This window comes from Terrapene carolina, unplaced genomic scaffold (assembly GCF_002925995.2).
Source record: "Terrapene carolina triunguis isolate 2854851 unplaced genomic scaffold, T_m_triunguis-2.0 Scaffold25, whole genome shotgun sequence".
Taxonomy (NCBI): Eukaryota; Metazoa; Chordata; order Testudines; family Emydidae; genus Terrapene; species Terrapene triunguis.
This window is the reverse complement of record NW_020664376.1, coordinates 5,887,012-5,959,100: the sequence shown is the minus strand read 5'-3', so window position 1 is coordinate 5,959,100 and position 72,089 is coordinate 5,887,012. Positions and strand designations below refer to the sequence as shown.

Below are 72,089 nucleotides of genomic sequence, written 5' to 3'. Positions count from 1 at the left end.
CAATGCCTAGCTGAAATCAGCACATGAGTGAGAAAAAGCTGGCCGAAGTTAAATCCTAACAAGTTGGGAAGCAGAAGAAAACACTTAGAAGAATTTACCACTACAGTGCTCATAAGTCATCAAAACTGGCAGCTGCTTAGGTGTTCTTCTGTACTCTTGGCTGCTGCTGCTGGGTTCTCACACACCATATTACCATAGCTGGGTGGCTATGAGACTGCTGCTGCTGACCTAGCTATGATAATCCTTTGTCACCTGCTATACGGATTATGGCCACTGGACTTTTGCTGGGTTAAAAAACATCAGCCCTTAGAAAATTGTAGCTGATGCAAAGTGCAATGACATGCCTCCTCAGCAAAATGACTGCAATTAAGCACATCAGACCTGTCCTCCACTTGCTATACTGGTTTCCTATAGCTCTTCTCCATAAGGCTAGATCTACACTGCAGATGGTTTGATAGTAGAGCTAAATGGTATAGCTATATAGTTTTGTCAATATACCTATCTACATGAGGGCTTTTGCTGATACAGAAATGTCACAAAAATCACGCCCCTGCCCAACACTGCTATACAAGGAAAAGTTTCTAGTGTAGGCGTGGCCTGGGTTTAAGGTCACAATCCTTATTTTTAAGGTGCTGAATGGTCTAGGCTCAGAATATATAAAAGATTGCCACAGGTTCCTTGACCTCAATCGATCTCAACCGCTCCACTTCTCAGGAAGAATATGAGTGTCTGTTGCAAGAGTGAAGCTCATATGACAGAGTTTTCTTGAGGGCTGGTCTAAGACTCTAGAACTAATTCCTGCAGGAACTGAGAAGAAGGGATCCTAGAAAAATACAAAATTTGCATTTTTACAGAGAATCTTTAGTTTTAACATTTTGTGAAAATATAAAAACATATACAGTAGAAACTCGTTTATCCAAGCCTCCATTATCTGGCTTGCCGTATCAAATGAATTGGGGTTTTCAGCTTGACTCATGGGCAGTGGGACTCGGACTGTCAGCCATGGGAGATAGGCCTCTGGTTGTCAGCCTGAGCCCTACCGCCTGGGCTGACGCTTTCCAGATTATCCAAAGAGCCCTGGTCCCAAATAGATCAGATAAACAGGGTTCCACTGTATAGCAATAAAACTTGGTTTTCAATTGACCCCTATCAGTTGAACACCATGTTTTATCGCTATACATTATATACATATATATATATATACATATCTATTGTGGCTAGGGAAACTAAGTTCAGCGCTTCATTTTAATCATGTAAAATTGTGGGTTTTTATGTTTTTTTTATCAGAGAATTTTGTTTTTATTTTATCATGGAAAACTAGGATCCATGCTGAGAAGTACTTCAAACCTGAATGCTTTCCAATCCAAATGCGAAGTGTATTTCTTTGATTGGGCCTTCCCTAATGACTACACCGGACCCTCGCTAGAACGCACGTCTATATAGTGCGAATTCGCATATAATGCAGTTGCGGCCATTGATCCCAAATTTAATTACTTTAATTGCAATTCATTTTAACGTGGTCCCTGCATTAACGTGGTACCGCACATGGATCCCAAATCCCGCGTTCTAGCGAGGGTCCAGTGTACTTCCTAACACATTAGCTTACTCATACAAGAGAGACAAACACCCTCAAGTGCAGTTTTTGTCACTATAGAAAGACACAGCCCTGGTCTACACTATGAGTTTAGGTCAAATTTAGCAGCATTAGATCAATTCAACCCTGCACCCGTCCACACGACGAAGTCATTTTTATTGACTTACAGGGCTCTTAAAATCGATTTCTGTACTCCTCCCCGACGAGGGGATTAGCGCTGAAATCGACATTGCCGGGTTGAATTTGGGGTAGTGTGGATGCAATTCGACAGTATTGGCCTCCGGGAGCTATCCCAGAGTGCTCCATTGTGACCACTCTGGACAGCACTTTCAACTCAGATGCACTCGCAGGTACACAGCAAAACCTCCGGGAACTTTTTAATTTCATTTCCTGTTTGGTCAGCGTGGCGAGCTCATCAGCACAGGTGACCATGCAGTCCCAGAATTGCAAAAGAGCTCCAGCATGGACCAAACGGGAAGTACTGGATCTGATCACTGTTTGGGGAGACGAATCTGTGCTATCAGAACTCCGTTCCAAAAGACGAAATGCCAAAATATTTGAAAAAAATCTCCAAGAGCATGAAGGACACAGAGGCTACAACAGGGACCCGCAGCAGTGCCGCATGAAAATTAAGGAACTCAGGCAAGCCTACTAAAAAACCAAAGAGGCAAACGGCCGCTCTGGGTCAGAGCCCCAGACATGCCACTTCTATGATGATCTGCATGCAATTCTGGGGGGCGGGGGGCTACCACTACCCCACCCCTGTCCATGGATACCTGCAAGGGAGGAGTCTAATGAAACAGGGATGAGGATTTTGGAGATGAGGAAGATGAGGAGGTGGAGGAGGAGGAGGATAGCGCACAGCACACAAGCAGAGAAACCATTCTCCCTGACAGGCAGGAACTGTTTATTACCCTGGAGCCAATACCCTCCCAACCCTCCCAAGGTGGGCTCACAGACCATGAAGCTGGAGAAGGCACCTCTGGTGAGTGTACCTTTGTAAATATAATGCATGGTTTAAAAGCAAGTGTGTTTAATGATTAATTTGCCCTGAAGACTTGGGATGCATTTTCAGCCAGTACAGCCCCTCCTTTTAAATGGCCAACCCAACGGGTGCTTGGTATGGGAAAGAAGGGCGCTGCTGTTTGAAACCATTCCTACATGTTCTGAAGGTTGAAGAAGCCAAAAGACTGTGGCTTACCATGGCTGCCTGCAAGCCGAATTCTGTTGCCCGGCCCTGCATGTGTGATCTCTCATGCCAAACCGGCAGGCCCTCAATATAAGAGGCAAAATGCGACCTTGTACTGAAAGCACATGTGCTATGTAATGTTAACAGCTTGGTTCACCGTGAAAGAGTCTACCCATTGTTCTCTAAAATGTGTCTTTTTAAATACTACTCTCCCTTTCTTTCCTCCCGCAGCTGCAAATGTTTCAACGCTCCCCCTATCATCTCTGTCCCAGAGGGCAGAGCAGATAAGAAGGCGAAAAAAACACACTCGCGATGAAATGTTCTCTGAGCTCATGCAGTTCTCCTGCACTGAAAGAGCTCAGCAGAATGCGTGGAGGCAAACAACACGAGGACAGGAGGGACGAACGAGATGAGAGGTGGCGGGAACAAGATGAGAGGTGGCAGCAGCGTGATGAGAGGTGGCGGCAGCGTGATGAGAGGAGGCAGGATGCAATGCTGAGACTACTGGGGGATCAAACTGATATGCTCCAGCGTCTGATGGAGCTGCAGGAAAGGCAGCAGGAGCACAGACCGCCGCTGCTGCCCCTGTGTAACCACCCACCCTCCTCCCCAAGTTCCATAGCCTCCTCACCCAGACGCCCAAGAACGCGGAGGGGGGGGGAGGCAGGAGAGGGCTCCGGGCACCCAACCTCTCCACCTCAGAAGACTGTCCAAGCAACAGAAGGCTGGCATTCAATAAGTTTTGAAATGCAGTGTGGCCTTGTCCTTCCCTCCTCCACCACCCCACTCGGTGCTTCCATCCTCCCCCACCCCTCCTGGGCTACCTTGGCAGTTATCCCCCTATTTGTGTGATGAATTAATAAAGAATGCATGATTTTGAAACAATAATGACTTTATTGCCTCTGAAAGCGGTGATCGAAGCGGGGAGGGCGGTTGGCTTATAGGGAAGTAGAGTAAACCAAGGGGGCGGGTTTTCGTCAAGGAGAAACAAACACAACTGTCACACTGTAGCCTGGCCAGTCATGAAACTGGTTTTCAAAGCTTCTCTGATGCGCAGCGTGCCCTGCTGTGCTCTTCTAATCGCCCTAGTGTCTGGCTGCACGTAATCAGCGGCCAGGGGATTTGCCTCAACCTCCCACCCTGCCATAAACGTCTCCCCCTTACTCTCACAGATATTGTGGAGCACACAGCAAGTGGCAATAACAATTGGAATATTGGTTTCGCTGAGGTCTAACCGAGTCAGTAAACTGCGCCAGCGCGCTTTTAAATGTCCAAATGTACATTCTACCACTATTCTGCCCTTGCTCAGCCTATAGTTGAACTGCTTCTTACTACTGTCCAGGGTGCCTGTGTATGGCTTCATGAGCCATGGCATTAAGGGGTAGGCTGGGTCCCCAAGGATAACTATAGGCATTTCAACATCCCCAACAGTTATTTTCTGGTCTGGGAAGTAAGTCCCTTCCTGCAACTGTTCAAACAGACCAGAGTTCCTGAAGATGCGAGCATCATGTACCTTTCCCGGCCATCCCACGTTGATGTCAGTGAAACGTCCCTTGTGATCCACCAGTGCTTGCAGCACCATTGAAAAGTACCCCTTGCAGTTTATGTACTGGCTGCCAAGGTGGTCCGGTCCCAAGATAGGGATACGTGTTCCGTCGATCACCCCAACACAGTTAGGGAATCCCATTGCAGCAAAGCCATCCACTATGACCTGCACATTTTACAAAGTCACTACCCTTGATAGCAGCAGCTCAGTGATTGAATTGGCTACTTGGATCACAGCAGCCCCCACAGTAGATTTGCCCACTCCGAATTGATTCCCGATGGACCGGTAGCTGTCTGGCGTTGCAAGCTTCCATAGGGCTATAGCCACTCACTTCTCAACTGTGAGGGCTGCTCTCATCTTGGTATTCTTACGCTTCAGGGCAGGGGAAAGCAAGTCACAAAGTTCCATGAAAGTGCCCTTACGCATGCGAAAGTTTTGCAGCCACTGGGAATCATGCCAGACCTGCAACACTATGCAGTCCCACCGGTCTGTGCTTGTTTCCTGGGCCCAGAATCGGCGTTCCATGACAGGAACCTGCCCCATTACCACCATGATGTCCAAATTGCCAGGGCCCGTGCTTTGAGAGAAGTCTGTGTCCAGGTCCTCATCGCTATTGTCATTGCACTGTCGTCGCCTCCTCGCCTGCTTTTGCAGGTTCTGGTTCTGCACATACTGCAGGATAATGTGCGAGGTGTTTACAATGCTCACAACAGCAGCGATGAGCTGAGCGGGCTCCATTCTTGCCGTGGTATGGTGTCTGCAGAAGAGCAGAGTTGCAGCGGAAGCGGTGGATGACGACGGATGCCACGAGAATAGATATTTATACCGAACGACAAGAGGAATTGCGAAGTGGATTCATGGCACCAGGAGAGCAGAGTTGCAGTGGAAGTGGTGGTTGGATGATGACATTTAGCAGTCCTACTGCACTGTCTGCTGAAAGCAGTATGGCGTCTGCATGGAAAAAAGGCGCGAAACGATTGTCTGCCATTGCTTTCACGGAGGGAGGGGCGACTGACGACATGTACTCAAAAACACCCACGACAATGTTTTTACCCCATCAGGCATTGGGAGCTCAACCGAGAATTTCAATGGGCAGCGGCGTTTGCGGGAAATGTGGGATAGCTACCCACAGTGCAATGCTCCGAAAGTTGACGCTAGCCACGGTACTGTGGATGCACTCCGCCGACATAATGCGCTTAGTGGGGACACACACAATCGACTGTATAAAATTGCTTCCTAAAAATCGACTTCTATAAATTCGACTTAATTTCGTAGTGTAGACATACCCACAGAGAGTAAGCCACTCTTGAGAGAGCATGGTCTTCTTGGGTTTTATTTATTTATTATAATTTTGAAAGATGCTCAGATACCATGATGAGGAGTGCAGCATAAGAACCTGACTAGAACAGAGAGAAGAACTGGATCTCTTGTGGCCTTTGGTGGGTGTGGACAAGAGAGTTAATACCAGCACTTTTATTTGTCCCGTTTGAGCCCTGTGCAAATACCCCCAGTACTGTAAGGAATGCAGCTCTCTGCCATGTCTTTAATGTTGGCATTACCTCTTGCCAGAGAGACATGAGCCAGAACTCAGGTACTGACAGGTAAAATACCTTTCAGATTACTTTTAAAATGCATAACTGGCTCTTATAAGGATTTATATAGGACTGTCTGCTGTTTGGGAGACAGTAGCTCCTTCCTGCTGTGTCTCACAGCTATGAAAGTAGAACAATGTCACTAACGGTCATTGTCCCGGGCAAGAATCTAACCTGCAGTGGTTCCCTGTTCTGCCAAAAATCTTGCCCCTTCAAATGATATTCGGTAAGGAGGAGCAGGCCTTCATAACCAACAGCTTGTATTAGAAGTCACTTTATAAACAGGTTCTACTTTCCCTTTGTAATTTACTTTCTCACCAGAGAGCCATAACAAATGGAGGCAAGGTGGCAGCCTCATTTTGCAACCAATACTTGCCAGGCCCCGTCTTGACAAGTGATGAAATGTACTAATAATGCCAGAAAACCTCCAATGAGCTTAAAAGGCAGAAGAAAATATTCCACCCCATAGTTTGGAATCGGGAGCCATGGATGGGCTGTATTATAACCCTGTAGTTTGGTCACATGTTTAGGAGGGGATTGTGTTACTCCTAAAATCTCTGTTTAGTTCTTTAAAGAAAACATGTTTACTTGGTCTTTATGCAGGGAAGGTTGGATTTCACCCTCAGAGCAAAGCAGATCTGGAGTAGCTATACTCCTATTTACTCAGAGAGGAGTAAAGCAATGGCTTAGATGTTTTAGGGCTTTGGGGTTAAACACTAAAGCTGTCAATCCACATCACAGCTTCTTCTCCACCAAATTTCCCTTTGTCAGATGACGACATTGTTAAGTTTTACATGCTAAAACCAGCAATAAAACACTTTGGGTACATGTATAACTTACAAGAGCAAAAATTATTTTCAGTGAAAATTCTAATGAAATAATAAGAAATGTTACTAGACTGTGACCTGATATGCCAAGTTATATACTGGAGCCAATTTTAAATTCTGAACCCTGAAATAGGGGTTTATAGTGGAAACAATTACAGATGCAGAGCGAAATCCCTGCGTCTGGATTCAATGGGAGAACCACCAGGACTTGTATGTTATACACATATGTCTGTACATAAAACATGTTGAAAACCTGAACAGTACATAGATACATTATGTAAAAGGAAAATCTATTGCATTCTATTTTTTTGGGGGGGGGGGTGTTCTTTTAAGGGGTGGGGTGGTTAGCTGGTAGGAAAAAACAGTTCTCCCAGAACTGTAAATATAATGAACATATTTTATTAAAATCAAAACACACTGTATGTTCAAGATATGTGATGGGTGTGTGCTATACGTATGTATTCTCTTTAAACAGAATAAGAGTTTTGATTTCTAATATGCTGGCACACTGCGCTTTTCATTGTTATCTGTGTTTTAGAGTTTTGTATAAAATTGCTTTATCTCAATTATCTCAAATTTAACAAGATGCAACAGGACATAATCTAAAGTAACCTATCCGCCCCAACATGTTGAAAATATGGAAAATATCCACCCTTCTTTTTGTCCAATTTCTGCTTGTGTTTTGTATCGCAAACATACAAAATAATTGCAGGTGTTCTTCCTAAAAAAAATACACATAAGAATCTAATAAAAAGTTGTTTAACAGTACTGTAACCTCTGAAAATAAAAATAGTTTTTGTTTTCTACTCCTTCCTCAAGTATTAAGAGGTCAAGTGCCGACAGGAATCTCTGTACAGGCAGCACAATGTATTTCAGACCCATCAAGGAGCAGCTAATCATTGGGCTTGTTTTCACTACAGAGTTGCTGTGACGGGTTGGATCACAGAAACCCCCTTGGTAGCTGCCACCCGATGTGCAAAGACTACCCCTGCTTCTGTTTTCCCTGCCAGCTCAGGACTCCAGCACCCTGTCTTGCTGAGCCAGACACTCCCGTCTGGCTCCAGACACAGACCCAGGGTCTGAATCACTTGTCCCAAGGCTGCAAGTTTACCCGAAAACAGCTCACAGTAGTGTGCTTGTCTTTAGCACTCAGATGCCCAACTCCCAAATGGGGTCTAAACCCAAATAAATCCGTTTTACCCTGCATAAAGCTTATGCAGGGCAAACTCATAAATTGTTTGCCCTCTATAACACTGATAGAGAGATATGCACAGTTGTTTGCTCCCCCAGGTATTAATACATACTCTGAGTAAATTACTAAATAAAAAGTGATTTTATTAAATACAGACAGTAGGATTTAAGTGGTTCCAAGTAGTAACAGACAGAACAAAGTAAGTCACCAAGCAAAATAAAATAAAATGCGCAAATCTATGCTTAATCAAACTGAATACAGATAATCTCACCCTCAGAGATGCTTCAGTAAGTTTTTTCTCAGACTAGACACCATCCAGGCCTGGGCACAATTCTTTCCCCTGGTACAGCTCTTGTTCCAGATCAGGTGATAGCTAGGGGATTCTTCATGATGGCTCCTCCCTCTCTGTTCTCTTCCACCCCTTTATATATCTTTTGCATAAGGCAGGAACCCTTTGTCCCTCTGGGTTTCTACCCCCCCTCCCCCACTGGAAAAGCACCAGGTTAAAGATGGATTCCAGTTCAGGTGACATGATCACATGTCACTGCAAGACTTCATTGCCCACTTGCCAGCACATACATATACAGGAAGACTAACAGGTAAACACAGTCATCTGCAGACAATGGTCCTGGTTAATGGGAGTCATCAAGATTCCAAACCATCATTAATGGCCCACACTTTACGTAATTACAATAGGCCCTCAGAGTTACATTTTATATTTCTAGTTTTAGATACAAGAGTGGTACATTTATACAAATCAGATGATCATACTCAGTAGATTATAAGCTTTGTAATGATACCTTACAAGAGACCTTTTGCATGAAGCATATCCCAGTTACGTTATATTCACTTATTACCATATTTTCTCTAAAACTATCCCAGTTACATTATATTGACTTATTATCAAGTTTTTATAAAACCATATAGACTGCACAACGTCACAGTTGCATTAATTGTTTTGCACTAGATTTCAAACACACAATTCAGTGTCCCCCACATGCCATGCCATTGGGTGTTTAGTGCACCGTCAGTTTTGCCTCACTTCCACGCTGGAACTGCACTCAGTTGATTCAGCGGGAATGTCTTTTGAGTATCAATTTCAGAGTTCTCAGCATTGCTCCAAACAGCAGTGAATTCCAGATAGAGCTAAGTGGATTTTGAGGTTTTGAAAAATGTTAGCATCCCAAAGCAGGATGAAAGGTAAAAATCTCAGAAAATTTTGCAAACTAACAAACGGAAAAGAAATTCAGTTGAAGTCAATTGAAACATTTAGTTTTGATCATTTCAATCATAGATCCTCCAGTCTGGCATCCAACACCACCCAGCATCCACACACTAAGCCCAACAACCAAAATTAGACCAAAGTATTACAGCCCACATGAGACTAAACTATTATGCGCCACAGGGAGAGAATAGGAGGGACCAAGGTGCACCAGTGCCCGAGGCCCCTACAATGACAGGGAAATGATTAAGTGAGATATAACCAGCTAATACTGGCAAGTGACCCACACCCACATGCTGCCAAGGAAGGTGAAAATCCCCCAAGGTCACTGCCACTCTAACGTGGGGAAAGACTCCTTCCTGACCCCACATATTATGATCAGTTAAACTGTGAGTAAGAACCAGCCAGCCAAGCACCTGAGAGAGAGAGAGAGAGAGACAGAATGCTCAGTGCCACCTTGGAGTACTGGCCCACTCCATCCAATGTCCAGTCTTCATCAATGGCCATCCTTGATGCTTCAGAGGAAAGAGACATAACAAATAAGGAGGGGGAATATCCTTTCCTGACCCCTGCAGGTGGTTGGCTGAAACCCTGAAGCATGAACTTTTAGGAACTGTAACCAGGTGTGCTGAGTCAGGAGCTAACTCAGCACTCTGTTACTCAAATCCCCTTCAGTTTATATTAACTGCACTCTGATTGAAAGACTGGAAGTTGCAGAGGATGCCAATTAACTGAGTGGAGATAGAACTGAGGACTAATTGGTGGAAGTATCTCCAGCAGCTAGAAATATATAAGCAGACAGAAAGGAAGTGCTGGAGGAGAGTAGGGAGCCTGAAGGAAGGCAGAAGTAGGCAGGACTGGCTGCTGCTACTACTGCACCCTTCCCCAGGAGCAATTGGGGAAGCAGGCTACTGACCGTAAATATAATAAAGCATGCTAGTTAAGAAGACCTGGAGTGGTTGTGGAAAGTTACTGAGGTTGGAAAGGACTCTCAAGGGGCCACTCCAAGAATGGAACATAAAATATAAATGGGAGGTGAGTCCCAAAATGCTGCTGAGCCCTACCATCACAAGCAGCCCCATCATACAAAACACTCAAAACTTTGGCCAGCTTTCTCAAAATTAAATTGTTTGCCCCCCACCACCACTCCCACTGGGAGGCTGTTCCACAACCTCACTTCTCTGATGGTTAGAAACATTCTGATTTCCAGCCTGAATTTGGTCATGGACAGTTTATGCCCATTTGTTCTCATGCCAACCTTGACCTTTACCTTAAATAGCTCCCCTGTTGCTTACCCCCAATGTATTTATAGAGAGCAATCATATCCTCTCTCAGCCTTCTTTTTTGCTAGACTAAACAAGCCAAGCTCTTCAATCTCCTCTCATAACATAGTCCCTCCATTACCTTGATCACCCTAGCAGCTCTTCTCTGCACCTGTTGCAGTTTGAATTAATCTTTCTTCAAGATGGGTGACCAGAATAGCACACATTATTCCAAATGAGGTCTTACCGGTGCCTTGTCCAATGGCATTAATATTTCTCTGTCTCTACTGGAAATGCCTCAACTGATACATCTGAGGATTGCATTTGCTTTTTTTGCAACTGCATCACATTGGTGGGTCTTAGTCAGCCTGTGATCAACCAACACATCCATGTCTCTCTCCTCCTCTTTAGCTTTCAACTAATGAGACCTCAACTTGCAGAAGAAATTCTTATTATTAGACCCTAAGGGCATGATCTTGCCCTTGGTACTATTCAAGTTCATCCCATTTATATCACTGCAGTCCTCCAGGTCATTCAGATTTTCCTGTGTAATATTCCAATCCTCCTCCATATTGATGATGCCTGCCAATTTGTATAATCAGCAAATGATCATCATTAGCATTCTCCCACTTTTTTGTGCCAAGGTCTTTAATAAAAGTATTGAATAATATTTGTCCCAAGACTGATCCTGGAAGAACTCCACTATTAACCTCCTTCCAGTCTGATAACTCACCTTTCAACACAACCCATTCTCTTCTCCCTTTTAGCCAGTTCCTTGTCCCTCTTACAGGTCTTGTACTGATCCCCATCTTCTCTAATTTAAATAATAATTTCCCATGTGGTACCATGTCAAATGATTTATTGAAGTCCAAATATATTAGATCTACTGCACTTCCCTTATCTAAAAATATCAGTTATTTTCTCAAAGAAGAAAATCAGGTTAGTCTGATTGGCATGATCTACTTTTAGTAAACCAATTCCTTTACATCCCCTTTATCATTTACCTCCATGAATTTAATTATTCTTTCCTTTACAATTTGTTCTAAAGGCTAGCATACTACTGAAGTCAGACTAACAGGTTGATCACTTTTTTCGTTTCCTAAATATGGGTACGACATTAGCTATTCACCAGCTATTTGGTATTATCCCCAAATAGATAGATATATTATAAATCCTTGCTACTGGACTAGCAATCTCATAAAACAGTTGTTTCAATATTCTGGGATGGAAATTATCCAGTCCCCCAATTTGAACGCATTAAGATCTTTAAAGATTTTATTGCATCTCAGATGTGGTAATTTCCATTTCTATACCCTCATTTTCATCAGCCATCCTGCTTTCATGCCCATGTTTTATACTATCATCCTTACTGAAAACTGAGGCAAAATAGCCACTTAGTTTTTGGGCCATACATAGATTATTTTTAACCTCCTTCCAATCTGCACTGCATAGCAGCCCAACCCCATCCTTCCTTAAACTCTTTATATTCATATAACTAAAAAAACTCATTATTATTTATTTTAATTTCCTTTGCAAGAGCTAATTTGTCTTTGCTTTTTGAGCAATTTTCACTTTATTCCTATATTTTCTAGCCTCCGAGATGTAGCTTTCTTTGCTGATCAGTCCTTTTTTCCATTCCCTATAAACTCTCTGATTATGCCTAACATCTTTTTGAGATGGTTATTCAACAAGCTGGGTCTTTCCCTGCAAGTTTTATCCCCTTGTTCGGGATGCAAATTTCAGATAGTTTTTATACAATTGATTTAAAGAAATTCCAAGCCTCCTCCACATTTAAGTCCTTGAGCTCTTCCGCCCAATTGACTTTTTAAAACTAAATTCTCTTAATTTCCCAGTGTCTGCCCTTTTGAAATTAAAAATATATATATCTGATAGATTTTAACCTGTTGTTGTTGTTGTTGTTAATATAAATTGAACTAAATTTCTAAACAAAAGTGTTTCACACCAAAAAAAATGAATCTTTGTTTTGAAGAGGTCAATCTGGGATGTTTCAACAATTTCAAAACTTGTTTTTACAATTTTATTTCAAGTTGGCAAATTTGTTATAATGAATCCTTTGCTGAAAAGTTTTGGTTTCAACAAATTTGCACTTTTCCATGACAAAAAAACATTTTGTGGACAAATTCCCAACTAGCTCTAATTCTAGGTGATTTTGATCAGCTCTTGTAAAATCCATTTATTCTTAGGTTATCCCATTACTTTCTTTCCCAGCATAATACAGTCCATAGAAAAAAGTCACCTCATGATTCTGGAGGTCAGCTTCCTGGTGGGGAAGAAATCACTAACACTGCGGGAAGCGGCAGCCAGCACATCCCTCGGCCCGCGCTGCTTCCCGCAGCCCCCATTGGCCTGAAACGGCGAACAGCGGCCAGTGGGAGCTGCGATCGGCTGAACCTGCAGACACTGCAGGTAAACAAACCATCCTGGCCCGCCAGAGGATTTCCCTGACGGGCCGCGTGCCAAAGGTTGCCTATCCCTGTGCTAGCCTGTCATTTCCCTGTTACTGTCACAGGAGAACTAATGAATTATTCCCAGTGAACTGATAGACTGAGGGAGTCAGTGTTCATTTATTCAGGAGTAGTCAATTATTTTTTGTCAAGGTCCAAATTTCTTGATCAAGGTATAGTTAAGGTCCAGAATCCAGAGAAAATTATATCTATATAATGCACAATGCACATGCTCAAATGAACAAACATAAGATATAGATATCTATATATAGAGATATATAAAAGGTAAATAAAAAGATTTCAGGCTCAATTTAAAAGTGTCTGGTGGTCCGGATTTGGCTTGCGGTCCGCCTATTGACTACCCCTCATCTAGATGCACAATATCTCACTGGGAAAAGAAACAGTGTGAAAGGAGGGAGATGAGGATGTGTGTATGAAAACTGAGGGACTATGATCTTTTGCTTTCTCAACCAGACTTTCAATCAGACCTACCATTCCCCACTGATTCACTTCACACTATGGTAGATCCCTCACTCAGTCATTGTCCTCACAGAAAATCCCTTAGATTTGCTCATTCACTCACTCATTCACATCCTCATCTTTCACATCATTTACTGACCTTTACTCAGTCTCTAACTTTCTTCCTTTCACTGTCCACATTTTTCACATCCCCCTCAGTGAGCCCCAGTCTATCATTGTTTTCCTTACTACATCCTTTGCCTTCATTTTGCATTGCTCCCTATCAATGTATCACTTGCTTGCAATTTGCCTGGTTAGGAACTACAATGCAAACATGTGTAAAGTCAAAAGGAAATAAAGGAAACACTGCCAATGGCACCAGAGTCAGCACAACACCAATACACTGAGATGGAGGAGAATGAAGAACAGGTATGTGGGCATTATTTCAAGAGTGTAACCTGTTTTTCTGCTGCATATAGTCCAGCATTATCTGTCGCATTTTCTAAACTCCCCCATTCTTCTACTGGAAGCTAAGCTAGATTTGATTCACAAGCAGAAATTCACTTCTTAGATTCCACCAACCGGTCAAAGCAGGTGTTGGATCTCTTACCAACTCCAGGAGAATACATTTTGGAACCAGGGTCTGCTAAACAGCAGTTGTGGGGTATCAGTGTTGTTCTATCACTGCTTCATGCATACATCACTCACTGGATTTCAATCTATTGCTAATGATCCAAATTCAGCAATTTGTTTCTAGTTTTAACCTTAGGTATAATTTCTAGCAGCCTGGGGGGGGGGACATTTTCCACTAACCTTCAGGCAGGGCAACAACAATAACTTTCCTCTGAACTTTGAGCCTGTAGCAGAAAGGAAGGAAGAGGAGGCCAGTTCTGGCTTCATAAGCTCTGACATTTGCAGTGGGGCAGGGTCAACTGTCTCCCATCTGCAGGGCTGCTTAAAAACTGAGGAGAGCCTTGCATAGCACCTGAAAAGCAGAGAGAAACCAGACTCAATCAGCATGGGGAGCCAGAGAGAAAAGCCCAGTTTCTATGCTGCTGTCTGCACCTGCACTCTCCACAAGGTGAAGGGAGAAGAAGAAGGGAATCTTTCTCCCTACAGGCCTGGAACAGGTGGGAGGAGACAGAGCAGTGCTTAATTTGTGCCAGGGCTTGCCAGGGCTGTGCCCCAGCACCTCTAAGCTTGGCAGTTCATAGCCCCAGCACCTCTGGGCTCGCCACATCAGTTATGAAAGTAAAAAAAAATGGCTTGAGCCCCAGCACCTCTTTCATTACAAAGTAAGCACTGAGGCAGAGGATACCCACTAGCCACCCTTTGCATGGGCTGGAGGAAGGAACTGCTAGAACAAGGACATACAAACCCAGCTGGGGAAGACTGTGCCCAAGTGGACAGGAGAGATTATCTAGGGAGGGATTATAGAAGAACAGAGTGTGCTGACTGTGGGAGGCATACTAGTGCTGGGACATCTCTCCTGAGAGGGGGCAGATCCCTGTTTAAATTCCTTATCAGGTAGAGGGGGGACTTGACCCAGGGATCTTCCACAGCCTGGATGCATACCCTAACCACAAGGTTATCAGTGAACTGCCGCAGTTGCTTAGGTAGGGGGCATCTGAGCACACCTACCAGAGCAGGCCCCACATGACTTACACAGTCAAATATCTGTGTTCATGGATTGCTCTGGGACTTAGGTGGGAGAGAGGCACCTGGGTGACTAGAGTGAGGCCACAATGCACATGCTCAAATGAACAAACATAAGCATGTAGGGAACTTTTACTGTAAAAACTTAGGCACCAAATGAGGTTAGGCAACAGCAGTACAGGAGTGTTGTAGATCACAGTGGTGCCTAATAATGGGACTTGGGCATCTTTGTGGGTCCCATCCTCAGAAAAATCAAGATCCTGATCCAGTGGCATAAGACTGCTGCCAAAACCCTATACAGCACCTAGCTTTTGCTCTATTTTGCCAATTTTTTCTCTGAACTCTATGATCATGCTGTCTAAATAGCTATTAAGTATAGATGTAGAAAAGTCTGGACCTAATTTTTTGTGTTTCCATAAATCCAGTTATGGTATCATGATCTATCTGGATTCAACCAAATCTTGCAAATTTGCAGTAAGTGAAGTGGGTGAAGTATAGTTGGAAGGGCTGTTCATTGTCAAATTGGATGTGATTTAGCTCATGAATTGTTAATATATTTAATATGGATGTGCATGTTACTGGTGGTGAAAATTATTTTACTGAAATGTTGTTTATGACATATAAGATAGTAATAGTTGCTTCAGTAGCTTAAATACTGTGGATCTAAACTGTTGTTTTCATTAATTGTATCCCCTTCTGCTTCCTGACAATATAGTCCAATGACTTGTGCCAGGACTACAGCATATCTTTGAAAGAAATCTAATCCCAGGTTAGAAACCCCAAGTGATGGAGGATTTGCCACATCCCTTAGTAATCTGTTCCAATGGCTAATTAACTTCTCTGTTGAAATTCTGCATCTTATTTCCAGTTTGAATTTTGCTGATATCAACTTCCAGCCACTGTATCTTGTTATGGAATGTATTTTGTATTTAATGGTTTCCAAAGTAAATGTGACATTCTGCTTGCTTTAAGTGGGTATAAAAGGTGAAGTTAAACTTAACTTTTCTGCCTATCATTGGGATTTTTAGACAGCTTCTTTCATTTGTAGGACAACTGTTGTGACTTGATGGCAAGTATCTTAAAACATCTGAGATATGGACAGGAGATGCTAATAGTGCAAATAGTGATTTTGTACTTGCACTAGTGCCATCAAAAGCAGTGGAAAGTGTTAGAGGATTGTGGCATCTTATAGACTAACAGAAGTATTGGAGCATAAGCTTTCGTGAGTGAATACCCACTTCGTCAGACGCATGTATTCACCCACAAAAGCTTATGCTCCAATACTTCTGTTAGTCTAGAAAGTGCCACAGGACTCTTTGTCGCTTTTTACAGATCCAGACTAACACGGCTACCCCTCTGATGTTAGAGGACTGTTATTTGGGTACCACCAACAGGAACTAAGATTTTAGATACCATTTAATTTTAAATGGATTCCTCTGATGAATAATAATACCATTCTCAGTGTTAGTTTAAGGATCAGTAGCATAACCACTTGTAGGATGGTGCAAGTAAATGTAAAATTAAATGGCTACGCAATGTCACCTTTGAATGGACCAACATGTAACTTTCATTTTCAAAAGCATTCAGGTTCCCCAAACCCTCAACAAATGATTACGTTTCTGGGGAGGGGCATGTGACCCTTCTTGCCCCTCCCAGGCGTTGCCTTTTGCTGCTTATTGACCATTTTAAAATGGGAGATGACAGGATCCATATGCCCTGAGATGGGTTTTTGGGTGCTGTTCCAGCTGTAAGTCAGAGTCTGGATTTTTCTGGTGAAATAGCAGTGACTCCATTTTTCTATTACTGTAGTAGAATTTAGAGATACAAGGCCAAACACTGGCTCTACCATAGATGGAGCCAAGTGCCAGATCAGATTTTTTTTCTGAGCTCTTGCCCCAAAGTTTCCAGAGTTTTCTAGCTATGCTTGTGTATTTCTGTGGTTCTCGCACTAGTAGAATTCAAGGGTTCAGATCCCTAGACTGGTAGACAGGTTCCTGAGGCAATCTCATGTCAGGTACTGAGCTGGGGTCTTTTGGGTTGTTTTTTTCCTGGTGTTGTGACAGGAGATCCACTTGTCTATATGGCAGAATTCAGGCCAAATATTGACTAGATCCATTAGGATCTACGTTTCAATGTACACCTTTGGCAATTTGCTTGTTTTAGGATGAATTAGACACAGGATTTTAGTTTATATTTTAATGTGTGTGTCTACGTGTGTGTAATGGCAGCAGCTACATTGTTTGTCTATTTTGAGGGTATGATTTGGAGTCTCCAAAAATTGGCTGGACCAAGCAATCCCCAAGTGCTAGATATAGAGTTTTGCATTATTATTGCACAGCAGTAAATTAGATTTTTTGGTGTAATGGCCCAGTCTACCCTAGTTGAGTCTAGACAGTATAATTCAAGTATTCAGAGGAAAAACCTGTCTGAAACCCACAGGGCCGTCTCTGGCTTTTTTGCCGCCCCAGGCAAAAAAGCCTCCCGCCGCCCCCCCACCCCCACGGCAGGGAGCGCGGCAGGGGAGGGCGCCGAGCCCGGCCGCAGCCCCGCTCTCCCTGGCCGGCCGGAGCGCCAGGAGGAGGGCGGCGAGCCCGGCCGCAGGCCCGCTCTCCCCGGCGGCCGGAGCGCCGGGGGGAGGGCGGAGAGCCCGGCCAGAGCGCCGGGGGGAGGGCGGAGAGCCCGGCCGCGGCCCCATTGTCCCCGGCCGGCCGGAGCGCCGCGGGGAGGGCGGCAAGCCCAGTCGCAGCCCCGATCTCCGGCTGGAGCGCCGCCGGGTGCCCCAACAGCCCCAGTATGTTTAAAAAAAAACCAAAAAAAACCCAACCCTGAGCGCCGCCCCCCTCCAGGTGCTGCCCCAAGCACATGCTTGGTAGGCTGGTGCCTGGAGCCGGCCTTGGAAACCCAGGTGCCAGATACGGTTTTTTGTTGCTTTATTTTTCACAATGCTCTTTCCCTCCTCCACCGTGAGCTGTGGTCCTGGTTTTTCTGTTGGATTGCCAGTGGCTACCCAGCAAGAGCCAGCTTTCAATTTGCGTAAATTATACCTCAGTTAAGCTCTGCTGTCTCCAGCACCTTCGCTTAGCTCCCTCCCCATCAGCTCCCCTCTAAAGAGCCGCCCACCGAGAAAGAGGAGCTGAGCAGTTACTCCGTCCTCGCTCCAGACACACCGCCCGAGAAGTGTGTGCCGTGCCCCGAGCGCTGTGCGCGCTTCCTTTCCTGCCTGTCCCGGGGCTGGATTTGAGCCTAAGGCTGCGGCACTGGGGGCTGAGCCATCTGCTGCAGGAAACAAAAGCTGGTGAATTGCTTTGCACTCTCCCCCAAGTGCCTGGGAGGAAAGAGCGGTGGTGCTGGGAAATGCTACAAGCTGCCTGCATGGTCTGCTTGCTTCGAAACAAGTGATCTCGGGATTTGTTGTCTTGAATTAAAAAAATAACAAAAGGTGGATGGATTTCGAGGGCTAATTCTTTTTTTTTTTTTTTTTGAGCCATGACTCCCCAACCTGGCTGGCGGGCAATGGGAAGGCGTAAGGAATGATAGCCCGGGGCTGAGCCAGGTTTGTTTGGGCTGGGATGAACTTTTGGAGCCCGGGGTGGCACCCAATGACAAACACGCAGCCGGAGCACGCAGGATCTGAAACAACCACGTTCCTGGGCATACCTTAGACGAGCTTCTAGCCCCTGGCAGCGACGGAGGAGGATGGGCGCTGCCGCCGCCGGAGTTTTGTGATACCGAACTGCAGGTAATGGCTGTTGCACCCAATGCCTTTTCGCTGTCTGTCCCTCCCCGCATGGGGTCGCGTTGCTGCGTGCTGTTCATTGCATTTGAACTGGCAATGTGAGCCCTTGCAGAGGAGCCCCCCGGGGGGGGGGGCGGGGGGGAGAAGAGATGGAAAAGTGCCTGATTAACCCAAACAAACGCACGCTGGTGCAGCAGCCACTTTGGATGTGGTTCGTTAGGTTCCCTGGGCTGCTTGGAAGCCTCAGGCTGTAGAGGTGAAATGCTGCCCGAATGTAGCTCTGGGGGGAGGGGATGGTTGGGGGCGGGGGTTCACCTCCATGCAATCGGGGCTTGTTTTATTTCCCTCTGTTTGTTCGGTACCCACTGTCCGGCTGTGCAGGGAATGAACTCCCTTCAAGTCGACCTCGGTGAATTAGGGGAATTCTTCCCTAATGGGAAGCATCTGCCCTGAAAAAAGCTAAGAAGGGAAGCCTCCCCCCCCCCCCCGGCTTTCTGAGATTCCTCGTGCAGCAGCTCCAGCAAACCGTGCTGCTGAAATAATCAGCGTCTTCCCCCCTCCCCGTCACTGCCCCTCAGTGACGGAAACCTGAGGCCACATACTGGCTTTGGGCTTGCAGTCCTTCCTCAGGCAGAGCCCCCCGTGACGTCGCAGCGGTATCCGTGGAGAGCCACGCAAGGAGCTTTCAGCTCACTTTGTAAGAGTGAGTGTCCCCACTCCCCCCGCACCAGTGGTGGTCTCAGAGCTGCGCCCTCCCCTAGTCAGCCACTCAGCTCCCCAGTGATGCTGTCACTAATGCCTGGGCATTGTCAGTATCTCCTCCCTCCCCCCCCCGCCGCCAGGTGCAGTTTCGGGATGGGGGGCACCTCGTGCCACTGTTCAGGAGACTGAGGCCAGTTGGTTCTCACTCAGCTAGTAACAGTTGAAAACAGCCCATCACAAACATTCCTCTGGTTTGTGCCAATCAGAGGAATGATGGACCTGCTACCTCAGACCTGAGCCAAACTACTAATGCACGGGGCCAAGCTTGTGGGAAGTAGAGCCAGCCCTGGCAGGAGGTGGGGCCTTAAACTCTACTAGTATAGGTCATTCTGGAAAGAATTCAAAGTAGAGCTGGCCAGGGGCTTTCCACATCTCTCCCCCGGCATCCCAAATTGCACCCTTTGCTCTCCAAGCTGCTTTTACCTTGCTCTGCTTATTGTGTGTGCGCTGGGGGGCGGGGGGGGGAGGGTAAATGCTTTGTACCGTGGGCCCCTTCCCCTCCAGCGTGCCACTCATGATCGTGCAATGTTCCTGTGGCAACTGCATATTTAATTGTATTGACTGTGACAAATGTCTTGTCCTCTTTTTGGGGGTGTGGAGTGGGAATCACACTTTTTTTTTTGTTCATTTCCACTCCCCTCTCATGTGTTCTGTCTCTCTCTCCTCTGGCATATGCTTCTCTATTGGTGTTTGATTTTTCTCTCTGCATGTGCTTTCTCAACTCTTCTTCCAACTGCAACACTCCCATGCAGCCCCCTCCTGTGAATATGTGTGTTGCCCCCTGGTTCTCTTCTCCCCTGCACATGCTGTCCAGTTCCCTTCTGTCCTGCATACACTGTTCAGCTGCCTGGTTCCCAGCTCCCCTAAATATACTGCCCAGTAGCCTGTTCCCCTGCACACAATTCCTAGCTATTTGGTTGCCTCCTTCCCTACACATAATGGCAACGTGCCTGGTTCCTTGATCCACTTGACATGCTGGCAGACCTACCTGGTTCTATTCTCTCTGCTCCCATTCTCACTTTCCCATTGATGACTCCTAGTGGTGGCTGGCAACACTACACTCACTTGTGTTTCCAGTCCTTCTGTTTTCTCTCATGGTATGTGGCAGCAGCTCCTGGTGGAGAGAACAAAGGTAATTGCTCCTTGTTTGCACCTGCCTCTACAGGGGTTTGGACTCTTCCACAGTCTGAGAAACACTGGTCTAGTGATTACGGCTGGGGACTAGAAGTCAGAACTCGGGGGTTCCATTATTTACTGTCCCACCGACTTATTCTGTGATGTTGGAGAAGTCACCTAATCATCTGCAAAATGAGAAGAATGTTTGTCTGAATAACAAGAGTGCTTTAAGACTCAATGAATGTTTGGGGAATAACTGAAAAGTTAAATATCATTATTAGTTGCAGACATTGTTGTTAATGATGAAAACATCAGAAATGAGTCATGAAATGGAGGTTTTAGTAAATGTAATTCCTCTTAAAGAAATGAATCCTAAATCAGTTTAAACTTCTTGCTTTTAGTAACTTAAAATTATTTAGACTCTTAATGGGAGTTAGGTGCCTAAATACCTCCTGGAGATCTGGGCCTTAGGTTCTCCTTTTTGTTGGTGGTGGTGGTTGTTTTGTCCTTTCTGTCCCAAATCTGCATCTTGACATATCAGGGCCTCCAAAGAGATCTTGCCAAAAGAGCAGTGCCTCTTGTAGGACATTTCCTTGAGTTCCCTAGACTTAACAAAATCATCCCTTTCTATTAATAAAATATATTATGAAGATTCTGAAGATGTATCATTTATCTCTTCCAAATGTTTCTGCATTATTGAACTAAATAATGTTTAGAATGCTTACAAGGAGAGGGATTTTGTATTGCACTGAAAGGGGAATACATTTTATTGCAAGTTGGTATGTATTAGGTGGATATTTTTTCAAAATGTAACAATTTCAATGTTATGAGTATTTTGCATTATTGTTATTCATTTTATTTTCTTAAATGGAGAAAAAAATATGAAATCTATAATTTCCCACTTAGAAGTTTAATTCTTGATCTTGCTTAGCAAGTCCTCATGTTGTTGTAACTTCTTCTTGACTCCTGCAAGAATTATAAAAGAAAATGGAGGTTTAGTACTCTTCAAAAGAAAATGAAATGTGTAAGGTATTTTAACATGACAACTTTCACTAAAGAGAACACCTGAATAAGTGCATAGTTCTTACACACTTTATGAAGTGTTTTTGTTGAGAATAGTAGCTGTCTTATTAACTTGACCACAGACATTTGAGAAACTTCTTCAGATTTATGAGTCTCTTTTTCAATTATAATGGTTTGCATATGATGTTGGTAGAAAAATGACAGTCATATTGTTTGAAGATTTAAGAAATTTGACTTTTATACTAAGGGTAATATCTTGATGTAGGCAATACTGGATGAGGTTTTAATATGGCTGAAATCCACAAGCCACCATAGACTTGGATGAGTGTCCTTCATTGTTAGACTAGGCTATACAACAATAACAACAAAATTAATAATAAGTTGCCTTTATGTGGCACCTTTCATCTGAAGCACTCAAAGCTCTTCATAAAGGTCTAACAATTAGAACTAAAATGTTCAACTTGTTTGCCTGAAGCTAGTCTCTTCAAGCCACAATTAGGCACCCAAGTAAATTGTCTGATTTTCTAAAGTGCTAAGTCCTCAAAGTCAATGACAGCTGCAGGTTCTGAGCAGCTTTGTAAAATGTGGATTGTTGCTGTGGTGCCTTAATATGAATTTAACATCTTAACTTCTGGAACCCAAGTTTTAAAATGTTGGCTTAAGTTTTATAGATGTTAAGGCCAAACTTTTCACACTTAGGAGCTTAAGCTTCCTCCTACATCCATGTTTAGGCTTCTAAATAAGTGGCTTGGTTTTAGAAGTCCTGATTATCCATAGCTCCCATTGAACGTTTTGGCTTAAATGACATTGCATACCAACATCAGACAACAAATGAGAGGTAAAGTATGACAGTCCCAGATATAATGACACCTAGTTCTCTGCCCTAGGCTACTAGAGAATGCCTTCTCCCATAAAAGTTATATGTGTAAACCAAAAGTATACAATATTTTACCACAGAGAAACAGAAAATTAGTATAATTATGGTGAAATAGAAACGAGGGGAAAAGTTAACTTTGAAATAGCAAATAGCTTGAAAGAAAAGCTCTTTTCAAACCATATTTCATAGACTTTTGCCTAAATTGCCTATCAGATTGCATAGAAATAGATTTGTACAAAGTTTTCTTTATTTACATTTTCTCTATTCTATAGCTCAGTCAGGAAGCCTTAGGAAAAGTAGCTCCTACAGAAGCCATCATTTAAGTGATCATGCTCTACAAGTGTGTTTATGAAGATAAAAACATTTTCTTTTACAAATAAAACAGGTACAGCGAAATGAAGACAACTGACAAGATGCAAAAGAGGGCAAATTTGGGGGCACTATCCGTGGTGCTGATTGTGTCTCTGGGGCTTCCACAAATCGCTTTTGCATGTCCACGCCCATGTGCCTGTTACGTTCCCACTGAAGTTCACTGCACATTTCGATCCTTGGCAGCAGTGCCAGCAAGAATCTCTGAACATGTGGAAAGAATCAATTTGGGGTTTGTATTGCAATTTTACTGAAGAGTTTTACATTTTCTGTGTATAATCCTATATAGCTCAGCACACATGCTGCAAGGTGAAAGCATTATGTATCCTTGCTGAGCAGAATTGCAATTGTGGATGATTATCGATAACTGCTTGAGTTCAAAATGACATCAGAGTCACTGGTAACAAGGATGTTTTGGTCAAGCCTAATTTTCCAAGATTGGTTCCCATTTTTTTCAAACAAAAATTATTGTGATGGGAATTACTATTAAATGCTATACATACATTTGAATAGCATTTTATGAATATTGGTAAGACAAATTCAATGTTTTAAAGTCTATACAAATGAATATTTTACCTGAGATTATATTTTATTAGGAATATCTGGAATAAAACGTATCTTAGAGAAATATTGCACCCAATAGGAAATTGATAACTGCACTGGTAGTAAACTGTTTTGCAAAATAACTTTAGAACAATACTAGAAACCAGAAAAAGTCTATAATTTATGAGTGATAGTCTGGATCTTGATATAATTGCTCTACTGAAGTTGAAAGAAAGGATCTCTTCCCATCTTAGACTAATTCTGTACATCAAATAATATTCATTTTAGAAGAGGACCTATTTTTATACTACATCCCATTATAGTTTCCTAGCTCTTTTAGTCTTTCCACTGCCCATTCTGAAATCAATGGGACTGCTCACAGAATAATGTATAACTCCCACAATACAGAGGGGATGCCTAGTTAGGACAGCTTTATTACTCCTTTTCATTGCTCCAGTGGTGCAAAAGGCTATAGTGTTGGCCCAGATCTGTTCTGTGATTATGTCAGACCATCTGCTATTACTATAATTTTTAATGGGCCCCATTTAGAAAATAAATTGTGTGCACAAATAAATGGGAAATAAATCTTAATTACATTAAACAGATATGGTACCCCAGGGAGTCATTTGAATTGTTGTCTCAAAGCTGTAGCCAAACAAGCTGAAATGAAGAGAGGTCGAATTCTATCCTGCCATGTGTGCACTGCTCCAGTTGGCCCTAAAACCGTTGGTGAATCTTTGGTTGGAAAATGCAAAAATTATTGAACGTTCACAGGAGTCATTATTAAATAAAATTATATCCAAAAATCTATGCTAAAAGAATAATAAGGTTGCAAAGTCAAGCACTCAAAATTTAGGAAGTGCCAGAGTTAAGGTTGCCTGTGAAAAGTTAATTTTCCACCTTGTGCATATGCATTATGATACAATCTTTAATTACATGATTGCATTGACATTTTTTCCACTGAAAATTTACAAAATAATTTAGTCTGAGGCAAACACCTGACATGGAAAATTTGAGCCCAAACAATTAAAATCTGGCAAAATTATAAGCATGTGAACAGCATTTTAGATAGAAATTTTTAAGCAACCTTACTACAGACATCTCTACCAGTTCTACCTATAACAACTATGTGGAGATCTTGCCCTAAAGATCTGCTCATGGAGGGCACCATCAATATTTGGGGTTCTCTTCTTGATATGGAAAAGGAATAGAGGATTGGACATCTCCATGGCCGCAGTCCCAGCTTTCTTTTCCTAGATAAACGGCCCATTCTGCACTAAGTGGGGGAAAATCTTACCTCCCAGTCAGAATGGTTTGGTAGGAGTTCAGGTTTAGGCCCCTCTTGCCGGTTTTACCACAGGGAGGAGAGAGATTCTCTATTATTTGGTTGGTTTACCCTTTTTGTGAATGAACTTAGTTCTCATGAGCCAGACATAGTAAAGACAAGCATTACTCAAGCTTTTATATGCAGTTCTGTCTTAGTCCTTCTTTACAGTAATCTTCTTCTACTAATCTTTGGACTGTCTTAGTCATATATTTGAAATCATGATGCTGAGTGTATTGCTGCTGTTTTTAGAATTAGGTGAATGTTTTGGCGAAAACATTTTCAGTGAAAAATGCAGATTCAGCTACACCAATTCGTTTTGTGAATTTCTGTCAATGTTGCCAATTTATTTCGGTCAGAAAAAAATGTGAAACCATCAAAACATTTAGTTTTGATATTTCAGAACAAAATGTTTCAATTTTTCAGTTTGAAATGACTTTTCATTGAAAAGGTCCTTTAAGTTTATTTTAAACACATCCAATAAAAACATTTTAAAATGGTCAAAATTAAAATGACATGTTTTGATTTTGTTGAAACAAAACATTTAATTAAACTTGAAACTATTTTTTTTTCAATTTTAAGAATTGCCAGTGAACTGCAAAATCTGTTATTTGGACAGCTCTAGTTATTAATTATGATTATTGGGTCAGATCCTCAGTTGACCTTCAGAAATTAACATAGCTGTGCTGAATTAGACCAGATGATTATCTGGACTACTGTTTTTCAGTGACAATGGTGTTCAGGATTTTTGTTGTGCCTAGATGGGAACTAGGATGAAAACACTAATGTTGTGTCTACAGTGTCTGAAGCTTTTTGATGTGGGTCAGGTAACTCACAGTACACAAGTCTCATCAATAGCAGGCACACACAATGCCTGCTCCATTTTCATTTCACATCAGATGGACACACTGCAGTTCGCTGCCAACTGAGGCTGTAGCATTCTCCAAAGATATCTCATGGTCCTTCGCTTTGCTGCTGAGCAGCATGCATTCTGGGATTATATTTGCTGTGAATTATAAGATGTCAGATAGGTTCAGTTTTGTTTTGTTTTTCAAATCACATTTCCACTTGCTCAACCCCATGTTTCCTTTCTGGGCTGGTCTGCACCATTTTCAAATTCCCATTGGCCATACGGCCCCAACAATGCTCTGTGCTGCTATGGTGACGTGTGAATATGCGCAGGCTGCTTGGGCTGTATTAAAGCTCTCAGAGCTGGAGAAATTCGGCATTCAACTTTGCCTGTTGCACCAATGAGCTGCGGGACCAGGACAATATTCGATAGCAGTAGCAGCAGTTTCTCTGCCATCAGGAGGGAGGAGGAAGAACAGGAAGATGCCAAGCTGTTGGAACAGGAGGCCTGGTCCTGGATGACCTACACATCATTCAATGCTGTCTCTGGGGTCAGGAAACCAGCGTGGATTGGTGGGAGAGGATCATTCTACAGAGCCAGGATGATCAGCAATGGGCAGAGAACTTCAAGATGGGGAGAGCTACCTTTTTTGAGATTTGTGGAGAACTGACTCCAGATATTCAGCAACAGCATATCAACATGTGAAGCCTCATACCTGTGGACAAATGGGTCACTATTGCCATCTGGAAGCTGACTATCCCAGAACGTTCTTGGTCTGTAGCCATCCAATTGGGCATAGGAAGATCAGCTGTTGGGGCCATTCTCCTAAAGGTCTCGTATGGCTTTGATAAAGTGCTGTCTAATTAGGTCATGAAACTGGGTAACGCTCAGGAAATTATTGATGGCTTTGCATGCATGGGGTTCCCAAAGTGTATCGGGGCAATTGATGGAACCCATATGCCTATCATTCCCCATGCCCCAGAGCACAGAATGTATAAACAGAAAGGGGTATTTCTTCATAGTGCTCCAAGGACTGGTGGACCACTGTGGCAGGTTTATAGACAAAATTGCAGAGTGGTCTGGGAGGGTCCATGATGCTAAGGTCTTTCAGAACTCAGTACTATTTAAACTATGGAGAAAGGACTGTTTGTCCCAGGAGCACGGTGGCCATTAATGGTGTGGAGGTTTGTCGGGTTATTCTGGGCTTATTCGCTGGTGCCCTGGCTACTTATGCAATTCACAGGTCACTTGGACAGAAGGAAGGAATATTTTTAACTATCGCCTGAGTAGCTGCAGAATGGTAGTTGAGTGTGCATCTGGCCGTTTGAAAGACAGATGGGACTGTTTATGGAATAGGTTGGAAACAGCAGGAAAAAAATGCTCCAATCATTCTAACAGCATGTTGTTTTTTGCACAATATTCATGAGAGCAAGAGAGGAAGCTTTACTGAAGGATGGGAGGCTGAGGTGTGGAAACTTGCTTGGAGGTTTGAGCAGACCTCAAGGAGTTCCACAGAATTCCACAAAAATGCTGGGGGCACGCTGCTAGGGTTGCCTATTGTTCATTTATTGAGCCTCCTGCCTGAACACCTTAGCCCATGGAGGGTGTGGGGATACTGATTGTGGGGGATTGTGTGTGGGTGGTTGAAGTTCCACATTCCTATGTGCTATTGTAAAATGCTATGAATTATTTCAGCTTTATTTAAAGGATATTCTGTATTAAATGCAATCATGACTCTTGGATTTATTGTAAGCAGTTTTATTATGAAATAACAATAAAAATAGTTAAGTTTTAATGAAAACAATGGAATAATAATATCTTTGTATTTTGAAAAAACTTTTAAGTAACCAATCTTCATAAATAACCAGTTATATACAAACCTTTAATTACTACAGCAGTATAAACAAAACTCAAAGTAGTACAGTTTTGTGGAGGGCAGGGAGTGCATAAAGTGAGACACATGTATACACTTCGTTTCTGGCTCTTCTTGTCCTCATGGGTTCTGGGTTGAGTGCCACAGCTCAAAATTCTCAGGGCTCAAAAGAGCTGGAGTTCGGGTGACGTGTGCTTGGTGCCCAAAGGCTGAATCTAAAAGGTTGATGGGAGCCGCTGGAAGTACTGCTGCTGGGATGCAAAGATTAGGAGTTGCTGCTGGTGGCCATAGCCAGCATTGTCCTGGGGCAGAAGGACATGGCTGAGTCCCAAATTATGGGATTGCAGGCCTAGCATGACCATGTTTTGCAGGAGGGCATTCGGCTCAGGACAGCGTCCATGAGATGCCTGTGCATCTCTCTGTCTTTTTCCATGCTTTTCTTCACCATGGTGATGCAGTCTTTGGCCACACCCACTCTTTCCCTGGCAACCGTGACACTGTCCTTGGCTACTGCCATGATCTCCTAGGAAAGCTGTATTTATTTCTCCCACTGGGTTCTCGTGTACAGCCTCCACCTCTCAGCCAGCCGAGTTTTCCTTTCATTCTGCCGTGCATTCTCATTCAGAGTCTTCCTTCCCTCCCTTCTCCTCCCTTCAGGCTGGCCAGTCTGTCAGCAGTACAGGCCTTGCCCTTGGTGGTCTGGCTGTTGCAGGTACTGTGGCTATGGGAGCAGGAAGAAAAAAACAGTTGTTTGTTCATATTCCAGACAAGTTATGATTTTTTTTTTTTAGTATGTATATGTGACTTTACCTCCACTCTTTGGGGAACCTCAGAGAAGGTAGATTGCTGGGTGCATTTGGATTTCAGTCTAGTGTGTCTGCATTCATCTGCTGGTAGGAGTCAGGTTGGGTGGTTGGAGCTGTTACAGGTTTGTTTTTGCAGTTTTGTTGGTGCACTGGAGTGCTTCTGTGGCATCAGAGACATTGTAAAAAGAGGCATGCATGGGGGTGTGCTGGATACTAATCCCCTCTACATCCCCTTGAGGCTGTCCCGTCTGTCGCTGAGTATGCTGAGGCAGGCCACTAGGAGACAGAATGGTCTTACTCAGAAAGGCAAATAACACACCAGCAAGATCTGCTGTGAAGTTATTCACCAGGATTGTCCCCCCAGAAGCTCTGCAAGAGTGGAAGGGACTTGCAAGCTCTATCAGGGGGCATGGGTGTGTGGCTATTTCTTATAATGTGCTAAACAAAATGGAGCAATTTCTCAATCTTAAGTTCTGCTACATCTCCCCTGCAGAGAGGGCAAAGTGTAGAGAAAATTAAATAGGGTCCTGCAATGATTGCCAGCTAGAAAGCAGGGTACAAGGCATTTGTACCTCAGCATGGAGCAGTATTGCAACGTGCCCTCATACCTCATGTAAACTATGAAAACTAACCACATTTCTTTTCCTGTAAGCCCTGTCTCAATAAACAGTTGAATTTTTGCACAAATGAATGCTTTCGGTATTCAAATCTGCTGTGGGGTAGGGGCAGGTGGGGGATGGGGAACTGTTTGTGACTGTGCCATGCTGGCAGGCACCGTTTTGAAGCAGCAAAAGGAGGGGGTGGGAGGAAGGGGGGGGGCTCCTAGCTCACATTCACCACCAATAATCAATAATAAATTGTAAAGATAGGTACTTACATGCTGCAATTCCCTCTGGGAGATCTGACTCTGGTCCCAGCCTGGGTTTCTGGTGGGGTTTACTTCGCCCCACAAGTAAATGGAATGGTGGGGACTCAGGATCAGCTGATACAAGGCAGGAATCAGAGTCCCTTCTAGCAGGGCAGGACTTAGGCTGGCTGTCCTGCTGGCCATCCTCAGGTTCCTGACTCCCCCAAAGATCCTCCCACACAGAGAGCAGCTCCTCTGCTGTTCATCCCCTGATGGGCTGAGCCAGTCATCCTAGCCTGAGAGAGTAGGGAGTGCAGGAAGCAGGCTCAAATAATTCTGGGATGGGTTGTACTATCATTCTATCATTGTGTAGAATCCTGTCCAGTTCATCAAAAAATGCACAGGTTACATGTCTCCTGCCAGATGTCTCCTTTTATCCCTCGTTTCAGTGTAGTTTCTCCTGAGTTGCTTGTTCTTTATCTGGCACTGGTCATGATCCCTCACAGAGATCTGCTTTGCAATGTCCACAAAAAGGTCCTTATTTCTGTGGCCGCAAGAGCTTCCCAAACCGATGCTTCTCCCCAGATGGTGATGAGATCCAGGGGCTCAGCATGGCTCCAGACTGTGTAATGCATATTGTGGGGCTTCTGGCGTGCTATTGTGGTTGTATCACATGGGATCCACGAGCAAATGGGCAAAAGCTGGCTCTGCACCACCTTTTAAAGGAGAGAAGGGAAGGATCATCCTGGAAACTTGATACCAGGGCTGGGAGAGCACACAAGTAAATGGAAAGAACAGTAATGATGGACCTACAAAGCATTGTGGAATAGCTGTTGGCAACATGCAAAAAGTGGTGCACAGCAATTGTGTGAACATAAACAAAAGACAGAACTAATTACATTCAAAGTCAACCACTTTGTAGAAGGACTCCAGAGTTCCCAATAAATGCAGAGTTAGTGTGCACTGATGGGTTGCATCCTATGTAGGCAAGTGCTTTCAAAACAGATTAATTTGATTTGATCTGGTTTAAAATGCCTATGTAGACAAGCCCTACATTTGTGGTCTAATCCCAAAGCTCCAGGCCTACACCCTCACCTCATTTAAAACCCTCTTGATTTTTAGATGAGAAGAGAGAGAGGTAGGATGCATGGGTAAAATCCTGGCCCTTTTAAAATTAATGGCAAAACTCCCTTTGACTTCAGTGGGGTCAGGATTTCACACCATGTGTTTTAAAGACATACAAGCCAGCACTATTCCTTGGTTTCCCAGTTCTTTTGTCTTATCTCTGTTTTGGTCTTTTAGATGTAATACATCTCTCCTCTCCTTCCCCGCCACCCACGCTTTTACTTGTATAGCCATGAGCACATCATTGGCCCTTAACAAATAGTAATTAAAACAAGACCCTATAGTCTGTTCTGCGATTTAGAGCTGTGACTAAGGTGGGACTGAATGGAGTGTAAATCAGTTCTCCAGAATTGAGAACTGTGGCTGGTCTACCTATTCACTTTCTTTTAGAGCCCCATCCCCTTCTCTCAGTGAAGTTAGCAGTAGTAAGATCAGTTCCTTCATTTCTTACATCCATATCCTGCAGCCATTGTACAGGCACTGTTCTCATTTGTTTCATTAGAAGTTTTACCTATAGGATCAAGTATTTTGCTGCTGCATTTCCTCCCCTCTCCACTTCATTCCCTCAGACACCTAAAGTAACAATTAGAAATCACTGTAGTGCACTGCAGAATTTTATCTTAAAAATAGCTGATTACTTTAAGTAATGGCACAGACAGTATTTGAAACTACAGCTGTATTCTTTCAATTTGCATTCTTTTCTCTTGCATTGCTCTAATGCAGTAGAAGTAGGAGGAGGATTTCAGAATTTGTGTATATTTTATGACTCATAGAATGAAACTGTCTCTGATATGTTTCTTCTGCAGCAAATATTTGTTACTTAAGGTAAAGTAACTATAAGGCTTAACATAACTGTAAATATACCTAGGGTTCCAAGCGTCAGTGCTTGGCTGTCTTTTACTTCGCATTTCTATTAATCTGACCTGGAAGAAGGGCTAAACTATGCGTTAATTATATTTTCAGATACTATAAAATTGTGATTTGCTGCAAATGCTAGTGAGGACAGAAAATTGACACAGAGGCCTTGAACTTGATCCAGATCAACTGAAGTCAGTGGAAAGATTTTTCAGTCTCAGCTGAGCTGGTCAGAAAACAGAATTTCCATGCTGCCAGAAATTCTGACATTTCAAAATTTGTTTTCATTCTAAATTGGGATTAAAAGTCAAAATCTTGAAATATTTCAGGGAACAGAAATTCCAAAATATTTTGATTCAGAAAGATGGCTTAGAAATTTTTCATTCAAAAAGTTCATTGTGTTCCCACAAAACCTTTAGATTTCAACAAAGTGGCATTTTCCAATGGAAAACTGTTCCATCAAAAAATTTTTGACCAGTTCTAGTCTTAATGGGAGTTGGATTTCCCCTATATAGGTTAGAAACAGGGGAACAAATAGTCATTGTGAGGTTAATAACTGGAATACAGTAGTGTAAATAAGATCTAAAGAATCAAAGTGGGTAGCACATTGGATATAAGGATACTGTACAACATGATGGCAAAAACAGCCAATGTGCTTTTTGACTACATGCACAAAAGTGTCATAACATGGATCAGTCAGGCCCTCACCTTTTTCTACATGGCACAGGTGAGACCATGCTTGGAGTACTGTGTACATTTCTGAGTACATCAGAAAACTAAAACTTATTCAGAGAAGAGCAACAAAAATTATACGAGGCTAGAGAGACTGATTTAAATGAATGATGTAAAGTGCTAAAGATTATAAACCAGATGCTCAGCTAATATAATTTTGTGTAACTCTATTGTAGACAACAGAATTATACCAATTTTCACCAGCATCTTGACCAAGTGGCAATCAAGGTGGCAGATATTTGATAATGGTTGTGGATATACCATAGCTTTGGTAGCCATATCCAGTCAATGGATAACAACTTCTTATTTCCTACCCTTTGAGAGAAGTCAGTACAGCTGCCCTTTACCACCCGAGGGTTCCTATGCATAAAGAAAATCCTCCGGGAGACATTTAAGTCAGAGTTATGGCTGTTTGCGCTACTGAAGCAGCCCAAATTAGTCAGAGTACCAGAGAATCATGTTAATTGTTTCCTAAACTGCTTACTGAATTGTGAACGAGGTACACAAATCAGCTAAAGGGTTCTAATTTTTCTGAGGGCTGAATTATTCCCTGCAAACAGGATTCTTTAAGTATGTCTTTCCACCATGTATAGGAGCTCATACAATGGACCACATTCACATACAGGGTTTGATTGTTTTGTGCTGCTCTGGTGAAGCAAAGTAATCATAAACCCAGCTGAACCTGATGATTTAGAGGGGTTTACTATGGTTTGGCATTGTCAGTTTGACACCCGTGAATCTGACTAAATATTTTTTTTTAAATGAATTATGATCCTAATTCTGCACCTGTTATGTTGTGTTTATGACATTGTAACTCTGAATTACAATGATGTAAAAATTACATAAGGGATTGGAGAATCAGGCCCAGTAACTCCATTTATACTGGTGTGCCTGTCTCCCTCCAAACAGAATACTTATTTTAGTTTCTGCTTGCTGTTCTTTCCATCTGATGGCTTGTATTCAGTTAGAATAGAAAAAGGTCAGCCACATATATTTCACCTCTCAATGATAGTATTCTCACACTAGCTACGGAGCGAAAATTATCTCATAATCTTACTCAGTTTCACTGCACTCAACAAGAATAATATAAATCAAGTCTAGTTGTGCAGACATAAAAGATTTCTTTTCTTGGGAGTTCTCAATGTCACTAATGGCAAGTTTCCTTGCTCGCAGTAAAGGCAAGGAGGATTTGGTAGAATTTCTGCAGTTACAGTCACAGCGACACTGAAGGTTGAAATGTTGCTGGGGACCCCTTAATGAACTTCCTAGCCTAAATGCCTTATATCGTCCATAATCTATAGTAACTTCCTTCTCTCCAGCCTTCCTGATTATTTCTCCCTCTTCAAACTGCCCAAATATCCTGCAAATAAACATTTTTCTCACCACTCTGACTACATCACCCCCTATTTCTACTGCTTCCCTCCATCGCCTCTCTCACTCACTCACTCACTCTCACACACACTTCTGCATTGACTCTGAACACCTAATCCTTATTTTCAAGGTGCCACACAAGTTTGACTCAACCTATATCTCACCTTTGTCTCTACCTACTCCCCACAATGTGATTTGTGCTCTGTCAACTCTTCTCACTTTGATACTTTTCCTTTTTTCACTCATGCCTTTCTGCCTTTTTCCTATGCCCAGAATGACCTTCCGATTTAACTGTCAGTGTGAGGTATTGTGGGATGGCTTCTGAAAGGCAGCAGCAATCAATGTAAACAACACAGTGTCTACACTGACACTGTGTCAACCTAACTACATCGACCCAAGCGCTACTCCTCTTGAGGAGGTGGAGTTATTTAATTGGTATGGTAGGTGAGTTACATCAGTGGGAGGTAATTTTAGTTTAGACTAATCTATAGTGTAGACCAGGCCTTATTCTCAAATGCAATTGTCTGGACTTTCAAGATGCATGCACAACATATGGTCCCAATCTCTGTATTTGTTCAATTCTCATCCCTTTCCTTCTCTTTACTTCTCAGTATTTCCTATGTTTGTCCACTTTAGATTTTAAGTTCTCCAGAGCAGGGATCATGTCTTTTTATTTCTATAAACTTCCATGTAAAACCCTGGTGCTAGACAAATGTTTAATAATAATAATATGATCCATCTGCTCATTGTAATGGCATTTTCTATTAAAAACTGTTAAAGGCACACTGAGCTAAATTTTTCATCATTGGCCTCGAAATTGAGCTTGCAGACAGTGCACCCATTAAAACAGTGAATTGCATATGCAGAGTCCGTATGTACAAGCACAAAATAGTTAAGTATATGTGCAAAAGGGTACTTGAGTATACAAATATACATTTGTGTAAGCAATTATTTGTTTCATGCCCACCGAATGTGTTTCTCTTGCATTATTAGCTATTTGTGCACACACTTTTTGTGGGCAAAACTCAGACACTCCTGGCTGAAAATTTGGCCCTTTAGATCAAGAATACATTTTTCAAAAGCACTTATGTGACTTATGGGGCCCAAGATCCATTTTCAAAAGTGTTTTAGGTACTTGAGTCATATTTTTAATCTGGACATTGATTTCAGTGGCAGTTAGGCAACTCAATTTCTTTAGGTGCTTTTGAAAATCCCACATGGGCACCTATCTGCATCTTTAGGCACCTAAACACCTTTAAAAGTTGAGCCCTAATTCACTGTTGAAAATGGGACATTATAATCCATGTAGTCATTTTTGAAAACGTTAACCCAGCAGATGAGTTTTTCTTTTAAAAGTGACGTATTTAATGGTAGCATTACAATGGTCTTTGCTATGCTTTAAAGTTAGCTTTTCGTTAGTGCAAATAATGTTTGTGCTAGTGAGTAAAGTTTATGCATGTTTGCTGTTGCATTTGTTTTCAGACTGGAAAGTTTTCTTCATAAGTATCATTAAAACAATAGATTTAGGAAGAAAATATTATTTTCCAAATGGAAATGGATGATTTTGAAATCAAGAAATAGAAGGTACAAAACATATAATTAATTTGCCCCCTATAAAAGGTCTAAAAATGTCTTTTAAAAAAGCATGAAATCTTTAGCAAATTCATCAAAACCATACATCTCAGTATCTAAATGTATCTCCTCCATGCTCCTGATATTCTGCTTTTCCTGAAAAATAATGCATTACAGCATTAGAAAGCATGAAAAATCCAATTTTAAAACTTGGGTGCCTAATTTAGAGTTCCTGGTGCTCAGGTCAGCACTGGATATTCCTGCATTTGGCATTTGTGTGCCCAAATGCAGAACTGGGCATCCTAATTTAAGACACCCAAGTTGGCAAATGGAACCTTACGTGTCAGTTCAAGAAGCTGAAATGAGTTGTTTTCAAATAGCAAATTCTGTCTCCCTTACTTCTCAAAAGAAAGCTCAAATAATTTTGCAACTGGAAGATGAGTATCTGCATTTTATGTCAGTAGTTAAATATCCAGTAGCACGTGGTAACAGTAGGGCAAGCAGTTGAGCTAGTAACTGTGGTTTTTCGATTCAGGAACTGCTTGGCAAATGTTTATTTTCAAATAGTCCTCTTCACAAAGCTTCATTTGTTTATTGTTAGTTGCTTTGTTGGCAATCCTGCTATTGGCAATACTGCCGTAGTTTGCCAGTCTCCATACCGTCATAGGCTGGCAACATGCCATTAACTTATACCATTCCCATAATGAGAATTCCATGGAAAAATATACTAACTGACTTCTCTTAGAATTTAAACTCCCATTTGCTTTTACTTTAAATTATGGCTAAACTAGCACAAATTGAGTTAAAAAAACATAATGTAAATATGGGCTAAGTATACTTGGCCTTATAAAAATGTTTACTGAAACATTTGGTCCTTTAACTGCATATTTTAGGATGCATCCAATGTTTCCTAGAAAGTCAGGTTCTATTAATTTAGCCTTAGCAATCCATGAGAGTCTGTCATGCATAAATATAACTGAATATGTTGTGTTTTTTTCCCCAGGTTTAATAGCATACAGACCATATCTGAAAACTCATTTTCAGGACTTACTAAACTGGAATTGCTCATGATTCATGGAAATGACATCCAAAATATACCCAATGGGGCTTTAAAAAATCTCATGTCTCTACAGGTAATACTAAGGTGTTTCTAAATATAATAAATTACAAGTTATACAATGATAAAAGACTGAAATAAGTAGGTTTCTTTAATGCTTTGTTTATTGTCCAATAGGTTATCCATTTTTGTTCCAAATATATTGAAAACTTTTTAATTACAATAATATCATGATTAATAATGTCCATTAATGGCTGATGTTATTCTGTTACTCTGCTCTCTGTTTCACTGTTAGGTATTTCTTTTTTAGGTATTCAAAATTAGCTACAACAAGCTGAAAGTTCTAACAGGCCAAACTTTCCAAGGACTTTCAAGCTTAATGAGATTGCACATGGACCACAACAGAATTGAATTCATCCACCCAAATGCTTTTAATGGGTTAACTTCTCTGAGATTGCTCCATTTGGAAGGAAACTTACTCCAGCAGCTTCATCCCAACACATTTTCAACATTTACATTCCTGGATTATTTCAGACTGTCAACAGTAAAACACCTCTATCTGTCTGAAAATATCATTAGGACACTGCCTGCAGGGATGTTTCAAGGAATGCCACTCCTGGAGAATCTTTACCTTCATGGGAATCCCTGGTCCTGTGACTGCAGCTTGAAATGGCTCCTGGAATGGGATAAGAAGTCTGGAGGTGAGAAATGATCAATGATTATTCTATTCATTATAGTGACAACATTCCAGTAATATGCCCTTCTTCTGCTGGGCACATGAAACCATTGGTTATTCTCTTGGCTGTACTGCTTATATATTGTGAATTCCTAAGGACTGCTCTATTTTTTCCACTATCTCGCAAACAAGAAACATTCCAAAAAATAATGTGATGGAGAAATAATTATGAATCTCAGGCAAAAAATCTGTTTATACATGAGGGAATCATGGTCACAACTGAGTTAAAAAGCATGATTTCTGAAAATTGGAATTGGAATAAAAAGGTGGTAGAGCACACTATTAATAGAGAAATAAGATCTATCCATGGTGCAGGAGCCAAGGAGCTGGCTTTGTTGCAACGAATTCAGCTGCAGTTAACACAGAGGAAATTAAAGGCCATTTCCGAGAATGGATTGGGAGGACAGTCACACCCAGGCAAACCTCATCTCAGGGAAGACGAAAAGGAGACCAGAAGTTGGAAGTCTTATGAGGAGGATCAAGAAGGTTGCAGCACTGGGAAGGGTCAGCTAGGTTAGGGACTCATATAAGTGTGGGATTGGGATTATACCAACATGAAAAAGAACAGGTAGAGGACTCATAGGAGACTGTAAGAGTTGCTGTAGCTGACTGGGCATCAAGAAGGGACTGTTTTCCTCAGGAAGGTTGATGCAATGGAAGAGGTTTGGGCAGGGTTAGTGACAAGGTGTGAGGGCTGCTTTACATTGAGGTGAATCAAAAGATTTATAGCACTTGGGAGCGGGTTGAGCAGATGTAATCAATCATAGCAGATTCTGGTGGCGTAGATTTCCTCATATAGTGTGTAGCTTGTAGCACTTTGTTGGGGGTCACATTGTTACAGATCTTTGTGTTGTAGAACTTTATTATTTTGGACTTGTGAGGGAGGGATACCTAACAGGACTAAAATGATTTTAAGCATTTATCTTTAGTTTTGTATTTAGATAGTTTGCCTTCTAATAGTCTGATAAATTGTCCTTAACACACAGTAGATGTGTCAAATTATTTTAAATTGTCCCATTTCACCTGATAGATATTAGCTTTCCTCTGCACATGCACTAATTTAGGCTCAACCACTGCGTTAAGCACTCTTTTCTTACACAGTAATAGTTTGCCACAATTTTTATTCGATTAGTTTTGTTTTCTATACCAGCATGCTAGTGTTGGGAACTACTTTTGGATGTAGTAAGAAAGTTATTCTTGTGATTGTTAAATAGATGTAACTTTTATGTTTAGTTATTTTTATACAAATCTTTCACTGACTTCATTAGAAGTTCTGTACATGCCAGGGTATGGGCATAAATATTGTTAAAATGGTCATTTGAGATTTGAGGGTGCTTCCTTTTTGTGGGGCAACAACTAACACTGGGCTGAATAAACTCTGAGGCTGAAGGGGCTTTATTAGTTTTTAAAATATCATAATTAATAGTTTAGTTTAATTTGAATGGGAAGTGGGGGAGAGCTTTACATAAAAGGGCTGTCAAAATGACAAACAATACATTGTTTAAATAAAAAAAGTTTTAAAACTCTCTTGACCCTTCCTTCCTTCATCCTATTGTCATCCTTTATTTTCCTTCCTCATTTCACTCATTTCATTCACCCACCTCTGCTCCCTCCCTAGAAGTCAGCATGACTCTTGTACCAAGAATAATTGCAATATATTCTGTTTACATTGAGTTTCCAAATGGAATTTGGAGGAAGCAGCTGGGATTCTACTAACCAAAATAATGTGAATACAAGTATATGTCTGAGGACAAGGGTCTTGCTAGCCTGTATGGAGGGAAGGATCCTGGCAAGCAATAGGATTTCTCTTTCATAACTTCAACAGCCCCATTTTCTTTTCTGTTTGGTATTTTTTTCCCTTTTTCTTCATGTAAATTGTGAAGATTGTTAGCTTCCGGTGAAGGAAGGGAAAAGCTGATAAAGCCATTTTTGTTGCTGGCAAATAGCTTGAAAGGACACAAATCAGTCAGAGCAAAGGGGTTATGGCAGATAGAGTAGAAAGGTTTGCATAAATACAGTATTATTATTGAGGAATAAGCATAAAATGTTTTTGTAGAACACAAACCCCAAGCCCTCACAGTGTGGGGAACTGCATAAATTAAAAAAAGTGTTGTTTTCCCTCAATAATTATGTATACTATTTTACTCTGCATCCCTGACGATTCCATTTCAGCCTAATTATAAATAATCTGCTGGAACATTTGATGAATGAAGAATATGTGCTACATTTCTCAAGTAAACTCTACAAATATTTTTTTAAAAGTTTGTGACTAAAGACCTTTGCATGACTTGCAAAAAACATTTAAAATTTGTTTTAAATATGCCACTTGTAAACCTAATAAAGTTGCTGTAAACATGTAATAACCAAGTAACCATTCAACTATGTTAGATATTTTCCACAGTTTGGCCTTGACTGTTTGTAACAGTCACATAAATCACAATGATAATGTTGAAAGCTTAGTGTAAGCATGCTACAGATGTTCACCATATCCATTTGTATGCTCCCATTTTTGTCATCAATTTACAAGAGAAAAGAATCTTCATAATATTGGAGACATGAAACGCCAAACTTTACAAAATCTTGTTTTTCAAATTGTCGTTGTTCGATAGACTTAAGTAAATAAGTCCTTAGGCACAGCTTATCTGCTCTGCTTAAGCAAATGCCCATTTGCTTGTGTGAAAAAGTGTGCATGCTCTTTTTGTGGGCACAGCACAAACACAGACTTGAAAAATTGACTTGTGCTATATAGGTAACATTTTAAAAAGTGGCCTTAGATTCCTCGATAACTGGGTGTCCAACTCGAGAGATGGGAGTCTGATTTTCAGAGGGTTGGAGCATTCAAACTTCTCATTAAAATCAGTGAGAGCCATGGTTGCTCAGCTACTTTGAAAATCAGGCCCTTTGTTGCATCAAGTTGAAAATCTAGAAACTAAGGCACCCAGAATCAGTGGCCACTTTGGAAAATTTGGCTGAAGATATGTGTGTTATTACAACATTCATTTAGCTCTCTAAAAAATGCTAGAATTCTATGTCAGAATTCTGTATTGGTCTCTAGAATGTATCTTTTTTTTTTCTTCCAGGTGTATTAAAGTGCAAGAAGGATAAAGCTTATGAAGAAGGTCAACTCTGCCCTAAGTGCACCAGCCCCAAACAACTGCAGAAACAAGATATTCAACACTTGAAAGATCTTTCCTGTAAGAAACCTATTATACAATCCCAATTGAAACAGAACAACAGCATTGATGAGGAGGAAGATAGGGACAGTTATGAACTTCCTATGGAGGCGTTTCAGCTATCTCCATGGAACATTACTCTTAATATGACTGATGAGCATGGGAACATAGTGAACTTAAACTGTGAAATCAAGAAACCAACAGACTCTGACAAAATTCAATGGAACCAAATCAATCCTCAGGAAATTGATATCAATGCTACAGTTTCACTCGATTTTGAATGCCCAATGAAACGAGAAAACTATGAAAAATTATGGAAACTTATAGCTTATTACAGCGAAGTGCCTGTTAAATTACAAAGAGAACTTATGCTCAGCAAAGAGTCTAAAATAAGTTATGAGTACCGGCAAGATTCAGATGATGATGCCCTTTATTACACGGGTGTCAAAGCTCAAATACTTGCAGAACCTGCCTGGGTTATGCAACCACTGATAAACATTCAATTAAATAGACACCAGAGTACAGGGAAAAAAGTGGTGCTGTCTTTTTTTACCCAGTTTTCTCAAACAATTCAGATGAAAGACATAAGGCAGCACAGACGAAGCTGGGTGATGATAGAGCAACCTCAGAACTCAAAGACAGCCCAGAGTGTTATTGAAGGCTCAGACTGTCAGCTGAGATGCAATGTGAGAGCATCAGAGAGTCCTCTCATCCAGTGGGTGTTGCCAGATGGGAGTAAGCTGATAGCTCCATTTAATCAGAAAGACAGTAGGTTTTCCATCCTCAGCAGCGGCCAGTTAATGATCAAAAAAGTGGGTTACACTGATTCTGGTTTGTACCACTGTGTTGCCCAGGTGAGAGATGATGCAGACAGAATGGCCTACAGAGTTTTAGTGCAGCCTCCAGTCATTCAGCCCACTGACTCTGATGTAATGAGGGTTGAAAAAAATGTAGGGGACCCAATAGTTTTGCCCTGCAGTGCAATTGCCATACCAGATGCACAGCTGAGCTGGATCCTTCCAAACAGCCATCTGCTTAATGATTTGTCAAACTCATCCAAAGGGTACGTGTCTCACAACGGCACGTTGTTAATTCCAAAGAGTCATGTCAGTGACAGCGGGTATTACAGGTGTGTGGCTGTCAATCAGCAGGGATCAGATCAGTTTGCTGTTAGGGTATCAGTAAATAAGATGGTATCTGACAGATCATCCAAAAGGATAAAAATGAGGAAGCGTCCAGGTTTGAAAACCTCCGGAAAAAGAAGAGGGGGGGTGATAGAAGATGAAGGGGGATCAGGAGTGGAAGTCCCAGCTGAGTCCCAGCACAAAAAGAACCATCTGAAGGACCGTGAAGCATCCATTAAACAAAAGAATGACCTCATGCCTGAGGTTCAGGTTAAAAAAAACAAGAAAGGCAGGAGAAAAGTGAAGTTATGGAAAGGTACAGATAGAACGCAGGACAGCAATGTTGCTGAAGGCCGTAGGGTATTTGAATCTCGAAGAAGAATAAATATGTCAAACAAAAAGATTAATCCACAACACTGGGCTGACATTTTGGCAAAGGTCCGTGGGAAAAATCTTCCTAAAACAACAGCAGCAGCAGGCCCTTCGTTAATGACTACATTGCCGTCACTCATGCAGAAAGCCACTACAGCTCCTTCTCCTATGGCCAGTCCCCCCCAGAAGCCTTCTCTAGAGAATGCAGCCAATGGGGAAGAGTCTTCTGCAGATGTATCACACTTGGGTGAGGACAAGATCTTCTCAGTCACTGTTTCCCCCACCGTTATAGCACAAGATTTTAGCCCAGATCAAACAACTTCTGCTCAACCCACATTAATGAGCACAGAAACTGAGCCCTCCATAGAACGCCAGTCTTTAGGAACACCTGGAAGTATATACACTGTAGAACCATCCTTTGTGTGGTCTATGTACCTTACTCCAATCTCTCCAACTTTACACTCACATCACTCATATGATCAGCAGCATGCTGATGTAAAGACTGATTATTCACCAGTAGCAGAAGAAAGCATTAACACTGTCACTGAAGATCCACTAGATGAACAAACAAACACCTTGCCCAATATTCAAAGCAGTTTTCACACAGTGGAAAATGCAGCTACAACAACACTGTATAGCACAGAGGAATCTTCCGCTTCTGCTGAGCTACCAGGGCATGCTACTGTCCTTGCAGAACCTCAGACTGTTGTAAATCTCCCTACCACCTTGGAGACAGATGTACAGCACAATGAAGTAGATGCGGATTCCATAAATTCCTCACCTTCTCAGGGTGATAAGATCAGCTATATAGATTTAATAGCCACTACTACTATTTCTTCTTCTGCTTCTCCATTTAAGGATTTTGTTACTAGAGAGAGCAATGTCGTAAAGCATCAGCACAGGGAGGTACCTACAGATCAGACTAAAATTACAGACATTGACTTAAGCACAATGTTTCAAGTTTTCACATCAGTTAATGAGACCAACAAGGATATAGAGACTCAGATAAGAGTGTCTAGTAGCATCTATGGGAGCTCTGAAGGAGCTGCACATGAAGATATGCCTGTTCCAAAATCAGACTCCACATTCACTCTGGCAAGTACCATTGCTCCTCTTAAAAAAACAGAATCAATAACAACTGCTGTTTCATTTGGCAACCTGACCACTATGGCCGAGGTTACAACTCCCTCTAGAAAGACTACTACCTCTAACACACTGCTTACCCAGCATCCCAGAAGAAGACCTTATGGGAGAAGGAGATTAAGACCAAACAGATTTCGACAAAGACCAAAACCTATTCCTTCTCCTGCTTTTACCACAGAGGAGATGCTTGTTATTCAAAAAACACCTAAAATAGAAGGTGCTACTAGAAGTTCTCCTGGATCTGTTGTTGATGGTGATTGTAAAACTGATGCTAAAATACAAATTAAGAAACATAATCATTTAGAGATGATTTCTTCATTGGTTACAGAGGCAAATGTATTAGAGAGGTTGACCAAAGTCAGAGACACAGAGGCAGCTTTTTCACTTAGGCCTACTGCTTCTTTACGTGAAACAAAACATTCAACGCTTTCTAATGCTGGTGAAACCCAGGTACTTCCTGTGACTACAGTTATCACAACTGCATCATCATATGGTGGACTTAACACAGCCTCTGTTACAGAGTTACATTTGTCCCAAGAACCAGATCAGAGGACAACCGCAACGTACCATACACTAGTTAATGTGTCTGAAGAAAATGTCATTAAAACAAGTTATGAAGTTACAGATGGTAAGGCACAAAAAACAAGCAGTTCAGTCTCCACTGAGTACATTAATAGCCTGCTTAGCCCTGGTTATTCAGTGACTCCAGAATTTCGAGAAGATTCCATTCCAAAAGTTGGAGAGAATGGAATCAGCCCAAGAGTATCTCAGCCAATACCTTCCACTGTGCTGCACTCAAGTGCTCTTGTTGGCACAGTGGAAAGTTTTAAGGACCTGTCAATTTCAGATGAACTTCAGAAGCCTTCAAAATCTTTAAAAACAGCTACAGTAACCACACCACCTCAGCAAACAGAAATTGTGACTGTATCCTTTCCCTTCAGCACAACAAGATCTCAACCTTTCACACCTATAGAAACCAAGAAACCAATTATTGTTCCTGTACAAACTTGGACAAAAACAGTATCATCTTCCTGGGACAAGAAGGAAACCAACTCTCATGCATTTGATCATGATCAAATTGCTATATACACAACTGAAAAACCTGAATTTCCAGTTGCAACCATTGACTTTGTTCCATTTACAAAACCTGGTGCTCCTCCCCCATCAGTTTCAAGCACTTTACATTTGTCTATTCATTCTTCTACAAAGCAAAATACCACATTCAATCAAGTAAGATTTCCAGAGTCCAAAGGAGATGAAATTGATGGTACAACAATCACACACAGCACAAGACAAAACGTATTTTCCACATCTTATTCAAACCAAAACAGGATTAAAGCACAACACAAACAAGAGCAATTTAAAGAGACATTTGGTCTTATTAGGTCTAACAATAGTTTATTGTTAAATCCAAACTTTTCCCATCAGTCAGCTGGAATGGTACCGATCTTTAACCAGCAACCGGCTGTAGCACCTCCAAAGTATATTCCAGTGAGGGGGACAAAGAGGCCACCATATCTCATAATACAAGGATCGTTTCATCATTTTATAACTCACCAGCCCCTCCACTATACCAACAAACCAGAGATAACAGCATATGCTGCACACACAACACAGGACAGAAAAACCTATGCTCCTCAAACAGAGCCAACCACCACAACGACAGCCACTCCATTATACAGACCTATCCCACTTGCTCCAGGTAGATTTGGCAATCAGGGACGAAACAGATACAATGTTCACTCCAGAGTTTTTGGCAATAACTATATTCCCGATAACAGAGGCACAGCTGGGAGACTATCGAGTCAAGGAATCCCATATTACCCTAACCCTGGAATCTCCTTTGTCTTTAATAGAACCAGAACATTTTCACACTTAGGAGTGAATCCTAAACCAATGATGCCTAGTCCACTTCCTCCAGTAAATACAAATGAGAAGAAAGCCATCCAAGTCTCATCTGCTGGGATTACAATGCAAGGCACTGTTCTAAAGGCCACAGTTGTTCCAGTAGCTCCATTGTTCCACAACTCAAGTACCACACCACCAGCCACAACTACTTTGAAGAGCACTCTTCCATCATTCATCTCTCAAAGCATCAGACCTCAAATATCCTCTAACACTCAGTCCTTCAGAAGTGTACTTTATAATAATCAAAAAGTCCCATCTGTGCCTAAACTGGGAGGAATTATGCCAAATAATTCTGGTGTAATTCAACCTTCAACTAACTTCAGGGCACATGGTGAAAGACCTAAAATTACCACGAAAGGTCCTCAGAGCTTATCCATCCTTGCTGAAACAGATGCTGTTATCCCATGTGATGTAGTAGGAGAACCCAAGCCCTTTGTAACTTGGACAAAAGTCTCCACAGGTAAGTTAGTTAAACATTTGATCTGCCATATAGCTGTAAAAGGGGACACATACAGTAACTTCCATATTGAAACAAATATAGTAGTATTGTACAGTAATGATCCAAAACACTATATAACACTTTTATCCATGTTAATAGTTTGGACCACTAGGATATTTTAGTCTTTTTTAAGGCTACCCATTTCTGCACATGGATATGAGAAAAACCTCCACTTTCTGCTACTCTGAAATAAAAATGACTTTTAGGTCCTTTGCTAAAAGGTACTCTAAGGGCCTGATCCAAAATCAATGCTTCATTGCCCTTTGGATCAGTCTGTGAATGCACTATAATTTTTAACATTAAAAGTTACCCCCACTAAAAAATGTAAAACGCAGGAGGAGGAGGGAAATGTATCAAAAGAAAACACTTTGTCTTTAAGAGATCCAGGCATCCAAGTGTGCATGTTCTCCTAGACTGGAATTTATGCTAGAGGAGCCTAGGGGAACTGATTAGTTAGGAGAGTGCTTCAGAGTTCTTTATGTTATATGTCTAGGTATATCAGTAAAATGTTCCTGGAAATCATGTAAGAGGTTAATTGACCCCCCAAAGCATTAAGAGTATATTGTACTCTGAGAACCTTTTCCCACTGTTTTTAAGTCTTGGACTTTTTGGATGATTAGTTTGGACAACAAAAACTCCAGGGCCAAATTCTTAAACTAAAGCCACAGGAGTATATCAGAAGGCACATATCAGATTTTGCCCATATAGATCATTCTTAACTGGGGAGTCTGTTCTCCCCATTCATCTTCACTCCTAGATTCTACTTCATTATTGTTAATATGCAGTAAATAGAGACGTTTCTATAAATGTCTTTCAGTGCAATGTTGTCTGTCTTAAGAACAAACTCTCCAATTTTCTTTCTTTCGTCCTATCCTCCCAGGAGCTCTGATGACAGCAAACACAAGGATACAACGGTTTGAAGTCTTGAAAAATGGCACATTCATTATCCGAAATGTTCAACTCCAGGACCGTGGGCAGTACTTGTGCACTGCTCAGAACCTGCATGGTGTCGATAAAATGATTGTCCTGTTGACAGTGACAGCCCAGCAGCCGAAAATGCTAGTTTCTCGCTACAGAGATGCCACTATTTATTTTGGAGACACGGTAGCAATGGAATGCCAGGCCAATGGGATCCCAAGCCCACATATTTCATGGATTTTACCTGACAGGAAGATATTGCAGACAGTAACCACCACTGAGAGCAGGATAATGCTCCATGAAAATAGAACCTTGTCTATCAAGGAGGTGACGTTTTCAGACCGAGGAGTGTACAAGTGCATAGCTAGCAACACTGCAGGAGCGGACAGCATAGCCGTGAGGCTTCACATTGCGGCGTTACCCCCAATGATCCATCAGGAAAAACAGGAGAATATTTCCTTGCCCTTTGGTCACAACATTCACATTCACTGTACTGCCAAAGCAGCACCCCTCCCTAGCATCCGCTGGGTGCTCTTTGATGGCACCCAGATCCGACCCTCCCAATTTGTCAATGGGAATTTATTTGTCTTCCCCAATGGAACCCTTTACATACGGAACGTCTCCCCCAAGGACAGTGGGAGCTATGAGTGCATCGCGGCTAACATGGTGGGGGCAGCCAGGAGAACAGTTCTGCTCTATGTGACGAAGCAGTCGTCAAATGCCAAGATCACTTGGAGCTCTCCGCAGAGAACAGATGTAACCTACGGCAGCACCCTGCATCTGGACTGCAGTGCTTCTGGGGATCCCTGGCCCCGGATATTATGGAGGCTGCCTTCCAAAAGGATGATTGATTCTCTGCACAGGTAGATTGCTATTCACTGTGGCCTGCTTAAATTATTCTTCCAATGAGGCTGATGCAAAGCCCATTGAAATAAAGAGGAGTATTGTTATTGACTTGACTTGATAGGAGAAGAGTCCAAAGCAAAAGCTATTTTAAAATAATGACACTAATAAAATGGAAAAAAAATCCAATTTAAATCTATTACGGTCACACTGCCAGGGTAGTAAAGAATCAGGCAGTAAAAGATTTATGATTAGGGCCCTATCAAATTCATGGCCATGCAAAACACATCATGGACCGTGAAATCTGGTCTCCCCCCATGAAATTTGGTCTTTTGTTTGCTTTTACCTTATACCAGGGATTGGCAATCTTTGGCATGTGGCCCCTCAGGGAAATCTGCTGGCGGGCCGGGACGGTTTGTTTATCTGCAGCGTCCGCAGCTCCCACTGGCCACGTTTCACCGTTCCAGGCCAATGGGGGCTGTGGAAAGCAACAGCCAGCACATCCCTCGGCCCACGCTGCTTCCCCACAGCCCCCATTGGCCTATTAGAGGTTCAGGAAAAAATAAGTAGGACATTAAATCTAGGTACATCTTTACAAAACTGGTAATTTTTCCTGGTATTGAAAATACTATATATGGTATAATGATAGGGTTAAAAATCACTGAAAATGTCTAGTTTGGTACACATGAAGATGTATAGGCCTAGCTGAGCACCCATAACTTCGGTCAAGCTCAAAAGGAGCCGTGGATGCTCAGAACTTCTGTAAATCAGTTCATTTATATCATTACACTAATTCTTATGCTTGCACCAATACCTAGGTCTAGCTGAAAAAGAAGTATGTCATTTCAAATTTGGGGGGGTTGGAAGTTATTTTCATTTTGCTATGGAACAAAAATGAGACCTTTTTGAATTTTTTTTTGCAAAAAAAATAGAAGAGAAACCCGCCCCAGAATAGCCAGTACCCAGTGTTTGGAGCACTAACTTGGGAAGGGGGAGATTCCGGTTTGAGTCCCTGCTCCAAATCAGGTAGTACAGGAACATCCCAGGCAAGTGTCCTAACCACCAGCCTATAGAGTCTGTCTCTCTTACTCTCCTTTCCCCCTGTTGGAGCCTTTCCACTTTGTATGAATAAATAACTATTCATTGAACCAGAGAGAGAGAATGACTCTATGCAGGACACTCACATGGCAGACCCATTTCAAGCCCTGGGTGTGAATCAGGGAGAAGCGATTACATGGAGTTAGGTGTATACACTTACTTCATTTACTTCATTTTCCTGTTATGCTCTGTCTCCCCTTCCCCCCCCCCCCCCGCAGCCCCAATCAGATGAGACCCATTTTACTGTGAGCCATTATATTTTGTTTATTTGACCCATTAGACAGAAATGACCTTAGCACAATTTCAGTGCTGAAGAAATAATACTTCCTACAATTATTTATTTAAATAAGTACAGTCATTCTAGCATTAATAATGGCTTGTAACTAGACCTGTGCAAATTCAACTCTACTTAGGTTCTTATAAGAGAAATCTCTCTCTAATGCTCATGAAATCAAATCACACTACCACTATAATAATCAGTCTCACAATTTGCAATACCACTGATATGTTTTCCCCAAAACATAAATTTCCCACACAGATATGTAAAATGCCACTCAATCATTCATTGAGGTCCATAGACAGAGTGATAAGAGATATTTTGCTATTAACATGCTTTCTGCCTGACAATGCCAGATTATTTGCCAACAGCATTCCTGATTAATGAACAAGTTCATCGTGGTTTATTTCATGATGACATATTTAATATTTGGGCAGGCTGTGAGTATTATCCACAATACATTTTTATACCTTTTAGCTATAGCAACAAAATGGGATTTTGTATAGTTTGTGTAACAATAATTCTCTCCTTACCTTAGCCATCATGAGATCCATTATAAGGTGATTAATTTTGTGTACAAATATATAACTGATAAAAATTTACTCCTTGAAATTGTTCTGAAAGTTTAAAAAGGTTGTATGGGAATCCAGAGGAAGTAACACATTTTGGTTCATAATTGACTTGAGTATAGCATTCCATTCTCCCCATAGTTAGGGTATGTAGATGCATGTATATATAAATTAATGCTCAGTTTTACCATGTCTGAATATTACAGAGTATGATAGATGCACTCTACATTAAAAGAGTAATAGAATAAATCAAAAATCCTTAACTCAGTAGATGGGTAAATTTAAGTTCAGAGAAGAATTGTTTAGTTGCAACTAAACAGAATTATTTTTGTATTTTCTTTCTGGTGAAAAAATGGTTAAAATTTCTAGTACATTCTAATTACCTAGCTGTAGCAACATTGCAATTTTTAATGGGGTTTTCTGTGAGTTACAGTAAATAATAAAATAATGAAAACTGATTTTGCAGCTCATATTGCATTCTCTTTTCTTTCCCCAAATTAGCTTGGAGACCAGAATCAAGGTGTTTGGCAATGGGACTTTGGTTGTTCATGCAGTCACGGATAAGGATGCAGGAGACTATCTGTGTATGGCCCGCAATAAGATCGGAGATGACTATGTAGTTCTCAAAGTGAACGTGATGATGAGACCTGCCAAAATAGAACACAAGAATGAGAATAACCACAAGGTTATGTATGGTGGGGACTTGAAAGTTGACTGTGTAGCCACTGGTCTGCCAAACCCCGAGATCTCCTGGGGCCTCCCTGATGGCAGCATGATAAACACCTTCATGCAGTCAGACGACAGTGGAAACCGAGCAAAGAGATACGTGGTCTTTAACAATGGGACACTGTATTTCAATGATGTGGGGCTGAGAGAGGAAGGGGACTACACCTGTTATGCTGAGAACCAAATTGGGAAGGATGAGATGAGAATACGGGTCAAAGTGGTGGCTGAGCCTGCAACTATCAGAAACAAAACCTACTCTGTTATTAATGTACCCTATGGAGACGTGGTCACTGTGGCTTGTGAAGCCAAAGGCGAGCCCACCCCCAGAGTGATATGGCTCTCTCCAACCAACAGGCCCATTCCTCTCCTGTCTGACAAATATCAAGTGTATGGGGATGGCACCCTCCTCATCCAAAAGGCCCAGAGATCTGACAGCGGCAATTATACTTGTGTGGTGCGGAACAGTGCTGGGGAAGACAGGAAAATAGTCTGGATCCAAGTCAATGTTCAGCCTCCCAGAATCAATGGGCATCCCAACCCAATCACATCTGTGAGAGAGACAGCCATGAGGGAGAGCCGGAAACTTATTGACTGTAAAGCTGAAGGCATCCCAGCTCCACGGATCTTATGGGCTTTCCCAGAAGGAGTGATCCTGCCTTCTCCCTACTATGGGAACAGAATTACTGTGCACCGCAATGGCACTCTGGACATCAGGGGGGTGAGGCAGACAGACTCAGTGCAGCTAGTGTGCATCGGGCGGAACGAAGGGGGAGAGGCTAGGCTGATTGTGCAGCTCCTGGTCACAGATCATTTGGAGAAACCCACCTTCCGGGACCCGGTCAATGAAAGGATCACTGCCACGGCTGGGCACAGTATCAATCTGAACTGCTCAGTGCACGGGAACCCTGAGCCCAGCACATCTTGGATCCTTCCCAATGGCACTGAGCTGCAGAGCGGCAGCCACTTGCAGAGATTCTACCACAAGAGGGATGGGAAATTGCACATCAGTGGCCTCTCTGCAGTGGATGCTGGGACTTATCGCTGCACGGCCAGGAACCCAGGTGGCTATGCGGAGAGAGTGGTCTTCCTGAAGGTGGGTCTCAAGCCAGAAATCAGCAACCAGTACAACAACCTGGTGAGCATCATCAATGGAGAGACTTTGCAGCTCCACTGCGTCACCCAGCCGAACCCTCGGGCACACATTTCCTGGACACTGCCCAATGGGATGGTACTAGATGGCCCTCAAGCCATAGGTCGCTTCTCTCTCCTAGAGAATGGCTCGCTCACTGTGCGCAATGCTTCTGTATTTGACAGGGGCACCTACCTGTGCAAGGCAGTGACAGAGTATGGCACCTCTATTATGAATGTCCCAGTCATAGTGATAGCCTATCCACCCCGGATCACCAGTGAGCCAGCACCAGTCATCTACGCCAGGCCTGGCAATGCAGTTAAGTTGAACTGCATGGCCATTGGGATTCCAAAAGCAGAAATAACATGGGAGCTCCCAGACAAATCACATCTGACAACAGGAGCTCAGTCCCGTCTGTATGGAAACAAATTCCTTCACCCTCAGGGGTCGTTAATCATCCAGCAATCTACACAAAGGGATGCAGGCTTCTACAAATGCACTGCTAAAAATATACTGGGCAGCGATTCAAAAACAACTTATATTCACATATTCTAAAGTTCAAACAAACTCCTTTGACTAGACACAAATGCCCAGTCACTGCCAAGCAAGTGCAGCAGGAAAGTATTGTTTGTAAGCAAAGCCAGGGATACAGAGGGCACAAAAGTGGGATTTTAATTCTCATTTTCATGAGCAGTACATCACTGCTTTCATAATGACCATGATCCTGCAGCAGAAAGAGGCAACAAAAATACTTAAATGAGGGGGCTAACACAATTGTTTACATGATGTAATGTAATTTCTCATGGCATTCCATAGCACCTGAGACCTAATGTACTGTACACATACCTGTTGATATTCCAAAGCTATGCCTTGGCTTAACAAGCACTTTAAAAATACCAAAGAAGTATTAACTGTAATAAGTGAGCTACAGTGATAAAAGTGCTTTATTATTTTGTAGGAAAGACATCCGTTTTTTTATCCCCTGCAGTGCATTTCATAACCTAGCCTTATAGAATATGATTACTAACCTTTCTATTAATTCTTCTATCTGCTCTTCCAGATCAAAGATTAATTTAGCAAATAAGAGTGATCTATTTCTAATCAAGGACATTCAGACATTAGTTACTGTAATGAATGAACCTTTTCCAGCCATTAAGGATGCTCCAGTTGAATTCAATTATTATATATTTTATGTATATTTTTAAACCAGACTATGAGACTAGAAAGAACAACAATGATTTGTCTCATTTTATAAATTATTGGTCTTTACAAGACTCTGATACGTTACTGTATTTTATAATGGTAAGGTCAGTATACTGTACATTTTATAATAAAAAGTATTTTCCAACCAACTTTTTTTCATGTTTTCATGGTAATTCAGACAAATGCTAGCTGAAGACAACATAATTAATGAAGTAAAATGAGTAAATATAACAGATTGTTAGACATAATCTTCATCCTACCTAATATCATTTCTGAAACCTGGCCAGCAACCTCCCATGCGCCCCATCATGGCCGAGGGTCAAGCTATAGGCAGCCTGCCTCACTTTCCCCTCCTGGACTGTTCAAATAAAACTTCCCTTTAAGCTTTTTCTTGGTCAAAACTACCCCTCCTTGGGGACTAGGTTTATTAATTTAAAATAAAACTGCAGATAAAACTCAATCTCTAAAGTCCATTTCTAAAACCACGCAGCACAAGGTTTCTCTTCCTCCGCCCAGGCCTTCCTGCCTGAGGCCTTTGCATTCTCTCCTCTGCTTGGACAGGATCTCTTTCAGGCCCCCCTGCCTGAGGCAACTCCCCTGGTCTTAGGGTCTTCCCTGCAGGAGCCTTTCATCGCTCTCTGCAGGCTCTGCCACAGCTTCCTGAGCCAACCCCTTCACTGCAGCCACCTGCTGCCCTTTATAGGGAATTACCTGATTTAACCCCGGTGTCCTTCATTCTGTAATCAGGATTGGCTAGCATCAGACCTACACCCATTAAAGGGTGAGCTGTCCTGCTACAGTTTTCTAACAGATAACATGGAATTCCTGCTCCATATCTTTTAGATATGTTTTCATGTTCAAAGTCTTTTGCTCAGAATCAAATATGGGATTATTTAATAGTGTGATGTCCCCATTTGATTTGCCCAGATTTTGAATACCACAACCACGATTAGACTAGCAAGTAAAACGTTGACTCTGAGTTAGGAATGGAAGGATAATCCATACCGGGTCATCAGCTATGATTTTTGATTTCCTAAGGGCAGATTTGGGGAAATTCAGTGAATTTAGTTACAGAAATCAACTGAATTGAAGAGCTCAAGAGTTTAAATATGGAGGAGGCTTGGAATTTCTTCAAATCAATTATACAAAAACAATCTGAAATTTGCATCCCAAACAAGGGAATAAAATTGTAAGGAAAGGTCCCAGACCCAACTGGATGAATAATCACCTCCAAAAGATTATTAGGAGTTAACAGAGACCCTATAGGGAATGGAAAAAGGGGTTGATTAACAAAGAAAGTAACATCGTGGAGGTTAGACAATGTAGGAATAAAGTGAGAATTGCTAAAAGTCAAGATGAATTAGCTCTTGCCAAGCAATTTAAATAAATAATGAGGTTTTTTAGTTATATAAATAAAAAAAGAATGAGGAAGGATGAAGTTGGGTCGCCATGCAGTGTGGATTGGAAGGACATTAAAAGTAAGCTAGGTATGGCCCAGAAATGGAATGAATCCTTTTCACTGGTTTTCAGTAAGGATGATAATATGAAACATGGGCATGAAGGCAGTACGGTTGTTAGAAATGAGTGACAGATATGGACATTGCCACATTTGAGGTGGAAGACAAATGTAAAGAGCTAAATGTACTCAAATTGGGGAAGTGGAAGGAGATTTCCATCCCAGATTACTGAAAGAACTGGGAAATGAGATTGCTAGTCCTTTAGCAAGGAATTTTAATAACTCTGTCTATTCAGGAGTAATAACATATGACTGGAGAATAGATAACCTTGTACCTATCTTTAAGAAAGCGCAGGGGGAGGGGAGTGATCGGAGTAATTATAGACCTGATAGTCTCACTTCAGTGGTATTAGAACAAATTGTGAAAGAAAGAATAATTAACTTCATGAGGTAAATGGTAAAGGGGGTGTAATGCAATAGGGTTTACCAAAGGTTAGACTGTGCAAGAGTAACCTGATTTTTTTCTTTGAGAAAATAACTGATATTTTTAGATAAGGGAAGTGCAGTTATTTAATCTACTTGGACTTCAGCAAAGCATTTGACACAGTACCGCATGGAAAATTATTAGTTAAATTAGGGAAGACAGGGATCAGTACAAGAAATGTAAGGCAGATAAGGAACTGACTAAAAGGGAGAAGGCAACACGTTCTGCTAAAAGATGAATTATTGGACTGGAGGAAAGTTAATAGTGGATCAGTCTTGGGACTAGTCTTAGTCAATATTTTTATTAATGACCTTGGCACAAAAAGTAGGAGTATGCTAATGACATTTGCTGATGATACAAAGTTGAAATGCATCATCAACATAGAGGGGGATTGGAATATTATGCAAGAAGATATGGATAAACTTGAAGTCTGGAGTAATAGAAATGGGATGAAATTGAATAGTACAAAGTGCAAGGTCATGTATTTAGAGTCTAATAATAAGAATTTATGCTACAAGCTGGGAACTTATCAGTTGGAAGCAACAGAAGAGGGGAGAGACCTGGGTGTGTGGACTATTCACACAATGACTAGGAGCCACCAATATTACGCAGTTGTGAAAAAGGCAAATATGATCCTAGAATGTATCAGGTAAGGCATTTCCAGTAGAGGTAGTGAAGTATGAATGCCATTGTACTAGGTATTGGTAAGATTTCATTTGGAATATTGTGTACAATTCTGGTCACCTATGTTGAAGAAAGATGAATTAAAACTGGAAAAGATGCAGCGAAGCACTACTATGATGATCAGGGGAATGGAGGGCCTATTTTATGAAAGGAGATTGGAAGAGATTGGCTTGTTTAATCTAGCAAAAAGATGGCTGAGAGGGGATATACATAAATACTTTAGGGGGTAAATACCAGGGATGGTGAAGAGCTATTTAAGCTAAAGGACAAAGTTTGCACAAGAACAAATGGATAAAAACTGTCTATGAACAAATTCAGTCTGGAAATTAGAAGGTTTCAAGCCATCAGAGGGGCGAGGTTCTGGCACAGCCTCCAAATAGGTGGTGTGGGAGAAAATAAATTAATTTTGAGAGAGATGGACATTTTTATGATTGTGAATGCATGATGGGGTTGTTTGTGATGGTGGGGGGCAAGGGTCAACAACCCTGGCACTCACTTCCAATTTATGTCTTATGTTCCTAAAAATTCACAGTTTCAGCTGGCCATCAGGGATTTCCTTCCTCGCACCCTAAATGTACTCTGGGTTTGGTTTGGTCTGTGTTACCTCCTTACACTGAATTATCAGGAATGGCCACAGCTGGAGATAGGACATTGGGTGGGATGGGCCAGAGCTCTGAGGTAGCACCAAGCTTTCTCTCTCTCTTAGGTGCTTGGCTGGCTGGTTCTTGCTCACATGCTCAGGGTCTAACTGATTGCACATATGGGGTTGGGAAGGAATTTTTCCCCATGTCCAATTGGCAGTGACCTTGGGGATTGGGGTTGCCTTCCTGTGCAGCATGTGGGGGTAGGTCACTTGCCAGAATTAGCTGGGTTTATCTCACTTAATCATTTCCCTCCCATTGTGAGGGCCTCAGGGATTGCTGCACCTCAGTCCCTCCTATTCTCTGCCTGCGGCACATAATATTCTAGTCTCTTGTGGGCTGTAATGCTTCTGTGTAATTTTGATTGTTGGGTGTACTGTGTAGGTGCCGGATGGAGTTGGTGGCCAGTGATATATAGAATTTTAGATTAGATGATCTGATGGTCCCTTCTGGCCTTAAACTTTCTGATTCTAATATATGTGATTATATTTCTAAATCAGTACCATTTCATGAGTTGGTGAATGCTTCCAAATTTCACACACAGAACCTGTGGCTCATGATTTAAATGTTTAGGAGAATTTTATAGTTTTGATCTTTTATAGTTAATGGTCAAAACTTTGGGAGGGAGGGAATAATGCAGATATTTAAACATTCCTTTTTTGTCAAAATTTTAAATGTAGATTAAAAAAAAGGGACAAAATCAAAATTTGGAAAATTTTGACCAGCTCCAATATATGCATGTGTCTTGGTAGTTTGAGCTGGTCTTATGTTATTTTGTGAATGAGATTTAAGGTTCAGAAACTGGCTTGTAAAAGTCTGGATCCTTATCTCGAATTAGTCATACCTCTTGAGTTTTCCAAAGGAAATCCTTTGGGAAGGAGCTTTCTGCTGAAATTGTTGGTATGGCCTGCTGCTGTTTGATCCTGCATGACTGTAACAATAGAATCATAGACTCGTAGGCCTGGAAGGGATCTTGAGAAGTTATCTAATCCAGTCCCCTGCACTCATGGCAGGACTAAATATTATCTAGACCAGAGGTCGGCAACCTTCGGCACGTGGCCCATCAGGGTAATCCGCTGACGGGCTGCGAGACGTTTTATTTACATTGACCGTCTGCAGGCATGGCCCCGCTGCAGCTCACAGTGGCCGCAGTTCGCCGTTCCCGGCCAATGGGAGCTGCAGGAAGCAGGAACGTGCTGGCCGCCACTTCCTGCAGCTCCCATTGGCCGGGAACGGCGAACCATGGCCACTGAAAGCTGCGGGGGGGTCGTGCCTGCAGACGGTCAATGTAAACAAAACGTCTTGCAGATTACCCTGATGGTCCACATGCCGAAGGTTGCTGACCCCTGATCTAGAGCATCCCTGATTTGTATTTGTCTAACCTGCTCTTTTAAAAACTCCAATAATGGAGATTCCACAATAAATTTAGGCAATTTATTCCAGTGTTTAACCACCATGACAGGAAGTTTTTCCCGATGTCCAACCTAAACCGCCTTTCTGTAATTTAAGCCCCTTGCTGCTTGTCCTATCCTCAGAGGTTAAGGAGAACAATTTTTTCTCCCTCCTCTTTGTAACAACCTTTTATGTACTTGAAAATTGTTACCATGTCCTCTCTCAGTCTTCTCTTCTCCAGACTAAACAAACCTAATGTTTTCAGTCTTCCCTCATAAATCATGTTTTCTAGACCTTTAATCATTTTTGTTACTCTTCTCTGGACTTTTTCCAATTTGTCCACATCTGACATGTGGCTCCCAGAACTGGACACAATACTCCAGCTGAGGCCTAATCAGCACAGAGTAGAGCTGAAGAATTACTTCTCATGTCTTGCTTATAACACTCCTGCTAATACATCCCAGAATTATGTTTGCTTTTTTTTTTGCAACAGTGTTACACTGTTGACTCATATTAGCGGTGATCCACCTATATGAAAAAAGGCAGCCACTTCAGTGGTCAAACTGAATAATGCACAATTGGATCTAACTTAGTGCCTTGTCTAAGGTTCAAAAGCTCAGGCTCTGAATCAGCATGCCAATGGAATTTCTCACATGTTTAAAGCAGGGTATGAGCTTTTGTGTCCTGCAGAATTGGGGCCTCCCACATCAGAGCTCCGAATTAAAGAGAGGGGACTGAATTAGTGGCAAAAGTGTTTACCTTGATCACGTCAATAGTTAACACTTTTGCAATTCGACTTCCTTTGTAGATTTTACATCATGGCTGAACAGTTATTTTTCTAAGCTGACTGTTTTCCATTAAAATATTATAGATCAGATATGTCTTTCCTTTTATTCCTTTGATTAATTTTACCAGTTTGATGCTGGGGAAATGGCCATATAAATTTTAATAAAAATACAACTTTAAAAAGAATTTTAAGTCAATATTCCAGCTTTGAAAAACGAATTTGGCACTTTTATCCAATTGTCTGTCCAGTCTTTGGTTACCATTTATAGAAATTTACAGATATTATTTTTAGACACTAAATAATTGCTGTATTTTTTCCATTAGGCAGTAAAAATATATGTAGAATAAATAAAAAATACACAATCAAATATGTAAGGTGTAATGATCAAACAACTCGTCTGATTATATATTACTTGCCCACCCAAAATTTCCAGTGACACCAGTGGAAGTTTTGGTTGGATGAGGAATGGAAGATTGCACTCCAAATATTTTCCTAGTTGATAGCAAGATGTGCATGCTTGCAGAATTCCCTGAAAAGCAAACTTCAATGAATTTCTACTATGATTCCCCAGTCCTCCTCCTTTACCCTGAAAGGCATAGAAAATCTAGTTTTCTTCTGAAAGAAATGTAAACAAGAAAAAATATAGGTGAAAATAAACTGGATAAAATCATGTAATTAATAAGATGCGTCCTAATTTCTCTGTTCAAACACTACTTGCTGTTGCATCTTATCTTTCCCTACCTTCATCTGTTTTCTGCTGAGGCCCCATATTGTCAGTGGTATTTACTGCATGGCCCTTTTGTCCCTCTTGGAGTCCTACTAAGTTCAGTCGAACCTTTTGCAAGTACCAGGAACCCTGGGGGACACAGGAACTGCCTGTGATATCTGCCACTCATGCCAGGGACCTCTTTCTTTAAGGTCTTAGGCCCTAGTCCTACACGTGCTGAACCCCTCCACACCACCTACATGGAGGCAGTTACAGGACTGGGGCCTTAGATCTCTATTTATTTTCATAATTTTCTGCAGGTTGTCCAGTGAATTTTGGATACAAGATACACAATACGTAATAATAATGCGTCTTCAAGAAAAATGTGTGATGAAAACAATGAAAAAGAACTCAATGACCCCTACTTTTTGGCTATTAACTTCTCCATCAATAAAACACCTACTGAAAGCCCATACCTGCAGTCCTTGTTCAGTGCCAAATAGCGACTGGCCCTTATGCAGATATGTAGAGGGGTGGAACAAAGACCATACCCTCTGCAGGCTTGCCCCAAGGGCCTATTGGAATGGCAGTCCCTGAGAGCATGACCTTACCCTGTCCACACTGGCCTAAAGCGCAGTCTGAGCAAAGTATATTGCATCATCCTGTGCAGTCACCCTTTCCATTGCAGTGCTCATGGAGGGATTGTGCATCCCCGAGGCAAAATTTATCCCCAAGTTCCCCATGTGATGGTGTAGCTCTGCAGTACCCCCTACTTGGAGCAGTGCTGTAGGTTGTTTCTCACAGGCATTTTGCCTAAGTACTGTAGAGTTGTGTGTGTGTGTGTGTAGTATTATCGTTAAACTGATTAGGTCTATGCAAAATTGTAACAGAAGAGAAGTATGACCTCTGAAACAGTGTGACAGATTCAGTGGTGACACCTACTATAGAAATCCATATGTAATTTACATAATTTAAATACTCCTTAACTTCATCTGTTCATTTAAAGAAAATGGAGCAGTTTTTTATTGTTCTTAATTTGGGATGTTTTTAAGATTTAAAATTAAAGAATAAAACCAGGCCCTGAATTATTTCCGAGGAAAAGATAACTTGTCATTACTATCTGACCTGAAAACACAAAAACAGAGTTGTCTGACATAGTTCATACAAAAAGAAAATCCCTCTCAGCTCAGCTGCACAGATCACAAGGTGCCAGGGTTTTACATTTTAGTGTAAAATGCTACCTTGTCGAAAATGAGCACCTATGTTTTCAGTAGATACTATTTCCATACACTGGTAGAAGAAACACTAGCTTGCAAATTTTTAACGTACGCTATATTTTGTGTCAGTTATAGCAACGAAAGCTTTATGATGATCTATGAGAAAGATTCCTAGACATTTATTGCACCATGGATATGAGTGCACAAAAATCACAACTTTACAGAAGAAATATGGTTTAAAAAAAAGTAAATGCAAACAGAGTGGGATTTTCAAAAGCACCTAAGTGGCTTTGAGGCAGAAGAGCAATTGATTTTCAAGTGTCCATGCTTGCCTGAGTGTCCTCACAATTTATCAGGATTGTACAGAATGGAAATAAGGGTTCTGGAGTATATTTTACCTGCCTTTGTCTCTATCTCTGTACATGAATCACATTTTCAAATGGGCTTGCACAAAAGTGTGATTCACATTTGGGTGTAGTGAGCTTATGTGTAGAAATCCCCTAATGCCCAGAGTTGTATGTGTGTATATAAGCTGTTTGATCATGACCCCAATGTATTTGCAAACATGCACTAATGTGAAAGAGTGCTGAATGACCAAACTTGGTGTTAGTCTTCAGAGAATAATACAGACCCTTACAAAAAAAAAGTCTAAACTCCCCAAACAGGATACACAATCAGCAACAAGGAAATCATCACACTGAAAGACAAATCACATAAAAATAGGCAGTATAAGATTTAAAAGAAAGTACTAAATAGATACTGTCATACTATCAAGCTCAAAGGAATTGGTGAGCAAACACAACATGAGGACATTATGCAGTCCATTGGATATGGCTCAAAAATCATATAAACTCTCTGGATGGTACAGGTAGTCATAGGTTAGGATATTGATCATTTCTTAATCTTTTAACCATTAGTCAGTGTACATACACCTCTACCTCGATATAAGGCGACCCGATATAACACAAATTCTGATATAACGCGGTAAAGCAGTGCTCCAGGGGGGCGGGGCTGCACACTCCGGCGGATCAAAGCAAGTTCGATATAACGCGGTTTCACCTATAACGCGGTAAGATTTTTTGGCTCCCAAGGACAGCGTTCTATAGAGGTAGAGGTGTATTAGCAAAGGCTTCCAAATCAATTTCTGTATACATTTGAGCCAGAACCTCAGCTGGTGTAAATGGATATAATCAATATACCTATGCCAACCTACACTCGCTGAGGAGCTGGCCCAAGTGTTTAGTTATTGTGTGGTCATCACTATTTATTTCTTTGCATTTGTGAGTTTGAGTTTTGTAAATGATGTGATAGGTAAATACATTGTTGCCACTTACCAATATTAGCTTTTTTTTTAACAGAGTGTTTTGGTTTGGAAATTTCCTCATATATACATTTTTCACTTTCTTTTTTGTGTAGGCAAATTTTAAATGGATGAGATGCTCTGGATAATCAGATTGATTAAGTGCAAGTGGTGCTAGCAAAACTAATAAGCTCCTGTGGAGTTCTGCATCATTCAGTGCACACTGGACATCATATGCGCATTCCATAGACAATTAAATTTAGCCATGCATGCATGGGCCTTACAGCCTGCTCTCACTCCAAAGGTTGGTCAAAGTGCACAACAGTAGCAAACCTAAGGCTAGAATACATATTTTTGTTCTACAGTGCAAATAAGTATCAGACCCTAGACTCAAATGCATCTTCCTGGTTCTGCAGTCCCTTCCTAATGCACTAGGGCATTATTCTTTCCTGCCAAGTCATAGCACTTTTCTGTGCTTTAATTATGCTATCTGAAAAATAAAGCTAATAACAATGATCAAAAAATTCAATTATGGATGCCTAAAGTTAGACTCATAAATCCTTATTTATCACCTAAATAACAGGGCCCTGATTTTTCAGCCATCATGAGCACACACAACACCTACTGAAGTCAATGGCTAAAAAACTCCCATTGAAATCAATGGGAGACAGGTTGGACCCAAAACTATCTACAACAAAAACTTTTAATAACTGCTTCATTGCAACATAATTTCTTCAAATATAGTTGACCTCCAAATTTTCAAGAAAATTTGACCCTATGAACATTTTGAATGCCTGGTAACAAGCTATTTGTTACAAGTGGAACACAAAGCAATACATTTTAGAGTGTGTTTATTTTTTTCAGATGGTGTAATTTTAAAATTTGTATAATTCAAAAACATTTTGAATTTTCTTCACACTTTTCTTTAGACTGTGGTAGTTATGTACTAAGAGCCAGATCCTCAAAAGTAATGGGAGTTAGGTGCCTAAATACTTTTGAAGATCTGGGTCTAATCTGTTTAGGTGTTTTTTTTTTAAATTAAGCACCTATTTGCATCTTTAGGCACTTAAATACCTTTGAAAATTTGGTCCTGAGTGACTTGCCCCAGGTCACACAGGAAGTTTGTAGTAATGCCAGGAACTGTACCTGAATGGGACTACAAGACCATCATCTTAGCTCCATAGTAGAATTGTGGTGGCAACATTTATAAACATAATGGCATTTGCCCCATCCTGCTTGACTTCAACAGGAATCTCACGTGCGTGGATACCTCCATGTAAATCAAAGTAAAAGTTCCACGTGCCAGTCATACTGAGAGAATTAAATAAGATTTACACACATTATATATCCACCAGGCAGGGGACTGTATGTAATTATTAAAGTATGTCTGTGGTCTATATGATTTGCTCATATAATTCTCATTAGTGTATAGTTGAGGAGTTACCCCCCATAACTGAGATATTTTATGCTATTTAATTGATAGCTACAATTATGAAAAATTGGTATATGTTTAGATCTCACTTCTGACATACAATATGTTGTTTGGAGATACTATGTAAAGAAAAAATTGCCTTATGTCAAATTTATGTAATATGTATGTTTTTGTGTATACACTCGCAGCACACTAAAAAGAATAAAAACATACAACGTTTAAATGTAAAATAAGGGTATCTTGTAGCATACATGAATGATATTTATAACGGTACTATTCTTCAGGATAAAGTGTAAGTTGTAGAATTTAATAAGAAATTTGGAAAGAAAGTTTATTGCTATAAAAGCCAAATATAAAAGAGATTCTTTAACGCTTAGTCTTTACATCTTTGGAGAAATGGAAGACTCAAGAAAATTATATTTATACAGGTTTCAGAGTAGCAGCCGTGTTAGTCTGTATCTGCAAAAAGAACAGGAGTACTTGTGGCACCTTATAAATTTGTTAGTCTCTAAGGTGCCACAAGTACTCCTGTTCTTTTTATGTTTATACAATAATTTTCATAATTTACACAAAATATAATTAACTATACATTCCATAGACTTTAAATAAGAAGTGCTTTTGAATTGAATTTGCAACAGGTTTGAAAGGAAGGAAGAAGTTATGCAGATTTTACCTCACATTCTGAAAAAAATGACCTCAAACAAATTGTACCCCAGTCAATTCTCTTAAACTTTGAGGACAAAAATAACATTAATCTACACCTCAGCCATCTCAATACACTGAACATGAAATTACATTAAATCATGTCCAAGGAATAATGGGAAAAGCAAATGTATCAATAAAATCTTCCTTTCCCGCATAAACTGAATCTATTGAGGGAAGTACTGTAAAGTGCGCACACACAAAACAAAGGATCACCTGGCCCTGTGAACTTACATTGTAAGTCATGCTGTTACATTAATCACAGTGTTTTGCCTCATACGAAGTGGCTCTTGCTTTGCCAAGGGCATAGCCACAACAACAGGTTAAAAGGAGAGGTAGGAATGTGTATGTGTGCCTAGAAGCATCACCCAGGGCATCGTCACAATGCACTGTAAAGATTTAGGGTTTTTGTAAATGTTTTTCAGGGTTTCAATACTCATGTGGTTTTCAAAGTGAGTCATGCTGTAGTTTTAAAACAAAATCAGAGTTTAAGACAACTATGCAGCATATCCAGCTAAACTTTTTTAAAGCAATTATTATTAGAATGGAAATATCTATGGTGATTCATCCAGTGTGTCAGTGAAGCTGACGGAGATGTGCAGCCACTAGACAAACAAATAAGAAACAGACTTTATATAATCAGACCCAGCAAAGGGTGAAAGACAAGCTTTATGTTGGTTGGAGTGAAGCAGAAAATCTTTCCTTTTGTTTGTCTATTATTGTCTGCCCCTTTTTTGATCACCTTAATTAAAATAATATAAAGCAACTTAATCAAGATTCATGTACACACCAGTAGGCCTAAGACCTGCTTGATTCATCCTAGTAAAACAATTTCTGCATGTTGTCCAAAGTCTAGTCTCAGTTACATCCACAGCAGAAGACTGAAGCTGAATGTGTTTGAAGAGACATGGGTCTCAATGAATTGTGAAAGGCTGAAGTTGTATGAAATGGAGGAATGCATGGATGAAATTGTGAGCAAAACTTAATCCACAATATTTCCTCAAAATGGGTAAAATTCCAGGTTTTGCCACATTTACTCTCATTGACTACTACCTTACATTGTAAATAGTCCCAATAAATAATACATAATAATTCAAGTCAATGAGGCCACTCACAGAATAACTCAATATGAGTAAAAGTGGGAGAATCTGGTGCTGAGTAAGGTCAGTATGAATAAAGGGTGCCAAAATCTACCGCCTCATCAATGAGGGCCAGATTCCATTACCTTAACTCATACTATTACTCTGTGAAGTCATTGAACCTACTGAAATGGAGGATATCAGAATCTGATCCAGATGCAATCCTTGTGGCCAGATTCTGATACCCTTACTCACACTGACTAGCAATTTACTCCAGGAGTGACCTTACTGAAGTCAATGTATTTACTGCCTGAGTAAGGTGCTACTCAGCATGACTAAGTATTTCAGAATCTGGCTCTCAGTCTTTATTTAGGACAAATTTCTACATAGAAGCTCCAGGATTTGGCCTATTGTATGGAGTTAATTAAAAATTAAGGGCAAAATTCTACGCTGATCTCCTGATATTCTGCTTTTGTGCATGTGCAGGACTACAGATGTCAAAATTATGCTATGTAATATTGTGCACATGGTTCGGTGTAGGTAGAGAGAGCTGGATATCAGAGCCAAGATATGTTATGTGGACCTCAGAGCAGGCACTGCCCTAACTGACTTGACTTGATGAAGAGAAAAATCCAGGATCCATTTTCCTACACTACAAAATGCTAAGCCTTGCAAAGGTCATTCAGAAGGAAATCTCAGGAGGGCAGGGGGAACAGCTAATGCCCCACCACTCCTTAAAACCATGCTTTCTTCAAGCTAGTACCTGGGCCATCTTTGGTGGATTCTTCAGTATGTCTTGATTACAAGGTGCATTGATAATTCATATTCAGGGGCTTGACCCCTAGCATTACTGATAAGCAGAGATCCACATATTGCTGCCCTGGCCCTGCTCCTTTAACTGTCCAGCATGACTACTAATGGGGGTTCATTGGCCAGGTAGCTGGATCCTTCAGTGGACCAGAGAGTCTTGCATCACTGTGCTGTGTCCATCCCCCAACATACACACACATTTCAGGCAGAGTTCCCAATTCTGGAGCTCCTTTTCTGGGATTCTGCCAGTTGAAGCCAGCAGAACCCAGAAAAGATGTTGATTAAACAAATCTGCGTCTGTTGAGTGAATAAGATTTCAGACTACTTAAACCTATTTTAAGATTAAAGGAGGTAAAGACTTAGCAGAAGCTAAAACTGAGACATTAAAAAAATGACAAGGAGTCCTTGTGGCACCTTAGAGACTAACAAAAAAATGGTTATCTTTGGTCCTTGACCTTGATAGCATGCTACCTTGACTTGTAATGTCCAATGAAGGTGATTTCATCTAACAAAATTCAGCTTTTAAACTACACTGATAAAGCTTAGATTTGTGTGTGTTCTGATAGCAATCACAAACATCTCTTAAGAATACAAACCTCTGCAGGAAGAGTTGACAGGGTTTCCAAAAACGACATCTAGCACAGTCAGGGTGAGACGCTGACTCTCAAGTTCATGCATGCTTGGCTGGTTTGTCATATTTATATAGCATGTCCACTTTAACCTTTCCTTCTGCTTTTAAACTAATCTGCAAGATACACTGGGAAAGTTAACAGGAACGATTACACGAAGTAACATAAAAGACACTCGGGACTAATCAAAAGAATGATTACTGTTATAAGTAATGGAGGACACAGGCAAGTGACCAGTTTCAGTGCTAACACTGGTACAATCCTATTGACATCAGTGGAAATAAATGGGTGCAAATAACACAGATTTTGGCCCAAGGGTATTAACTGAATTGCAGCTGACAAACTACCACACCTTGCCATGGAACAATTTCAAAGACGGGGGTAGTACAGTGAAGACAATAAGAGTCTACAGTCTAAGAGTCACAGATATGCACTATTTAGGTACTAATGATCCAGGGCTGTTATTTATTACAATTTTGTAGTTAGGGTGACCAGACATCCCATTTTTAAAGGGACAGTCCTGTATTTAAGCAGATGTCGAGACTTTTTCTTAAAAACGGACAAATTGTCCCCTATTTTCTGTCTCTCCTCCCTCCCCCCCTCCACATCAGTATTGGCGGGTCCTGCTGCTGGCTGGATCCCTGCTCGCCACCCGCTCCCCACCAGTGGTGAGTGCGGGTCCAATGGCTGACAATGGAGGCGGGTGTGCAAAGCTAGCCACGCCCCCTGCCAGTCTGTCAGTGCAGCTCCCACTGTGTGCCAGCTCTCGGCCAGCAGGGCCCCCCCCCCATCCGTTTCTAGATGGCACTGGCTGTGCGCTGTGAGCTGCGGTGGCTGGTAGTGTAGGCAGGCACCAGGTTGCAACCGGATACATGTCACCTCTGCTGCCCACCCATCAGCCCTTTACATGCTCCCCCTCTTGCTGTCCTCTCCCTCCTTGCCCAGTCCCCCCATCCCAGCCCCGCTGCTCCTCCATATCCCACCTGATGGGGTGCATCCTGCTCCCAAGTCTGTGTGGAGAACCAGCCCCTGGCTGGAGCGCTCAGCTCACCAACAGCCTAGCTGGCAGGCTCCTTCCTTCCCCCATTGCCTCTGGCTGGGCCGTCACCCCGGAAAAGCCCAAGTCCCTCTGGCCCGGGGCGCTGGCCAGGAGGAGCCGAGCCCTACATGTGCCAAAGCCCTGCAGAGCACTGGTACGGGGAAGCCTCTCTGCCCCTCAGCTAAGCTCTGGAGTGGTGGGGGAAAGTGGTTTCCAGCCTGTTCACGCCCTGAACCTGCAGACTCCACAGCAGCCCCCAGAGCAGGGGCTTAGCACCCTCGTCACCCACCCCACCCCCACCCTGGGTCTTGCCCCCAGGGAGTGCGGGGCTGCTCCATCCCCTAGGCACCCTCCTCTGCTGAGCCAGCTCTCCGGTGAGGTTCGCTGAAGCCCCTGCAGTCAGGTTCCCTGGGCCCTAGTGCACAATGCATCCTTAGGGCTTAACCCCTTCCTGCTCGCACTGTAGCCAGGGGATAGGAGGTGGCTGGGTTATGTTGGTGGCCAGCCTGGAGGTGTTAGCTAGGGTGACCAGACAGCAAGTGTGAAAAATAGGGATGGGGGTGGGGAGTAATAGGAGCCTATATAAGAAAAAGCCCCAAAAATTGGGACTGTCCCTATAAAATCGGGACATCTGGTCACCCTAGTGTTAGCTGCCTTTCAACACTGTGTGGGCAGGAAGGGCGGGAGGGGGAGAAGAGTTCTGCAAAGGCACAGGACAGGTCATCCCTTCCCCAGCTCCTCCTTCCCTGCAGCTGGAAGCAGCTCCCATCCCTTCCCTCCCACACAGTGCCAAAAGGCTGCTGCTGGCCACGTTCTGGTGTGAACCCTGGCAGGGGGGGGGGGGGGGGACATGTAACCCTGCATGCCGCCCACCCACATGTTGCCTTGGGAAGACACAGTGCCAGGTACCAGGAGAGGTGGGTCCATCCCAGGGGCCCCACCAGGCATGGAGGGTGGACAGCGCCATTAAGGAAGAGTCAAGTTGGTCTGTCACCCCCCCGTATGAGAGAGGTGTATGGGAGTGTGTGTGTGTCACCCCTCCCCATATGAACCCTAAACCTTAAAGATAAGAAGGTAAATAAGAAGAATCCAACTGAACAGTATTTCTTTTTAATGGGGGCTCAGTCAACTTGATGTTAATTTGAACATTTGTACGATTGATTGCCATTGAACTTGCTTGAATCTGAGTAATTTTACCAGGTGTCCCATATTCAGTATAGGGAAATATGGTCACCCTAGTTTTAGTGCTAGAGCTATGCTTCTAGTTTACAGTTAGAGCTACTAGGAAACACATGAAGCATTCATTAAGTTTGACATCTCTTTTCAAATCACAGTCAAGTAGTTGGCAGATCTTGTGCAAGACTAATAGAGAAAAATGGACACTGAAATTTCTGCAATGTTATTATAAGGAGAAGACAGTAGAAAATTATAGATGAACTGATGATACTGTCAGAGGTCAACTGAATTGTTTAAATTGAGTTGAAATTGTGACTCTACACCTCAGAATGTATTTACTTACTTATATGAAAAGGGAATGATTAAATTCTATCTATCCAAACTTTTTCATTTTACTGGCACCTACCACTGTTTTATTTACACATGTCCATTTTAATATTATTCTTACACAGAATCTTAATCTTGAATGAACATAACACTGAATTTGAAAGAATTTTAAACAGGAATCTAAACAATGTGTAACCCAGCAACCACAGCCTTTATATCTTTTATTTTTATCCAAATTACATTATATGCAAAGCTGGCAGTGGTGCCTATAATTATGCTTACCTAACACTTTCCATTAGAAGCTTCTGTTTTCAGTTTACAGCTTTGCCAAGCTAACTACTTGGACTGAAATTTTCCATGCTGGCTTTCTGCCTCCAGCTGATTTTTTTATATATTTTAAGTTTCACTGAAAATGGTTCAGATGCTTCCAAGAGTGAGGTTGCGGGGGGTGGGGTGGGGGGGGAATGGTAGTTTTGCCAATGTTGCAAATTTTTTCCAACTATTTCATTGAAGAGCTCTAGCACTTCTATGCTTTGGAGCACGCACTTGAAACTGTGTAAGGGTCATAATCCTGAGATGAAAGAGGTGCCTTCTGCTGTTCCCATGAAAATTCACTAATTTTGGCTGAGTTATAAGCCTAGGTACTTGTTCAGTAGACCTACTTAGAGACTTGATGCTAAAATTTCTGAATATTCCATCTGCACTGAGCATGCTCCAGTCTCATGGACCTCTTTACAGTCCAGCTGCACTGAACATGTTCCCAGTCCCTACTGAACCTCCTACATGGTATATACAAAGCTAGCATTCCCACTGAGCAGTACAGCAGCAGCAGCCACCTCATGACAAGGGGAAGGTGCACTGGACTAGAGCCAGGAAGAGAACGCAACCTCTAGCCACAGCTATTTCACTGAATGGGGTTAGTTCTGTGCACTTTGCAGCAATTAGAGAAACACCTCACAACCCTACTTTGGAAGTCAGGCAGTTATTATTTTCCCCTATTTTAAAAATAAGGTAACTGAGAGGTTACACAAAGTAACTGGGAATAGAACCCAACTCTCTAATATGGCAAATCTCATCCAGTTATCAACATTGCATTTCATAATGAATGTGCCTAATATATGTGCTTGGCTGTGCTGTCTGTAATAGAAGACCATGCTCCCCTCCAGTGCTAAGGATCAACATTTCTCTGGTTTCCAGCAAATAGTTGTGTGGGTCACTGGGAAAATGAGTGTTGTGTTCCCCCTTTAGTTCACATAGAGAATATCAGCTGTTTCCTAGAAGACAAAACAAGACAAATACACACAAAAGGGGAGAGAAAAGAATAGCAAAAAAAGAAAATGCAGCTTCTGTCTTTGGTGTTGACTTCCACTTGCAATCTCACTGCTGGAAAAACACAGGTATGGCACACGATCTTATCAGCCACTTTGAGATGTGGCAAACACGAACCAGCATTGAGATGTTTAGGGCATTGCTTTGAGCTGCCTTTCTGGTCACAGTGTTGCAAAATATACAGTCTTGGCCAGCTAAGCCAGACTTGTATTAGACAGAAGGAAAAAAGCGAGGAATAGGAAAAAGAAGAAATAAGGTAGGGGAGAAAAAGGACAATTGAGTGGGGAACAACAAAGTTTCACATCCAGATGGTATTCGGGATTTAGCCAGAGCTGGCAGAGGTTATGATGTCATATGGGTCCCTCTCCTGGGCCCAGTCTGGTCAGGACATTTCTCAGGATCAGGACAACGAAGGCCTACTGCTGTTATGGTGGGTCCCAGGTGCAGTTAGATGTTTGGCTGCATGTGTGTGTTCTCGCTGTGTGCTGACCCAGTGCTGCGCAGACAGACAGCACAGCAGATCTCGAACAAACTGCCCAATGGCCACAAGATCCATTAAGGTACAAAGGCACCAGGACAGGTTTATTGTTGACAAAGCATGGTAATAGCAGCTGGTAGACTCTACGAGGACACTAAGACGTGTATGCCCGTGACAATAGACACAGCTCAGTGACTGGCGGGACTTTCTATTCCCCCTTTGGTTGGACAAAGATACTCCCTCTGAGATACATCTTTATACCCTGATACAAACAAGTTAGTACTGACCCTTTGACATAGTTAGTTACTGCTTCCCGACATTGCTAGTTATCACCTATCATCTTGTACATGTTGGTTCGATCAAAATATCTCTATTACGAACTGTCATCCTGACCTTATCTTTTAGAAGGGGTCAGTGTGTTCCTGTTATCCTTGGGGAATGTTTTTGTACCATCCTTGATATCAGGATGTTCTGGTACCACTTAATATCAGGATGTATTTGCGTGAGTACTATGTGCCTACCACTTCTTAGGAATGTGTATTTCTGCAATATCAGCCCTGTTCTTGCCAAATTCTGTGAGCAAGTCCTGCCTCATACCAGGCCTCTGATTTGTCTCAGGGTTTCTTCCTACTCCACTAGGAGATGGTGAACCGCTTTCCTCTTCTTTCAATCAGCAATTGTTGCCTTACTTTCCCTTCTTATTTTTCCCCAAATGGTGGTGGTGGTTGTTTTTATTAAAGATGCCAAAAATGAGTGATGGATGCAATAGCCCAGCCTGTTGTTATTTTGTCCACCAATTAGGCCTAACTTTCAACACGCCAATTTTGGTTTATTTATTTTCAGTTTCACACGTTTTTCTGTTTACCAGGCATGATTCTAACACAGTTCTTGAACTAGATCAGTAGGCCTTTTTGTTTAAACTAATTGACTCTTTTTGTTTTCCTTGTGCATCTTTTCCCATTAACATTTATTATGACATGTGACGGAAACATTTTCTAAACCGTTATCCACTTCTCCACAATTGAGCTGTGTAGTGACCAGAAAGAAGATGCTAAAGGCAACGCCTCAAATAGTCTGACAGGTACAAGCTTGCCAGGTTTCAGACTGGCTGATAAGACTGTGCTGTGCCGATGTTTTCCAGCAGTGAAATTGCAAGTAAGGCAACGTCTAGGCTAGGAGATACAGGTGTGATTTCCAGCTTGTGTAGACAGACTCACATTAGCTCTCATCAAGCTACCATGCTAAAAATAGCAGTAACATGGGCTGCGGTGAGAGGCAGCACAGCCTAGCTGCCTTAAGTACCAACCCAACCAGACCCCATGGGTATGTACTTGGGCCAGCTAATTTATGCTGCTAGTCACTGCTCCCATGCTACCAGAACTACACTAATATTTGCAGCGTGCTACCTTGATGAGACCTAGTGCAAGTATGTCTGCATTTCAGGAAAGCGTCCCTACTTAGGACAGACCTTAAGCGTGTACATTGAAGTCAATAGGAATTGAACATGTGCTTTAAATGCTGTTCTGTATACAGATGGATTTAAGCATGTGCTTAATTGCTATCCTGAATTGGGACCCTTATTTTGTATAGATGGAATATCTGTAAAGAGAAACTATAAATCACAAGACAAATCTATTGTTGTTTTGTCACCATTCACTAACGGTGCCAGTGGTTCATGAATTGATTCAATTTTATCTATCTTAATTTAATTTGTTTCTTTTATGTATACTATATAGAATTGATTGGCAGATGACAAATTCCGCTTCACAGCAACTTTTGAGGTTTTGAAATTTCTTTTCATTCCACACTGGAATGAAACCAAAGCCTTTCAAATGTTTTCCTGAAAAGAATTGTGTTGAAATAACCATTTTTTAGATCAAAACCTGAGTTTTCCAGTTTCAGAAGTGTACGTGTCTTGACAGTTAGGATGCTGGTCTAGGTTGTGGGAAATCCAGATTCCAGTCCCTTCTCTACCAGATCATGCTGAATCTAGCAGAGAAGAGCCTTGAACTTGAGTTTCCCACATCCTAATGCAGTAGCCTAACCATCAGCCTACTGAGCGTGAGAACCTTTCTTCCCACCACACCCCTCAAAAATCGTTTCTGACAAAAACTACGTCAAAACTGATATATTTCAGCTTTTGACAAAACAGCATATTTCAACAAAATTTCTTTTAATCAAAAATGTCCCAACCAGTTCTAATACTAACCCTACATAAAGTGCTCTTATTTTCTTAGCCTAGTTATATTTCAAGTTCCAGTTTCAAAGGGTTCAATATAGCTGATTCTAGAGTTGATTGAAAATATTCCTGAATAAATACCCTAACCACTGAGCTAAAGGTTATAAAGAAACTTTTTTTCCCCTCCTCCTCCCCTCTGCTGGAGCTCCCTCCTTTTGGGTGAAGAAAGGTATACTCTGAGCACAGCTACTAAATCCAGGCTCACTGGAAAGATAGGCAGGGCAAAGCATAACTTCACCTAGTTTGAGGATCAAACTGAGGCTTAGGTGTGAGACAGCAGTGCACATGCCCAGAGGCATAAATTTATGTACCTAGGGGACTTTTACAGCAAAAATGTAAGCACCAAGGGATTTTAGGCATCTATAGGTCAGGCAGCAGCCAAACAGAGTTTTGAGGATCTCCATGATATCTACATTTTGGACTTACTCACCTAAAATAGGAACTAAGCGCCTAAATTCTGTTGTGGCTCTATGCCTTAGTGTTTATTGAGTCCTTATTCAAGCAAAATTGCCATTTGGTTTGAAAGGTGCTGACCACCTGCACCTCCTGTTAACCTCATGGGGGGGGGGGGGTACAGGTGCTCAGTAGCTCTCAGGATTAATTAGGCCTATTAACTTCAATT

At 41.8% G+C, this 72,089-nt stretch overlaps 1 protein-coding gene across 1 annotated transcript; it reads left to right on the top strand.

The window, feature by feature from the left end:
• Window positions 1-18,197: 18,197 nt before the first annotated feature.
• On the top strand, window positions 18,198-51,703 carry LOC113405035 (matrix-remodeling-associated protein 5-like). Its single transcript, XM_026650498.2, has 8 exons — window positions 18,198-18,299; window positions 18,489-18,743; window positions 22,904-23,119; window positions 35,789-35,918; window positions 36,153-36,543; window positions 39,659-44,758; window positions 45,678-46,578; window positions 49,004-51,703. Exons 3-8 carry the CDS (start codon window positions 22,914-22,916, stop codon window positions 50,910-50,912), a joined length of 8,637 nt encoding a protein of 2,878 aa, XP_026506283.1. The 5' UTR covers window positions 18,198-18,299; window positions 18,489-18,743; window positions 22,904-22,913; the 3' UTR covers window positions 50,913-51,703.
• The last annotated feature ends 20,386 nt before the right edge of the window (window positions 51,704-72,089 follow it).

Bases quoted from the DNA above. Each gene is read 5' to 3' on its own strand.
- LOC113405035 (XM_026650498.2), top strand. From the start codon at position 22,914: ATGAAGACAACTGACAAGATGCAAAAGAGGGCAAATTTGGGGGCACTA. The intron at 35,919-36,152 runs GTAATACTAAGG...TTTCTTTTTTAG, and splicing joins AAAATCTCATGTCTCTACAG to GTATTCAAAATTAGCTACAA. The intron at 44,759-45,677 runs GTAAGTTAGTTA...CTATCCTCCCAG, and splicing joins TTGGACAAAAGTCTCCACAG to GAGCTCTGATGACAGCAAAC.